Here is a 72,089-nt window from a genome sequence, read left to right as displayed (position 1 = left end):
CGTTACTGAGAGTCCAGTATTAGATTGCGACGCACCATTGGGTGTTTACTGTAACCCTTGGAGCTTCATATTGACGATGAAACACAGAAATTGCATCGGGATTGAATATAGTAGGCACAATGCCGACTTACGTCCAGGGGGAGTAATGCTTCAAACAGTCTGTATATGTGCCGTTACTGAGAGGCCAGTATTAGGTTGCGACGCACCACTGGGTGATTACTGTAACCCTTGCAGGTTCATATTAACGATGAAACACAGAAATTGCATCGGGATTGAATATAGTAGGCACAATTCCGACCTACGTCCAGGTGAAGTAATGCTTCAAACAATCTGCATATGTGCCGTTACTGAGAGACCAGTATTAGATTGCAACGCACCAGTGGATGTTTACTGTAACCCTTGAAGCTTCATATTGACGATGAAACACAGAAATTGGATCGGGATTGAATATAGTAGGCACAATGCCGACTTACGTCCAGGGGCAGTAATGCTACAACAGTCTGTATATGTGCCGTTCCTGAGAGGATAGTATTAGATTGCGACGCACCACTGGGTTTCTACTGTAACCCTTGGAGCTTCATATTGACGATGAAACACAGAAATTACATCGGAATTGAATATAGTAGGCACAATGCCGACTTACGTCCAGGGGGAGCTATGCTTGAAAGAGTCTGTATACGTGCCGTTCCTGAGAGGCCAGTATTAGATTGCGACGACCCACTGGGTGTTTACTGTAACCCTTGGATCTTCATATTGAGGATGAAACACAGAAATTGCATCGGGATTGAATATAGTAGGCACAATGCCGACTTACGTCCAGGGGGAGTAATGCTTCAAACAGTCTGTATATGTGCCGTTACTGAGAGGCCAGTATTAGGTTGCGACGCACCACTGGGTGATTACTGTAACCCTTGCAGGTTCATATTAACGATGAAACACAGAAATTGCATCGGGATTGAATATAGTAGGAACAATTCCGACCTACGTCCAGGTGAAGTAATGCTTCAAACAATCTGCATATGTGCCGTTACAGAGAGACCAGTATTAGATTGCAACGCACCAGTGGATGTTTACTGTAACCCTTGAAGCTTCATATTGACGATGAAACACAGAAATTGGATCGGGATTGAATATAGTAGGCACAATGCCGACTTACGTCCAGGGGCAGTAAGGCTACAACAGTCTGTATATGTGCCGTTCCTGAGAGGCCAGTATTAGAATGCGTTGCACCACTGGGTGTTTACTGTAACCCTTGGAGCTTCATATTGACGATGAAACACAGAAATTACATCGGAATTGAATATAGTAGGCACAATGCCGACTTACGTCCAGGGGGAGCTATGCTTGAAAGAGTCTGTATACGTGCCGTTCCTGAGAGGCCAGTATTAGATTGCGACGACCCACTGGGTGTTTACTGTAACCCTTGGATCTTCATATTGAGGATGGAACACAGAAATTGCATCGGGATTGAATATAGTAGGCACAATGCCGACTTACGTCCAGGGGGAGTAATGCTTCAAACAGTCAGTATACGTGCCGTTACTGAGAGGCCAGTATTAGATTGCGACGCACCACTGGGTGTTTACTGTAACCTTTGGAGCTTCATAATGACGATGAAACACAGAAATTGCATCGGGATTGAATATAGTATGCACAATGCCGACTTACGTCCAGGGGGAGCAATGCTTCCAACAGTCTGTATACGTGCCGTTACTGAGAGTCCAGTATTAGATTGCGACGCACCATTGGGTGTTTACTGTAACCCTTGGAGCTTCATATTGACGATTAAACACAGCAATTGCATCGGGATTGAATGTAGTAGGCACAATGCCGACTTACGTCCAGGGGGAGTAATGCTTCAAACAGTCTGTATATGTGCCGTTACTGAGAGGCCAGTATTAGGTTGCGACGCACCACTGGGTGATTACTGTAACCCTTGCAGGTTCATATTAACGATGAAACACAGAAATTGCATCGGGATAGAATATAGTAGGCACAATTCCGACCTACGTCCAGGTGAAGTAATGCTTCAAACAATCTGCATATGTGCCGTTACTGAGAGACCAGTATTAGATTGCAACGCACCAGTGGATGTTTACTGTAACCCTTGAAGCTTCATATTGACGATGAAACACAGAAATTGGATCGGGATTGAATATAGTAGGCACAATGCCGACTTACGTCCAGGGGCAGTAATGCTACAACAGTCTGTATATGTGCCGTTCCTGAGAGGCCAGTATTAGATTGCGACGCACCACTGGGTTTTTACTGTAACCCTTGGAGCTTCATATTGACGATGAAACACAGAAATTACATCGGAATTGAATATAGTAGGCACAATGCCGACTTACGTCCAGGGGGAGCTATGCTTGAAAGAGTCTGTATACGTGCCGTTCCTGAGAGGCCAGTATTAGATTGCGACGACCCACTGGGTGTTTACTGTAACCCTTGGATCTTCATATTGAGGATGAAACACAGAAACTGCATCGGGATTGAATATAGTAGGCACAATGCCGAATTACGTCCAGGGGGAGTAATGCTTCAAACAGTCAGTATACGTGCCGTTACTGAGAGGCCAGTATTAGATTGCGACGCACCACTGGGTGTTTACTGTAACCCTTGGAGCTTCATAATGACGAAGAAACACAGAAATTGCATCGGGATTGAATATAGTATGCACAATGCCGACTTACGTCCAGGGGAAGCAATGCTTCCAACAGTCTGTATATGTGCCGTTACTGAGAGTCCAGTATTAGATTGCGACGCACCATTGGGTGTTTACTGTAACCCTTGGAGCTTCATATTGACGATGAAACACAGAAATTGCATCGGGATTGAATATAGTAGGCACAATGCCGACTTACGTCCTGGGGGAGTAATGCTTCAAACAGTCTGTATATGTGCCGTTACTGAGAGGCCAGTATTAGGTTGCGACGCACCACTGGGTGATTACTGTAACCCTTGGAGCTTCATATTGACGATGAAACACAGAAATTGCATCGGGATTGAATATAGTAGGCACAATGCCGACTGACGTCCAGGGGGAGTAATGCTTCAAACAGTCAGTATACGTGCCGTTACTGAGAGGCCAGTATTAGATTGCGACGCACCACTGGGTGTTTACTGTAACCCTTGGAGGTTCATATTGACGATGAAACACGGAAATTACATCGGAATTGAATATAGTAGGCACAATGCCGACTTACGTCCAGGGGGAGCTATGCTTGAAAGAGTCTGTATACGTGCCGTTCCTGAGGGGCCAGTATTAGATTGCGACGACCCACTGCGTGTTTGCTGTAACCCTTGGATCTTCATATTGACGATGAAACACAGAAATTGCATCGGGATTGAATATAGTAGGCACAATGCCGACTTACGTCCAGGGGGAGTAATGCTTCGAACACTCTGTATATGTGCCGTTCCTCAGAGGCCAGTATTAGATTGCGACGCACCAATAGGTGTTTACTGTAACCCTTGGAGCTTCATATTGACGATGAAACACAGAAATTGCATCGGGATTGAATATAGTAGGCACAATGCCGACTTACGTCCAGGGGGAGCAATGCTTCAAACAGTCAGTATACGTGCCGTTACTGAGAGGCCAGTATTAGATTTCGGCGCACAATTGGGTGTTTACTGTAACCCTTGGAGCTTCATAATGACGATGAAACACAGAAATTGCATCGGGATTGAATATAGTATGCACAAGGCCGACTTACGTCCAGAGGGAGCAATGCTTCCAACAGTCTGTATACGTGCCGTTACTGAGAGTCCAGTATTAGATTGCGACGCACCATTGGGTGTTTACTGTAACCCTTGGAGCTTCATATTGACGATGAAACACAGAAATTGCATCGGGATTGAATATAGTAGGCACAATGCCGACTTACGTCCAGGGGGAGTAATGCTTCAAACAGTCTGTATATGTGCCGTTACTGAGAGGCCAGTATTAGGTTGCGACGCACCACTGGGTGATTACTGTAACCCTTGCAGGTTCATATTAACGATGAAACACAGATATTGCATCGGGATTGAATATAGTGGGCACAATTCCGACCTACGTCCAGGTGAAGTAATGCTTCAAACAATCTGCATATGTGCCGTTACTGAGAGACCAGTATTAGATTGCAACGCACCAGTGGATGTTTACTGTAACCCTTGAAGCTTCATATTGACGATGAAACACAGAAATTGGATCGGGATTGAATATAGTAGGCACAATGCCGACTTACGTCCAGGGGCAGTAAGGCTACAACAGTCTGTATATGTGCCGTTCCTGAGAGGCCAGTATTAGATTGCGACGCACCACTGGGTGTTTACTGTAACCCTTGGAGCTTCATATTGACGATGAAACACAGAAATTACATCGGGATTGAATATAGTAGGCACAATGCCGACCTACGTCCAGGGGCAGTAAGGCTACAACAGTCTGTATACGTGCCGTTCCTGAGAGGCCAGTATTAGATTGCGACGACCCACTGGGTGTTTACTGTAACCCTTGGATCTTCATATTGAGGATGAAACACAGAAATTGCATCGGGATTGAATATAGTAGGCACAATGCCGACTTACGTCCAGGGGGAGTAATGCTTCAAACAGTCAGTATACGTGCCGTTACTGAGAGGCCAGTATTAGATTGCGACGCACCACTGGGTGTTTACTGTAACCCTTGGAGCTTCATAATGACGATGAAACACAGAAATTGCATCGGGATTGAATATAGTATGCACAATGCCGACTTACGTCCAGGGGGAGCAATGCTTCCAACAGTCTGTATACGTGCCGTTACTGAGAGTCCAGTATTAGATTGCGACGCACCATTGGGTGTTTACTGTAACCCTTGGAGCTTCATATTGACGATGAAACACAGAAATTGCATCGGGATTTAATATAGTAGGCACAATGCTGACTTACGTCCTGGGGGAGTAATGCTTCAAACTGTCTGTATATGTGCCGTTACTGAGAGGCCAGTATTAGGTTGCGACGCACCACTGGGTGATTACTGTAACCCTTGGAGCTTCATAATGACGATGAAACACAGAAATTGCATCGGGTTTGAATATAGTAGGCACAATGCCGACTGACGTCCAGGGGGAGTAATGCTTCAAACAGTCAGTATACGTGCCGTTACTGAGAGGCCAGTATTAGATTGCGACGCACCACTGGGTGTTTACTGTAACCCTTGGAGCTTCATATTGACGATGAAACACGGAAATTACATCGGAATTGAATATAGTAGGCACAATGCCGACTTACGTCCAGGGGGAGCTATGCTTGAATGAGTCTGTATACGTGCCGTTCCTGAGGGGCCAGTATTTGATTGCGACGACCCACTGCGTGTTTACTGTAACCCTTGGATCTTCATATTGAGGATGAAACACAGAAATTGCATCGGGATTGAATATAGTAGGCACAATGCCGACTTACGTCCAGGGGGAGTAATGCTTCGAACACTCTGTATATGTGCCGTTCCTCAGAGGCCAGTATTAGATTGCGACGCACCAATAGGTGTTTACTGTAACCCTTGGAGCTTCATATTGACGATGAAACACAGAAATTGCATCGGGATTGAATATAGTAGGCACAATGCCGACTTACGTCCAGGGGGAGCAATGCTTCAAACAGTCAGTATACGTGCCGTTACTGAGAGGCCAGTATTAGATTTCGACGCACCACTGGGTGTTTACTGTAACTCTTGGAGCTTCATAATGACGATGAAACACAGAAATTGCATCGGGATTGAATATAGTATGCACAAGGCCGACTTACGTCCAGAGGGAGCAATGCTTCCAACAGTCTGTATACGTGCCGTTACTGAGAGTCCAGTATTAGATTGCGACGCACCAATGGGTGTTTACTGTAATCCTTGGAGCTTCATATTGACGATGAAACACAGAAATTGCATCGGGATTGAATATAGTAGGCACAATGCCGACTTACGTCCAGGGGGAGTAATGCTTCAAACAGTCTGTATATGTGCCGTTACTGAGAGGCCAGTATTAGGTTGCGACGCACCACTGGGTGATTACTGTAACCCTTGCAGGTTCATATTAACGATGAAACAAAGATATTGCATCGGGATTGAATATAGTGGGCACAATTCCGACCTACGTCCAGGTGAAGTAATGCTTCAAACAATCTGCATATGTGCCGTTACTGAGAGACCAGTATTAGATTGCAACGCACCAGTGGATGTTTACTGTAACCCTTGAAGCTTCATATTGACGATGAAACACAGAAATTGGATCGGGATTGAATATAGTAGGCACAATGCCGACTTACGTCCAGGGGCAGTAAGGCTACAACATTCTGTATATGTGCCGTTCCTGAGAGGCCAGTATTAGATTGCGACGCACCACTGGGTGTTTACTGTAACCCTTGGAGCTTCATATTGACGATGAAACACAGAAATTACATCGGAATTGAATATAGTAGGCACAATGCCGACTTACGTCCAGGGGGAGCTATGCTTGAAAGAGTCTGTATACGTGCCGTTCCTGAGAGGCCAGTATTAGATTGCGACGACCCACTGGGTGTTTACTGTAACCCTTGGATCTTCATATTGAGGATGAAACACAGAAATTGCATCGGGATTGAATATAGTAGGCACAATGCCGACTTACGTCCAGGGGGAGTAATGCTTCAAACAGTCAGTACACGTGCCGTTACTGAGAGGCCAGTATTAGATTGCGACGCACCACTGGGTGTTTACTGTAACCCTTGGAGCTTCATAATGACGATGAAACACAGAAATTGCATCGGGATTGAATATAGTATGCACAATGCCGACTTACGTCCAGGGGGAGCAATGCTTCCAACAGTCTGTATACGTGCCGTTACTGAGAGTCCAGTATTAGATTGCGACGCACCATTGGGTGTTTACTGTAACCCTTGGAGCTTCATATTGACGATGAAACACAGAAATTGCATCGGGATTGAATATAGTAGGCACAATGCCGACTTATGTCCAGGGGGAAAAATGCTTCAAACAGTCTGTATATGTACCGTTACTGAGCGGCCAGTATTAGGTTGCGACGCACCACTGGGTGATTACTGTAACCCTTGGAGCCTCATATTGACGATGAAACTGAGATATTGCATCGGGATTCAATATACTAGGCACAATGCCGACTGACGTCCAGGGGGAGTATTGCTTCAAAGAGTCTCTATACGTGACGTTACTGAGAGGCCAGTATTAGATTGCGACGCACCACTGGGTGTTTACTGTAACCCTTGGAGCTTCATAATGACGATGAAACACAGAAATTGCATCGGGATTGAATATAGTAGGCACAATGCCGACTTACATCCAGGGGGAGTTATTCTTCAAACAGTCTGTATATGTGCCGTTACTGAGAGGCCAGTATTAGATTGCGACTCACCACTAGGTGTTTACTGTAACCCTTGGAGCTTCATATTGACGATAAAACACAGAAATTGCATCGGGATTGAATATAGTAGGCACAATGCTGACTTACGTCCAGGAGGAGTAATGCTTCAAACAGTCTGTATATGTGCCGTTACTGAGAGGCCAGTATTAGATTGCGACGCACCACTGGGTGTTTACAGTAACCCTTGCAGGTTCATATTAGCGATGAAACACAGAAATTGCATCGGGATTGAATATAGTAGGCACAATGCCGACTTACGTCCAGGTGAAGTAATGCTTCAAACAGTCTGCATATGTGCCGTTACTGAGAGACCAGTATTAGATTGCAACGCACCAGTGGATGTTTACTGTAACCCTTGAAGCTTCATATTGACGATGAAACACAGAAATTGGATCGGGATTGAATATAGTACTCACAATGCCGACTTACGTCCAGGGGCAGTAATGTTACAACAGTCTGTATATGTGCCGTTCCTGAGAGACCAGTATTAGATTGCAACGCACCAGTGGATGTTTACTGTAACCCTTGGAGCTTCATATTGACGATGAAACACAGATATTGCATCGGGATTGAATATAGTAGGCACAATGCCGACTTACGACCAGGGGGAGTAATGCTTCGAACACTCTGTATATGTGCCGTTCCTCAGAGGCCAGTATTAGATTGCGACGCACCAATAGGTGTTTACTGTAACCCTTGGAGCTTCATATTGACGATGAAACACAGAAATTGCATCGGGATTGAATATAGTAGGCACAATGCCGACTTACGACCAGGGGGAGTAATGCTTCAAACAGTCAGTATACGTGCCGTTACTGAGAGGCCAGTATTAGATTGCGACGCACCACTGGGTGTTTACTGTAACCCTTGGAGCTTCATTATGACGATGAAACACAGAAATTGCATCGGGATTGAATATAGTATGCACAAGGCCGACTTACGTCCAGAGGGAGCAATGCTTCCAACAGTCTGTATACGTGCCGTTACTGAGAGTCCAGTATTAGATTGCGACGCACCATTGGGTGTTTACTGTAACCTTTGGAGCTTCATATTGACGATGAAACACAGATATTGCATCGGGATTGAATATAGTAGGCACAATGCCGACTTACGTCCAGGGGGAGTAATGCTTCAAACAGTCTGTATATGTGCCGTTACTGAGAGGCCAGTATTAGGTTGCGACGCACCACTCTGTGATTACTGTAACCCTTGCAGGTTCATATTAACGATGAAACACAGAAATTGCATCGGGATTGTATATAGTAGGCACAATTCCGACCTACGTCCAGGTGAAGTAATGCTTCAAACAGTCTGCATAAGTGCCGTTACTGAGAGACCAGTATTAGATTGCAACGCACCAGTGGATATTTACTGTAACACTTGAAGCTTCATATTGACGATGAAACACAGAAATTGGATCGGGATTGAATATAGTAGGCACAATGCCGACTTACGTCCAGGGGCAGTAATGCTACAACAGTCTGTATATGTGCCGTTCCTGAGAGGCCAGTATTAGATTGCGACGCACCACTGGGTGTTTACTGTAACCCTTGGAGCTTCATATTGACGATGAAACACAGAAATTACATCGGAATTGAATATAGTAGGCACAATGCCGACTTACGTCCAGGGGGAGCTATGCTTGAAAGAGTCTGTATATGTGCCGTTCCTGAGAGGCCAGTATTAGATTGCGACGACCCACTGGGTGTTTACTGTAACCCTTGGATCTTCATATTGAGGATGAAACACAGAAATTGCATCGGGATTGAATATAGTAGGCACAATGCCGACTTACGTCCAGGGGGAGTAATGCTTCAAACAGTCAGTATACGTGCCGTTACTGAGAGGCCAGTATTAGATTGCGACGCACCACTGGGTGTTTACTGTAACCCTTGGAGCTTCATAATGACGATGAAACACAGAAATTGCATCGGGATTGAATATAGTATGCACAATGCCGACTTACGTCCAGGGGGAGTAATGCTTCAAACAATCTGTATATGTGCCGTTACTGAGAGGCCAGTATTAGGTTGCGACGCACCACTGGGTGATTACTGTAACCCTTGGAGCTTCATATTGACGATGAAACACAGAAATTGCATCGGGATTGAATATAGTAGGCACAATGCCGACTGACGTCCAGGGGGAGTAATGCTTCAAACAGTCAGTATACGTGCCGTTAGTGAGAGGCCAGTATTAGATTGCGACGCACCACTGGGTGTTTACTGTAACCCTTGGAGCTTCATATTGACGATGAAACACGGAAATTACATCGGAATTGAATATAGTAGGAACAATGCCGACTTACGTCCAGGGGGAGCTATGCTTGAAAGAGTCTGTATACGTGCCGTTCCTGAGGGGCCAGTATTAGTTTGCGACGACCCACTGGGTGTTTACTGTAACCCTTGGAGCTTCATATTGACGATGAAACACAGAAATTACATCGGAATTGAATATAGTAGGCACAATGCCGACTTACGTCCAGGGGGAGCTATGCTTGAAAGAGTCTGTATATGTGCCGTTCCTGAGAGGCCAGTATTAGATTGCGACGACCCACTGGGTGTTTACTGTAACCCTTGGATCTTCATATTGAGGATGAAACACAGAAATTGCATCGGGATTGAATATAGTAGGCACAATGCCGACTTACGTCCAGGGGGAGTAATGCTTCGAACACTCTGTATATGTGCCGTTCCTCAGAGGCCAGTATTAGATTGCGACGCACCAATAGGTGTTTACTGTAACCCTTGGAGCTTCATATTGACGATGAAACACAGAAATTGCATCGGGATTGAATATAGTAGGCACAATGCCGACTTACGTCCAGGGGGAGCAATGCTTCAAACAGTCAGTATACGTGCCGTTACTGAGAGGCCAGTATTAGATTGCGACGCACCACTGGGTGGTTACTGTAACCCTTGGAGCTTCATAATGACAATGAAACACAGAAATTGCATCGGGATTGAATATAGTATGCACAAGGCCGACTTACGTCCAGAGGGAGCAATGCTTCCAACAGTCTGTATACGTGCCGTTACTGAGAGTCCAGTATTAGATTGCGACGCACCATTGGGTGTTTACTGTAACCCTTGGAGCTTCATATTGACGATGAAACACAGAAATTGCATCGGGATTGAATATAGTAGGCACAATGCCGACTTACGTCCAGGGGGAGTAATGCTTCAAACAGTCTGTATATGTGCCGTTACTGAGAGGCCAGTATTAGGTTGCGACGCACCACTCTGTGATTACTGTAACCCTTGCAGGTTCATATTAACGATGAAACACAGAAATTGCATCGGGATTGAATATAGTAGGCACAATTCCGACCTACGTCCAGGTGAAATAATGCTTCAAACAATCTGCATATGTGCCGTTACTGAGAGACCAGTATTAGATTGCAACGCACCAGTGGATGTTTACTGTAACCCTTGAAGCTTCATATTGACGATGAAACACAGAAATTACATCGGAATTGAATATAGTAGGCACAATGCCGACTTACGTCCAGGGGGAGCTATGCTTGAAAGAGTCTGTATACGTGCCGTTCCTGAGAGGCCAGTATTAGATTGCGACGACCCACTGGGTGTTTACTGTAACCCTTGGATCTTCATATTGAGGATGAAACACAGAAATTGCATCGGGATTGAATATAGTAGGCACAATGCCGACTTACGTCCAGGGGGAGTAATGCTTCAAACAGTCAGTATACGTGCCGTTACTGAGAGGCCAGTATTAGATTGCGACGCACCACTGGGTGTTTACTGTAACCCTTGGAGCTTCATAATGACGATGAAACACAGAAATTGCATCGGGATTGAATACATTATGCACAATGCCGACTTACGTCCAGGGGGAGCAATGCTTCCAACAGTCTGTATACGTGCCGTTACTGAGAGTCCAGTATTAGATTGCGACGCACCATTGGGTGTTTACTGTAACCCTTGGAGCTTCATATTGACGATGAAACACAGAAATTGCATCGGGATTGAATATAGTAGGCACAATGCCGACTTATGTCCAGGGGGAGTAATGCTTCAAACAGTCTGTATATGTGCCGTTACTGAGCGGCCAGTATTAGGTTGCGACGCACCACTGGGTGATTACTGTAACCCTTGGAGCTTCATATTGACGATGAAATTGAGATATTGCATCGGGATTGAATATAGTAGGCACAATGCCGACTGACGTCCAGGGGGGTATTGCTTCAAAGAGTCTCTATACGTGACGTTACTGAGAGGCCAGTATTAGATTGCGACGCACCACTGGGTGTTTACTGTAACCCTTGGAGCTTCATAATGACGATGAAACACAGAATTTGCATCGGGATTTAATATAGTAGGCACAAAGCCAACTTACGCCCAGGGAGAGCAATGCTTCTAATAGTCTGTATACGTGCCGTTACTAAGAGGCCAGTATTAGATTTCGACGCACCAATGGGTGTTTACTCTAACCCTTGGAGCTTCATATTGACGATGAAACACAGAAATTGCATCGGGATTGAATATAGTAGGCACAATGCCGACTTACGTCCAGGGGGAGCAATGCTTGAAACAGTCTGTATACGTGCCGTTACTAAGAGCCAAGTATTAGATTGCGACGCACCAGTGGATGTTTACTGTAACCCTTGGAGCTTCATATTGACGATGAAACACAGAAATTGCATCGGGATTGAATATAGTAGGCACAATGCCGACATACGTCCAGGGGGAGTAATGCTTCAAACAGTCTGTATACGTGCCGTTACTGAGAGCCCAGTAATAGATTGCGACGCACCACTGGGTGTTCACTGTAACCCTTGGAGCTTCATATTGAGGATGAAACACAGATATTGCATTGGGATTGAATATAGTAGGCACAATGCATACTTACGTCCAGGGGGAGTATTGCTTCAAACACTCTGTATACGTGCCGTTACTGAGAGGCCAGTATTAGATTGCGACGCACCAATGGGTGTTTACTGTAACCCTTGGAGCCTCATATTGACGATGAAACACAGAAATTGCATCGGGATTGAATATAGTAGGCACAATGCCGACTTACGTCCAGGGAGAGTAATGCTTCAAAGAGTCTGTATACGTGCCGTTACTGAGAGGCCAGTATTAGATTGCGACGCACCACTGGGTGTTTACTGTAACCCTTGGAGCTTCATATTGACGATGAAACACAGAAATTGCATCGGGATTCATCATAGTAGGCACAATGCCGACTTACGTCCAGGGGGAGTAATGCTTCAAATATTCTGTATACGTGCCGTCACTGAGAGGCCAGTATTAGATTACGATGCACCAGTGAATGTTTATTGCACCCTTGGAGCTTCATATTGACGATGAAACACAGACATAGCATCGGGATTTAATATAGTAGGCACAATGCCGACTTACGTCCAGGGGGAGTAATGCTTCGAACAGTCTGTATACATGCCGTTACTGACAGGCCAGTATTAGATTACGACGCACCAGTGGATGTTTACTGTAACCCTTGGAGCTTCATACTGACGATGAAACACATAAATTGCATAGGGATTGAATATAGTAGGCACAATGCCGACTTACGTCCATGGGGAGCAATGCTTCCAACAGTCTGTATATGTGCCGTTACTGAGAGGCCAGTATTAGGTGGCGACGCACCACTGGGTGATTCCTGTACCCCTTGGAGCTTCATATTGACGATGAAACACAGAAATTGCATCGGGATTGAATATAGTAGGCACAATGCTGACTTACGTCCAGGGGGAGTAATGCTTCAAACAGTCTGTATACATGCCGTTAGTGACAGACCAGTATTAGATTACGACGAACCAGTGGATGTTTACTGTAACCCTTGGAGCTTCATATTGACGATGAAACACAGAAATTGCATCGGGATTGAATATAGTAGGCACAATGCCGACTTACGTCCAGGGGGAGTGTTGCTTCAAACAGTCTGTATATGTGCCGTTACTGAGAGGCCAGTATTAGATTTCGACGAACCAGTGGATGTTTACTGTAACCCTTGGAGCTTCATATTGACGATGAGACACAGTAATTGCATCGGGATTGAATATAGTAGGCACAATGCCGTCTTACGTCCAGGGGGTGTAATGCTTCAAACATTCTGCATACGTGCCGTCACTGAGAGGCCAGTATTAGATTACGACGCACCAGTGGATGTTTATTGTACCCTTGGAACTTCATATTGACGATGAAACACAGACATAGCATCGGGATTTAATATAGTAGGCACAATGCCGACTTACGTCCAGGGGGAGTAATGCTTCAAACAGTCTGTATATGTGCCGTTACTGAGAGGCCAGTATGAGATAGCGACGCACCACTGGGTGTTTACTGTAACCCTTGGAGCTTCATATCGACGATGAAACACAGAAATTGCATCGGGATTGAATATAGTAGGCACAATGCTGACTTACGTCCAGGGGGAGTAATTCTTCAAACAGTCTGTGTATGTGCCGTTACTGAGAGGCCAGTATTAGATTGCAACGCACCACTGGGTGTTTACTGTAACCCTTGGAGCTTCATATTGACTATGAAACACAGAAATTGCATCGGGATTGAATATAGTCGGCATAATGCTGACTTACGTCCAGGGGGAATAATGCTTCAATCAGTCTGTATATGTGATGTTATTGAGAGGCCAGTATTAGATTCCGACGCACCACTGGGTGTTTACTGTAACCCTTGCAGCTTCATATTGACTATGAAACACGGAAATTGCATCGGGATTGTATATAGTAGGCACAATGCCGACCTACGTCCAGGTGAAGTAATGCTTCAAACAGTCTGCATATGTGCCGTTACTGAGAGACCAGTATTAGATTGCGACGCACCAGTGGATGTTTACTGTAACCCTTGAAGCTTCATATTGACGATGAAACACAGAAATTGGATCGGGATTGAATATACACTCCTGGAAATGGAAAAAAGAACATATTGACACCGGTGTGTCAGACCCACCATACTTGCTCCGGACACTGCGAGAGGGCTGTACAAGCAATGATCACACGCACGGCACAGCGGACACACCAGGAACCGCGGTGTTGGCCGTCGAATGGCGCTAGCTGCGCAGCATTTGTGCACCGCCGCCGTCAGTGTCAGCCAGTTTGCCGTGGCATACGGAGCTCCATCGCAGTCTTTAACACTGGTAGCATGCCGCGACAGCGTGGACGTGAACCGTATGTGCAGTTGACGGACTTTGAGCGAGGGCGTATAGTGGGCATGCGGGAGGCCGGGTGAACGTGCCGCCGAATTGCTCAACACGTGGGGCGTGAAATCTCCACAGTACATCGATGTTGTCGCCAGTGGTCGACGGAAGGTGCACGTGCCCGTCGACCTGGGACCGGATCGCAGCGACGCACGTATGCACGCCGAGACCGTAGGATCCTACGCAGTGCCGTAGGGGACCGCACCGCCACTTCCCAGCAAATTAGGGACACTGTTGCTCCTGGGGTATCGGCGAGGACCATTCGCAACCGTCTCCATGAAGCTGGGCTACGGTCCCGCACACCGTTAGGCCGTCTTTCGCTCACGCCGCAACATCGTGCAGCCCGCCTCCTGTGGTGTCGCGACAGGCGTGAATGGAGGGACGAATGGAGACGTGTCGTCTTCAGCGATGAGAGTCGCTTCTGCCTTGGTGCCAATGATGGTCGTATGCGTGTTTGGCGCCGTGCAGGTGAGCGCCACAATCAGGACTGCATACGACCGAGGCACACAGGGCCAACACCCGGCATCATGGTGTGGGGAGCGATCTCCTACACTGGCCATACACCACTGGTGATCGTCGAGGGGACACTGAATAGTGCACGGTACATCCAAACCGTCATCGAACCCATCGTTCTACCATTCCTAGACCGGCAAGGGAACTTGCTGTTCTAACAGGACAATGCACGTCCGCATGTATCCCGTGCCACCCAACGTGCTCTAGAAGGTGTAAGTCAACTACCCTGGCCAGCAAGATCTCCGGATCTGTCCCCCATTGAGCATGTTTGGGACTGGATGAAGCGTCGTCTCACGCGGTCTGCACGTCCTGCACGAACGCTGGTCCAACTGAGGCGCCAGGTGGAAATGGCATGGCAAGCCGTTCCACAGGACTACATCCAGCATCTCTACGATCGTCTCCATGGGAGAATAGCAGCCTGCATTGCTGCGAAAAGTGGATATACACAGTACTAGTGCCGACATTGTGCATGCTCTGTTGCCTGTGTCTATGTGCCTGTGGTTCTGTCAGTGTGATCATGTGATGTATCTGACCCCAGGAATGTGTCGATAAAGTTTCCCCTTTCTGGGACAATGAATTCACGGTGTTCTTATTTCAATTTCCAGGAGTGTAGTAGGCACAATGCCGACATACGTCCAGTGGCAGTAATGCTACAACAGTCTGTATATGTGCCGTTCCTGAGAGGCCAGTATTAGATTGCGACGCACCACTGGGTGTTTACTAAAACCCTTGGAGCTTCATATTGACGATGAAACACAGAAATTACATCGGAATTGAATATAGTAGGCACAATGCCAACTTACGTCCAGGGGGAGCAATGCTTGAAAGAGTCTGCATAAGTGATGTTCCTGAGAGGTCAGTATTAGATTGCGACGACCCACTGGGTGTTTACTGTAACCCTTGGAGCTTCATATTGAGGATGAAACACAGAAATTGCATCGGGATTGAATATAGTAGGCACAATGCCGACTTACGTAAAGGGGGAGTAATGCTTCGAACACTCTGTATACGTGCCGTTACTCAGAGGCCAGTATTAGATTGCGACGCACCAATAGGTGTTTACTGTAACCCTTGGAGCTTCATATTGACGATGAAACACAGATATTGCATCGGGATTGAATATAGTAGGCACAATGCCGACTTACGTCCAGGGGGAGTAATGCTTCGAACACTCTGTATACGTGCCGTTACTCAGAGGCCAGTATTAGATTGCGACGCACTAATAGGTGTTTACTGTAACACTTGGAGCTTCATATTGACGATGAAACACAGGAATTGCATTGGGATTGAATATAGTATGCACAAAGCCGACTTACGTCCAGGGGCAGCAATGATTCCAACAGTCTGTATACGTGCCGTTACTGAGAGACCAGTATTAGATTGCGACGCACCATTGGGTGTTTACTGTAACCCTTGGAACTTCATATTGACGATGAAACACAGAAATTGCATCAGGATTGAATATAGTAGGCACAATGCCGACTTACGTCCAGGGGGAGTAATGCTTCAAACAGTCTGTATATGTGCCGTTACTGAGAGGCCAGTATTAGGTTGCGACGCACCACTGGGTGATTACTGTAACCCTTGGAGCTTCATAATGACGATGAAACACAGAAATTGCATCAGGATTGAATATAGTAGGCACAATGCTGACTTACGTCCAGGAGGAGTAATGCTTCAAACAGTCTGTATACGTGCCATTACTAAGAGACCAGTATTAGATTGTGACGCACCAATGGGTGTTTACTGTAACCCTTGGAGCTTCATATTGACGATGAAACACAGAAATTGCATCGGGGTTGAATATAGTAGGCACAATGCCGACTTACGTCCAGGGAGAGCAATGCTTGAAACAGTCTGTATACGTGCCATTACTAAGATCCCAGAATTAGATTGCGACGCACCAATGGGTGTTTACTGTAACCCTTGGAGCTTCATATTGACGATGAAACACAGAAATTGCATCGGGATTGAATATAGTAGGCACAAAGCCGACTTACGTCCAGGGGGAGTAATGCTTCAAACAGTCTGTATACGTGCCGTTACTGAGAGCCCAGTAGTAGATTGGGACGCACCACTGGGTGTTTACTGTAACCCTTGGAGCTTCATATTGAGGATGAAACACAGATATTGCATCGGGATTGAATATAGTAAGCACAATGCCGACTTACGTCCAGGGGGAGTAATGCTTCAAACACTCTGTATACGTGCCGTTACTGAGAGGCCAGTATTAGATTGCGACGCACCAATGGGTGTTTACTGTAACCCTTGGAGCCTCATATTGACGATGAAACACAGAGATTGCATCGGGATTTAATATAGTAGGCACAATGCCGACTTACGTCCAGGGAGAGTAATGCTTCAAAGAGTCTGTATACGTGCCGTTACTGAGAGGCCAGTATTAGATTGCGACGCACCACTGGGTGTTTACTGTAACCCTTGGAGCTTCATATTGACGATAAAACACGGAAATTACATCGGAATTGAATATAGTAGGAACAATGCCGACTTACGTCCAGGGGGAGCTATGCTTGAAAGAGTCTGTATACGTGCCGTTCCTGAGGGGCCAGTATTAGATTGCGACGACCCACTGCGTGTTTACTGTAACCCTTGGATCTTCATATTGAGGATGAAACACAGAAATTGCATCGGGATTGAATATAGTAGGCACAATGCCGACTTACGTCCAGGGGGAGTAATGCTTCGAACACTCTGTATATGTGCCGTTCCTCAGAGGCCAGTATTAGATTGCGACGCACCAATAGGTGTTTACTGTAACCCTTGGAGCTTCATATTGACGATGAAACACAGAAATTGCATCGGGATTGAATATAGTAGGCACAAAGCCGACTTACGTCCAGGGGGAGCAATGCTTCAAACAGTCAGTATACGTGCCGTTACTGAGAGGCCAGTATTAGATTGCGACGCACCACTGGGTGGTTACTGTAACCCTTGGAGCTTCATAATGACAATGAAACACAGAAATTGCATCGGGATTGAATATAGTATGCACAAGGCCGACTTACGTCCAGAGGGAGCAATGCTTCCAACAGTCTGTATATGTGCCGTTACTGAGAGTCCAGTATTAGGTTGCGACGCACCACTGGGTGATTACTGTAACCCTTGCAGGTTCATATTAACGATGAAACACAGAAATTGCATCGGGATTGAATATAGTAGGCACAATTCCGACCTACGTCCAGGTGAAATAATGCTTCAAACAATCTGCATATGTGCCGTTACTGAGAGACCAGTATTAGATTGCAACGCACCAGTGGATGTTTACTGTAACCCTTGAAGCTTCATATTGACGATGAAACACAGAAATTACATCGGAATTGAATATAGTAGGCACAATGCCGACTTACGTCCAGGGGGAGCTATGCTTGAAAGAGTCTGTATACGTGCCGTTCCTGAGAGGCCAGTATTAGATTGCGACGACCCACTGGGTGTTTACTGTAACCCTTGGATCTTCATATTGAGGATGAAACACAGAAATTGCATCGGGATTGAATATAGTAGGCACAATGCCGACTTACGTCCAGGGGGAGTAATGCTTCAAACAGTCAGTATACGTGCCGTTACTGAGAGGCCAGTATTAGATTGCGACGCACCACTGGGTGTTTACTGTAACCCTTGGAGCGTCATAATGACGATGAAACACAGAAATTGCATCGGGATTGAATACATTATGCACAATGCCGACTTACGTCCAGGGGGAGCAATGCTTCCAACAGTCTGTATACGTGCCGTTACTGAGAGTCCAGTATTAGATTGCGACGCACCATTGGGTGTTTACTGTAACCCTTGGAGCTTCATATTGACGATGAAACACAGAAATTGCATCGGGATTGAATATAGTAGGCACAATGCCGACTTATGTCCAGGGGGAGTAATGCTTCAAACAGTCTGTATATGTGCCGTTACTGAGCGGCCAGTATTAGGTTGCGACGCACCACTGGGTGATTACTGTAACCCTTGGAGCTTCATATTGACGATGAAATTGAGATATTGCATCGGGATTGAATATAGTAGGCACAATGCCGACTGACGTCCAGGGGGGTATTGCTTCAAAGAGTCTCTATACGTGACGTTACTGAGAGGCCAGTATTAGATTGCGACGCACCACTGGGTGTTTACTGTAACCCTTGGAGCTTCATAATGACGATGAAACACAGAAATTGCATCGGGATTGAATATAGTAGGCACAAAGCCAACTTACGCCCAGGGGGAGCAATGCTTCTAATAGTCTGTATACGTGCCGTTACTAAGAGGCCAGTATTAGATTTCGACGCACCAATGGGTGTTTACTGTAACCCTTGGAGCTTCATATTGACGATGAAACACAGAAATTGCATCGGGATTGAATATAGTAGGCACAATGCCGACTTACGTCCAGGGGGAGCAATGCTTGAAACAGTCTGTATACGTGCCGTTACTAAGAGCCAAGTATTAGATTGCGACGCACCAGTGGATGTTTACTGTAACCCTTGGAGCTTCATATTGACGATGAAACACAGAAATTGCATCGGGATTGAATATAGTAGGCACAATGCCGACATACGTCCAGGGGGAGTAATGCTTCAAACAGTCTGTATACGTGCCGTTACTGAGAGCCCAGTAATAGATTGCGACGCACCACTGGGTGTTTACTGTAACCCTTGGAGCTTCATATTGAGGATGAAACACAGATATTGCATTGGGATTGAATATAGTAGGCACAATGCATACTTACGTCCAGGGGGAGTATTGCTTCAAACACTCTGTATACGTGCCGTTACTGAGAGGCCAGTATTAGATTGCGACGCACCAATGGGTGTTTACTGTAACCCTTGGAGCCTCATATTGACGATGAAACACAGAAATTGCATCGGGATTGAATATAGTAGGCACAATGCCGACTTACGTCCAGGGAGAGTAATGCTTCAAAGAGTCTGTATACGTGCCGTTACTGAGAGGCCAGTATTAGATTGCGACGCACCACTGGGTGTTTACTGTAACCCTTGGAGCTTCATATTGACGATGAAACACAGAAATTGCATCGGGATTCATCATAGTAGGCACAATGCCGACTTACGTCCAGGGGGAGTAATGCTTCAAATATTCTGTATACGTGCCGTCACTGAGAGGCCAGTATTAGATTACGATGCACCAGTGAATGTTTATTGCACCCTTGGAGCTTCATATTGACGATGAAACACAGACATAGCATCGGGATTTAATATAGTAGGCACAATGCCGACTTACGTCCAGGGGGAGTAATGCTTCGAACAGTCTGTATACATGCCGTTACTGACAGGCCAGTATTAGATTACGACGCACCAGTGGATGTTTACTGTAACCCTTGGAGCTTCATACTGACGATGAAACACATAAATTGCATAGGGATTGAATATAGTAGGCACAATGCCGACTTACGTCCATGGGGAGCAATGCTTCCAACAGTCTGTATATGTGCCGTTACTGAGAGGCCAGTATTAGGTGGCGACGCACCACTGGGTGATTCCTGTACCCCTTGGAGCTTCATATTGACGATGAAACACAGAAATTGCATCGGGATTGAATATAGTAGGCACAATGCTGACTTACGTCCAGGGGGAGTAATGCTTCAAACAGTCTGTATATGTCCCGTTACTGAGAGGCCAGTATTAGATTGCAACACACCACTGGGTGTTTACTGTAACCCTTGGAGCTTCATATTGACGATGAAACACAGATATTTCATCGGGATTGAATATAGTAGGCACAATGCCAACTTACGTCCAGGGGGAGCAATGCTTGAAACAGTCTGTATACGTGCCGTTACTAAGAGGCCAGTATTACATTGCGACGCACCACTGGGTGTTTACTGTAACCCTTGGAGCTTCATATTGACGATGAAACACAGAAATTGCATCGGGATTGAATATAGTAGGCACAATGCCGACTTACGTCCAGGGGGAGTGTTGCTTCAAACAGTCTGTATATGTGCCGTTACTGAGAGGCCAGTATTAGATTTCGACGAACCAGTGGATGTTTACTGTAACCCTTGGAGCTTCATATTGACGATGAGACACAGTAATTGCATCGGGATTGAATATAGTAGGCACAATGCCGACTTACGTCCAGGGGGAGTAATGCTTCAAACATTCTGCATACGTGCCGTCACTGAGAGGCCAGTATTAGATTACGACGCACCAGTGGATGTTTATTGTACCCTTGGAACTTCATATTGACGATGAAACACAGACATAGCATCGGGATTTAATATAGTAGGCACAATGCCGACTTACGTCCAGGGGGAGTAATGCTTCAAACAGTCTGTATATGTGCCGTTACTGAGAGGCCAGTATGAGATAGCGACGCACCACTGGGTGTTTACTGTAACCCTTGGAGCTTCATATTGACGATGAAACACAGAAATTGCATCGGGATTGAATATAGTAGGCACAATGCTGACTTACGTCCAGGGGGAGTAATTCTTCAAACAGTCTGTATATGTGCCGTTACTGAGAGGCCAGTATTAGATTGCAACGCACCACTGGGTGTTTACTGTAACCCTTGGAGCTTCATATTGACTATGAAACACAGAAATTGCATCGGGATTGAATATAGTCGGCATAATGCTGACTTACGTCCAGGGGGAATAATGCTTCAATCAGTCTGTATATGTGCCGTTACTGAGAGACCAGTATTAGATTCCGACGCACCACTGGGTGTTTACTGTAACCCTTGAAGCTTCATATTGACGATGAAACACAGAAATTGGATCGGGATTGAATATACACTCCTGGAAATGGAAAAAAGAACATATTGACACCGGTGTGTCAGACCCACCATACTTGCTCCGGACACTGCGAGAGGGCTGTACAAGCAATGATCACACGCACGGCACAGCGGACACACCAGGAACCGCGGTGTTGGCCGTCGAATGGCGCTAGCTGCGCAGCATTTGTGCACCGCCGCCGTCAGTGTCAGCCAGTTTGCCGTGGCATACGGAGCTCCATCGCAGTCTTTAACACTGGTAGCATGCCGCGACAGCGTGGACGTGAACCGTATGTGCAGTTGACGGACTTTGAGCGAGGGCGTATAGTGGGCATGCGGGAGGCCGGGTGAACGTGCCGCCGAATTGCTCAACACGTGGGGCGTGAAATCTCCACAGTACATCGATGTTGTCGCCAGTGGTCGACGGAAGGTGCACGTGCCCGTCGACCTGGGACCGGATCGCAGCGACGCACGTATGCACGCCGAGACCGTAGGATCCTACGCAGTGCCGTAGGGGACCGCACCGCCACTTCCCAGCAAATTAGGGACACTGTTGCTCCTGGGGTATCGGCGAGGACCATTCGCAACCGTCTCCATGAAGCTGGGCTACGGTCCCGCACACCGTTAGGCCGTCTTTCGCTCACGCCGCAACATCGTGCAGCCCGCCTCCTGTGGTGTCGCGACAGGCGTGAATGGAGGGACGAATGGAGACGTGTCGTCTTCAGCGATGAGAGTCGCTTCTGCCTTGGTGCCAATGATGGTCGTATGCGTGTTTGGCGCCGTGCAGGTGAGCGCCACAATCAGGACTGCATACGACCGAGGCACACAGGGCCAACACCCGGCATCATGGTGTGGGGAGCGATCTCCTACACTGGCCATACACCACTGGTGATCGTCGAGGGGACACTGAATAGTGCACGGTACATCCAAACCGTCATCGAACCCATCGTTCTACCATTCCTAGACCGGCAAGGGAACTTGCTGTTCTAACAGGACAATGCACGTCCGCATGTATCCCGTGCCACCCAACGTGCTCTAGAAGGTGTAAGTCAACTACCCTGGCCAGCAAGATCTCCGGATCTGTCCCCCATTGAGCATGTTTGGGACTGGATGAAGCGTCGTCTCACGCGGTCTGCACGTCCTGCACGAACGCTGGTCCAACTGAGGCGCCAGGTGGAAATGGCATGGCAAGCCGTTCCACAGGACTACATCCAGCATCTCTACGATCGTCTCCATGGGAGAATAGCAGCCTGCATTGCTGCGAAAAGTGGATATACACAGTACTAGTGCCGACATTGTGCATGCTCTGTTGCCTGTGTCTATGTGCCTGTGGTTCTGTCAGTGTGATCATGTGATGTATCTGACCCCAGGAATGTGTCGATAAAGTTTCCCCTTTCTGGGACAATGAATTCACGGTGTTCTTATTTCAATTTCCAGGAGTGTAGTAGGCACAATGCCGACATACGTCCAGTGGCAGTAATGCTACAACAGTCTGTATATGTGCCGTTCCTGAGAGGCCAGTATTAGATTGCGACGCACCACTGGGTGTTTACTAAAACCCTTGGAGCTTCATATTGACGATGAAACACAGAAATTACATCGGAATTGAATATAGTAGGCACAATGCCAACTTACGTCCAGGGGGAGCAATGCTTGAAAGAGTCTGCATAAGTGATGTTCCTGAGAGGTCAGTATTAGATTGCGACGACCCACTGGGTGTTTACTGTAACCCTTGGAGCTTCATATTGAGGATGAAACACAGAAATTGCATCGGGATTGAATATAGTAGGCACAATGCCGACTTACGTAAAGGGGGAGTAATGCTTCGAACACTCTGTATACGTGCCGTTACTCAGAGGCCAGTATTAGATTGCGACGCACCAATAGGTGTTTACTGTAACCCTTGGAGCTTCATATTGACGATGAAACACAGATATTGCATCGGGATTGAATATAGTAGGCACAATGCCGACTTACGTCCAGGGGGAGTAATGCTTCGAACACTCTGTATACGTGCCGTTACTCAGAGGCCAGTATTAGATTGCGACGCACTAATAGGTGTTTACTGTAACCCTTGGAGCTTCATATTGACGATGAAACACAGGAATTGCATTGGGATTGAATATAGTATGCACAAAGCCGACTTACGTCCAGGGGCAGCAATGCTTCCAACAGTCTGTATACGTGCCGTTACTGAGAGACCAGTATTAGATTGCGACGCACCATTGGGTGTTTACTGTAACCCTTGGAACTTCATATTGACGATGAAACACAGAAATTGCATCAGGATTGAATATAGTAGGCACAATGCCGACTTACGTCCAGGGGGAGTAATGCTTCAAACAGTCTGTATATGTGCCGTTACTGAGAGGCCAGTATTAGGTTGCGACGCACCACTGGGTGATTACTGTAACCCTTGGAGCTTCATAATGACGATGAAACACAGAAATTGCATCAGGATTGAATATAGTAGGCACAATGCTGACTTACGTCCAGGGGGAGTAATGCTTCAAACAGTCTGTATACGTGCCATTACTAAGAGACCAGTATTAGATTGTGACGCACCAATGGGTGTTTACTGTAACCCTTGGAGCTTCATATTGACGATGAAACACAGAAATTGCATCGGGGTTGAATATAGTAGGCACAATGCCGACTTACGTCCAGGGAGAGCAATGCTTGAAACAGTCTGTATACGTGCCATTACTAAGATCCCAGAATTAGATTGCGACGCACCAATGGGTGTTTACTGTAACCCTTGGAGCTTCATATTGACGATGAAACACAGAAATTGCATCGGGATTGAATATAGTAGGCACAAAGCCGACTTACGTCCAGGGGGAGTAATGCTTCAAACAGTCTGTATACGTGCCGTTACTGAGAGCCCAGTAGTAGATTGGGACGCACCACTGGGTGTTTACTGTAACCCTTGGAGCTTCATATTGAGGATGAAACACAGATATTGCATCGGGATTGAATATAGTAAGCACAATGCCGACTTACGTCCAGGGGGAGTAATGCTTCAAACACTCTGTATACGTGCCGTTACTGAGAGGCCAGTATTAGATTGCGACGCACCAATGGGTGTTTACTGTAACCCTTGGAGCCTCATATTGACGATGAAACACAGAGATTGCATCGGGATTTAATATAGTAGGCACAATGCCGACTTACGTCCAGGGAGAGTAATGCTTCAAAGAGTCTGTATACGTGCCGTTACTGAGAGGCCAGTATTAGATTGCGACGCACCACTGGGTGTTTACTGTAACCCTTGGAGCTTCATATTGACGATGAAACACAGAAATTCCATCGGGATTGATCATAGTAGGCACAATGCCGACTTACGTCCAGGGGGAGTAATGCTTCAAATATTCTGTATCCGTGCCGTTACTGAGAGACCAGTATTAGACTACGACGCACCTGTGAATGTTTATTGCACCCTTGGAGCTTCATATTGACGATGAAACACAGACATTGCATCGGTATTTAATATAGTAGGCACAATGCTGTCTTACGTCCAGGGGGAGTAATCCTTCAAACAGTCTGTATACATGCCGTTACTGACAGGCCAGTATTAGATTACGACGCACCAGTGGATGTTTACTGTAACCCTAGGAGCTTCATATTGACGATGAAACACAGAAATTGCATCGCGATTGAATATAGTAGGCGCAATGCCGACTTACGTCCAGGGGGAGTAATGCTTCAAACAGTCTGTATACGTGCCGTTACTGTGAGGCCAGTATTAGATTGCGACGCACCACTGGGTGATTACTGCAACCCTTGGAGCTTCATATTGACAATGAAACACAGAAATTGCATCGGGATTGAATATAGTAGGCACAATGCCGACTTACGTCCAGGGGGAGTAATGCTTCAAACATTCTGTATACGTGCCGTCACTGAGAGGCCAGTATTAGATTTCGACGCACCAGTGGATGTTTATTGCACCCTTGGAGCTTAATATTGACGATGAAAAACAGACATAGCATCGGGATATAATATAGTAGGCACAATGCCGACTTACGTCCAGGGGGAGTAATGCTTCGAACAATCTGTATACATGCCGTTACTGACAGGCCAGTATTAGATTACGACGCACCAGTGGATGTTTAATGTAACCCTTGGAGCTTCATATTGACGATGAAACACAGAAATTGCATCGGGATTGAATATAGTAGGCACAATGCCGACTTACGTCCAGGGTGAGTAATGCTTCAAACAGTCTGTATACGTGCCGTTACTGAGAGCCCAGTGTTAGATTGCGACGCACCACTGGGTGTTTACTGTAACCCTTGGAGCTTCATATTGAGGATGAAACACAGATATTGCATCGGGATTGAATATAGTAAGCACAATGCCGACTTACGTCCAGGGGGAGCAATGCTTGAAACAGTCTGTATACGTGCCTTTACTAAGGGCCCAGTATTAGATTGCGACGCACCAATGGGTGTGTACTGTAACCCTTGGAGCTTCATATTGACGATGAAACACAGAAATTGCATCGGGATTGAATACAGTAGGCACAATGCCGACTTACGTCCAGGGGGAGTAATGCTTCAAACAGTCTGTATACGTGCCGTTACGGAGAGCCCAGTAGTAGATTGCGACGCACCACTGGGTGTTTACTGTAACCCTTGGAGCTTCATATTGAGGATGAAACACAGATATTGCATCGGGATTGAATATAGTAAGCACAATGCCGACTTACGTCCAGGGGGAGTAATGCTTCAAACACTCTGTATACGTGCCGTTACTGAGAGGCCAGTATTAGATTGCGACGCACCAATGGGTGTTTACTGTAACCCTTGGAGCTTCATATTTACGTTGAAACACAGAGATTGCATCGCGATTTAATGTAGTAGGCACAATGCCGACTTACGTCCAGGGAGAGTAATGCTTCAAAGAGTCTGTATACGTGCCGTTACTGAGAGGCCAGTATTAGATTGCGACGCACCACTGGGTGTTTACTGTAACCCTTGGAGCTTCATATTGACGATGAAACACAGAAATTGCATCGGGATTGATCATAGTAGGCACAATGCCGACTTACGTCCAGGGGGAGTAATGCATCAAATATTCTGTATACGTGCCGTTACTGAGCGACCAGTATTAGACTACGACGCACCAGTAAATGTTTATTGCACCGTTGGAGCTTCATATTGCAGATGAAACACAGACATTGCATCGGTATTTAATATAGTAGGCACAATGCTGTCTTACGTCCAGGGGGAGTAATGCTTCAAACAGTCTGTATACATGCCGTTACTGACAGGCCAGTATTAGATTACGACGCACCAGTGGATGTTTACTGTAACCCTTGGCGCTTCATATTGACGATGAAACACAGAAATTGCAACGGGATTGAATATAGTAGGCACAATGCCGACTTACGTCCAGGGGGAGTAATGCTTCAAACATTCTGTATACGTGCCGTCACTGAGAGGCCAGTATTAGATTTCGACGCACCAGTGGATGTTTATTGCACCCTTGGAGCTTTATATTGACGATGAAACACAGACATAGCATCGGGATGTAATATAGTAGGCACAATGCCGACTTACGTCCAGGGGAAGTTATGCTTCGAACAGTCTGTATACATGACGTTACTGACAGGCCAGTATTAGATTACGACGCACCAGTGGATGTTTACTGTAACCCTTGGAGCTTCATATTGACGATGAAACACAGAAATTGCATCGGGATTGAATATAGTAGGCACAATGCCGACTTACGTCCAGGGGGAGCAATGCTTCAAACAGTCTGTATATGTGCCGTTACTGAGAGGCCAGTATTAGGTGGCGACGCACCACTGGGTGATTACTGTACCCCTTGGAGCTTCATATTGACGATGAAACACAGAAATTGCATCGGGATTGAATATAGTAGGCACAATGCTGACTTACGTCCAGGGGGAGTAATGCTTCAAACAGACTGTATATGACCCGTTACTGAGAGGCCAGTATTAGATTGCGACACACCACTGGGTGTTTACTGTAACCCTTGGAGCTTCATAATGACGATGAAACACAGAAATTACATCGGGATTGAATATAGTAGGCACAATGCCAACTTACGTGCAGGGGGAGCAATGCTTGAAACAGTCCGTATACGTGCCGTTACTAAGAGGCCAGTATTAGATTGCGACGCACCAATGGGTGTTTACTGTAACTCTTGGAGCTTCATATTGACGATGAAACACAGATATTGCATCGGGATTGAATATAGTAGGCACAATGCCGACTGACGTCCAGGGGGAGTAATGCTTCAAAGAGTCTGTATACGTGCCGTTACTGAGAGGCCAGTATTAGATTGCGACGCACCACTGGGTGTTTACTGTAACCCTTGGAGCTTCATAATGACGATGAAACACAGAAATGGCATCGGGATTGAATATAGTAGGCACAATGCCGACTTATGGCCAGGAGGAGCAATGCTTGAAACTGTCTGTATACGTGCCGTTACTGAGACGCCAGTATTAGATTGCGACGAACCACTGGACGTTTACTGTAACCCTTAGAGCTTCATATTGAGGATGAAACACAGAAATTGCATCGGGATTGAATATAGTAGGCACAATGCCGACTTACGTCCAGGGGGAGTAATGCTTCAAACAGTCTGTATACGTGCCGTTACTGAGAGCCCAGTAGTAGATTGCGACGCACCACTGGGTGTTTACTGTAACCCTTGGAGCTCCATATTGAGGATGAAACACAGATATTGCATCGGGATTGAATATAGTAGGCACAATGCCGACTTACGTCCAGGGGGAGCAATGCTTGAAACAGTCTGTATACGTGCCGTTACTAAGAGCCCAGTATTAGATTGCGACGCACCAATGGGTGTTTACTGTAACCCTTGGAGCTTCATATTGACGATGAAACACAGAAATTGCATCGGGATTGAATATAGTAGGCACAATGCCGACTTACGTCCAGGGGGAGTAATGCTTCAAACAGTCTGTATACGTGCCGTTACTGAGAGCCCAGTACTAGATTGCGACGCACCACTGGGTGTTTACTGTAACCCTTTTAGCTTCATATTGAGGATGAAACACAGATATTGAATCGGGATTGAATATAGTAGGCACAATGCCGACTTACGTCCAGGGGGAGCAATGCTTGAAACAGTCTGTATACGTGCCGTTACTAAGAGCCCAGTATTAGATTGCGACGCACCAATGCGTGTTTACTGTAACCCTTGGAGCTTCATATTGACGATGAAACACAGAAATTGCATCGGGATTGAATATAGTAAGCACAATGCCGACTTACGTCCAGGGGGAGTAATGCTTCAAACACTCTGTATACGTGCCGTTACTGAGAGGCCAGTATTAGATTGCGACGCACCAATGGGTGTTTACTGTAACCCTTGGAGCCTCATATTGACGATGAAACACAGAGATTGCATCTGGATTTAATATAGTAGGCACAATGCCGACTTACGTCCAGGGGGAGTAATGCTTCAAATATTCTGTATACGTGCCGTTACTGAGAGACCAGTATTAGACTACGACGCACCAGTGAATGTTTATTGCACCCTTGGAGCTTCATATTGCCGATGAAACACAGACATTGCATCGGTATTTAATATAGCAGGCACAATGCAGTCTTACGTCCAGGGAGAGTTGTGCTTCAAACAGTCTGTATACATGCCGTTACTGACAGGCCAGTATTAGGTTACGACGCACCAGTGGATGTTTACTGTAACCCTTGGTGCTTCATATTGACGATGAAACACAGAAATTGCATCGGGATTGAATACAGTAGGCACAATGCCGACTTACGTCCAGGGGGAGTAATGCTTGAAACAGTCTGTATATGTGCCGTTACTGATAGGCCAGTATTAGATTGCGACGCACCACTGGGTGATTACTGTACCCCTTGGAGCTTCATATTGAGGATGAAACACAGAAATTGCATCGGTATTGAATATAGTAGGCACAATGCCGACTTACGTCCAGGGGGAGTGTTGCTTCAAACAGTCTGTATATGTGCCGTTACTGAGAGGCCAGTATTAGATTTCGACGAACCAGTGGATGTTTACTGTAACCCTTGGAGCTTCATATTGACGATGAAACACAGAAATTGCATCGGGATTGAATATAGTAGGCACAATGCCGACTTACGTCCAGGGGGAGTAATGCTTCAAACAGTCTGTATACGTGCCGTCACCGGGAGGCTAGTATTAGATTGCGACGCACCAGTGGATGTTTACTGTAACCCTTGGAGCTTCATATTGACGATAAAACACAGAAATTGCATCGGGATTGAATGTTGTCGGCATAATGCCGACTTACGTCCAGGGGGACTAATGCTTCAAACAGTCTGTATATGTGATGTTACTGAGAGGCCAGTATTAGATTGCAACGCACCACTTGGTGTTTACTGTAACCCTCGGATCTTCATATTGACGATGAAACACAGAAATTGCATCGGGATTGAATATAGTAGGCACAATGCCGACTTACGTCCAGGGGGAGTAATGCTTCAAACAGACTGGATAAGTGCCGTTACTGAGAGACCAGTATTAGATTGCGACGCACCAGTGGATGTTTACTGCAACCCTTGGGGCTTCATATTGACGATGAAACATAGAAATTGCATCGGGATTGAATATAGTACGCACAATGCCGACTTACGTCCAGGAGGAGCAATGCTTGAAACAGTCTGTATACGTGCCGTTACTGAGAGGCCAGTATTAGATTGCGACGAACCACTGGACGTTTACTGTAACCCTTAGAGCTTCATATTGAGGATGAAACACAGAAATTGCATCGGGATTGAATATAGTAGGTACAATGCCGACTTACGTCCAGGGGGATTAATGCTTCAAACAGTCTGTATGCGTGCCGTTACTGAGAGGCCAGTATTAGATTGCGACGCACCACTGGGTGTTTACTGTAACCCTTGCAGCTTCATATTGACGATGAAACACAGAAATTGCATCAGGATTGAATATAGTATTCACAATGCCAGACTTACGTCCAGACGGAGTAATGCTTCAAACAGTCTGTATATGTGCCATTACTGAGAGGCCAGTATTAGATTGCGACGCACCACTGGGTGTTTACTGTAACCCATGGTGCTTCATATTGACTATGAAACACAGAAATTGCATCGGGATTGAATATAGTAGGCACAATGCTGGCTTACGTCCAGGGGGAGCAATGCTTCAAAGAGTCTGTATATGTGCCGTCACTGCGAGGCCAGTGTCAGATTGCGACGCACCACTGGGTGTTTACTGTAACCCTTGGAGCTTCATATTGGCGATGAAACACAGAAATTGCATCGGGATTGAATATAGTACGCACAATGCCGACTTACGTCCAGGGAGAGTAATTCATCAGACAGTCGGTATATGTGCCGTTACTGAGAGGCCAGTATTAGATTGCAACGCACCACTGGATGTTTACTGTAACCCTTGGAGCTTCATATTGACGATGAAACACACAAATTGCATCGGCATTGAATATAGTAGGCACAATGCTGACTTACGTCCAGTGGGAGTAATGCTTCAAACAGTCTGTATATGTGCCGTTACTGAGAGGCCAGTATTAGATTGCGACGCACCACTGGGTGATTACTGTAACACTTCTAGCTTCATATTGACAATGAAACACAGAAATTGCATCGGGATTGAATATAGTAGGCACAATGCCGACTTACGTCCAGTGGGAGTGTTGCTTCAAACAGTCTGTATATGTGCCGTTACTGAGAGGCCAGTATTAGATTTAGACGAACCAGTGGATGTTTACTGTAACCCTTGGAGCTTCATATTGACGATGAAACACAGAAATTGCATCGGGATTGAATATAGTATTCACAATGCCGACTTACGTCCAGGGGGAGTAATTCTTCAAACATTCTGTATACGTGCCGTCACTGAGAGGCCAGTATTAGATTGCGACGCACCACTTGGTGTTTACTGTAACCCCTGGAGCTTCATATTGACGATGAAACACAGACATAGCATCGGGATTTAATATAGTAGGCACAATGCCGACTTACGTCCAGGGGGAGTAATGCTTCAAACAGTCTGTATACGTGCCGTTACTGAGAGCCCAGTAATAGATTGCGACGCACCACTGGGTGTTTACTGTAACCCTTGGAGCTTCATATTGAGGATGAAACACAGATATTGCATCGGGATTGAATATAGTAAGCACAATGCCGACTTACGTCCAGGGGGAGTAATGCCTCAAACACTCTGTATACGTGCCGTTACTGAGAGGCCAGTATTAGATTGCGACGCACCAATGGGTGTTTACTGTAACCCTTGGAGCCTCATATTGACGATGAAACACAGAGATTGCATCGGTATTTAATATAGTAGGCACAATGCTGTCTTACGTCCAGGGGGAGTAATGCTTCAAACAGTCTGTATACATGCCGTTACTGACAGGCCAGTATTAGATTACGACGCACCAGTGGATGTTTACTGTAACCCTTGGAGCTTCATATTGACGATGAAACACAGAAACTGCATCGGGATTGAATATAGTAGGCACAATGCCGACTTACGTCCAGGGGGAGTAATGCTTCAAACAGTCTGTATATGTGCCGTTACTGAGAGGCCAGTATTAGATTGCGACGCACCACTGGGTGATTACTGTAACCCTTGGAGCTTCATATTGACAATGAAACACAGAAATTGCATCGGGATTGAATATAGTAGGCACAATGCCAACTTACGTCCAGGGGGAGTGTTGCTTCTAACAGTCTGTATATGTGCCGTTACTGAGAGGCCAGTATTAGATTTCGACGAACCAGTGGATGTTTACTGTAACCCTTGGAGCTTCATATTGACGATGAAACACAGAAATTGCATCGGGATTGAATATAGTAGGCATAATGACGACTTACGTCCAGGGGGAGTAATGCTTCAAACATTCTGTATACGTGCCGTCACTGAGAGGCCAGTATTAGATTACGACGCACCAGTGGATGTTTATTGCACCCTTGGAGCTTCATATTGACGATGAAACACAGACGTAGCATCGGGATTTAATATAGTAGGCACAATGCCGACTTACGTCCAGGGGGAGTAATGCTTCGAACAGTCTGTATACATGCCGTTACTGACAGGCCAGTATTAGATTACGACGCACCAGTGGATGTTTACTGTAACCCTTGGAGCTTCATATTGACGATGAAACACAGAATATACATCGGGATTGAATATAGTAGGCACAATGCCGACTTACGTCCAGGGGGAGTAATGCTTCAAACAGTCTGTATATGTGCCATTACTGAGAGGCCAGTATTAGATTGCGACGCACCACTGGGTGTTTACTGTAACCCTTGGAGCTTCATATTGACGATGAAACACACAAATTGCATCGGCATTGAATATAGTAGGCACAATGCTGACTTACGTCCAGTGGGAGTAATGCTTCAAACAGTCTGTATATGTGCCGTTACTGAGAGGCCAGTATTAGATTGCGACGCACCACTGGGTGATTACTGTAACACTTCTAGCTTCATATTGACAATGAAACACAGAAATTGCATCGGGATTGAATATAGTAGGCACAATGCCGACTTACGTCCAGGGGGAGTGTTGCTTCAAACAGTCTGTATATGTGCCGTTACTGAGAGGCCAGTATTAGATTTCGACGAACCAGTGGATGTTTACTGTAACCCTTGGAGCTTCATATTGACGATGAAACACAGAAATTGCATCGGGATTGAATATAGTAGGCACAATGCCGACTTACGTCCAGGGGGAGTAATTCTTCAAACATTCTGTATACGTGCCGTCACTGAGAGGCCAGTATTAGATTACGACGCACCAGTTGATGTTTATTGCACCCTTGGAGGTTCATATTGACGATGAAACACAGACATAGCATCGGGATTTAATATAGTAGGCACAATGCCGACTTACGTCCAGGGGGAGTAATGCTTCAAACAGTCTGTATACGTGCCGTTACTGAGAGCCCAGTAATAGATTGCGACTCACCACTGGGTGTTTACTGTAACCCTTGGAGCTTCATATTGAGGATGAAACACAGACATTGCATCGGTATTTAATATAGTAGGCACAATGCTGTCTTACGTCCAGTGGGAGCAATGCTTGAAACAGTCTGTATACGTGCCGTTACTAAGAGGCCAGTATTAGATTGCGACGCACCAATGGGTGTTTACTGTAACTCTTGGAGCTTCATATTGACGATGAAACACAGAAATTGCATCGGGATTGAATATAGTAGGCACAATGCCGACTTACGTCCAGGGGGAGTTATGCTTCAAACAGTCTGTATATGTGCCGTCACTGAGAGGCCAGTATTACTTTGCGACGCACCACTGGGTGTTTACTGTAAACCTTGGAGCTTCATATTGACGATGAAACACAGAAATTGCATCCGGATTCAATATAGTACGCACAATGCCGACTTACGTCCAGGGAGAGTAATTCTTCAGACAGTCGGTATATGTGCCGTTACTGAGGGGCCAGTATTAGATTGCAACGCACCACTGGATGTTTACTGTAACCCTTGGAGCTTCATATTGACGATGAAACACACAAATTGCATCGGGATTGAATATAGTAGGCACAATGCTGACTTACATCCAGGGAGGGTAATGCTTCAAACAGTCTGTATATGTGCCGTTACTGAGAGGCCAGTATTAGATTGCGACGCACCACTGGGTGTTTACTGTAACCCTTGCAGCTTCATATTGACGATGAAACACAGAAATTGCATCAGGATTGAATATAGTATTCACAATGCCGACTTACGTCCAGACGGAGTAATGCTTCAAACAGTCTGTATATGTGCCATTACTGAGAGGCCAGTATTAGATTGCGACGCACCACTGGGTGTTTACTGTAACCCATGGTGCTTCATATTGACGATGAAACACAGAAATTGCATCGGGATTGAATATAGTAGGCACAATGCTGGCTTACGTCCAGGGGGAGCAATGCTTCAAAGAGTCTGTATATGTGCCGTCACTGCGAGGCCAGTGTCAGATTGCGACGCACCACTGGGTGTTTACTGTAACCCTTGGAGCTTCATATTGGCGATGAAACACAGAAATTGCATCGGGATTGAATATAGTACGCACAATGCCGACTTACGTCCAGGGAGAGTAATTCATCAGACAGTCGGTATATGTGCCGTTACTGAGAGGCCAGTATTAGATTGCAACGCACCACTGGATGTTTACTGTAACCCTTGGAGCTTCATATTGACGATGAAACACACAAATTGCATCGGCATTGAATATAGTAGGCACAATGCTGACTTACGTCCAGTGGGAGTAATGCTTCAAACAGTCTGTATATGTGCCGTTACTGAGAGGCCAGTATTAGATTGCGACGCACCACTGGGTGATTACTGTAACACTTCTAGCTTCATATTGACAATGAAACACAGAAATTGCATCGGGATTGAATATAGTAGGCACAATGCCGACTTACGTCCAGGGGGAGTGTTGCTTCAAACAGTCTGTATATGTGCCGTTACTGAGAGGCCAGTATTAGATTTCGACGAACCAGTGGATGTTTACTGTAACCCTTGGAGCTTCATATTGACGATGAAACACAGAAATTGCTTCGGGATTGAATATAGTAGGCACAATGCCGACTTACGTCCAGGGGGAGTAATTCTTCAAACATTCTGTATACGTGCCGTCACTGAGAGGCCAGTATTAGATTACGACGCACCAGTGGATGTTTATTGCACCCTTGGAGCTTCATATTGACGATGAAACACAGACATAGCATCGGGATTTAATATAGTAGGCACAATGCCGACTTACGTCCAGGGGGAGTAATGCTTCAAACAGTCTGTATACGTGCCGTTACTGAGACGCCAGTATTAGATTGCGACGAACCACTGGACGTTTACTGTAACCCTTAGAGCTTCATATTGAGGATGAAACACAGAAATTGCATCGGGATTGAATATAGTAGGCACAATGCCGACTTACGTCCAGGGGGAGTAATGCTTCAAACAGTCTGTATACGTGCCGTTACTGAGAGCCCAGTAGTAGATTGCGACGCACCACTGGGTGTTAACTGTAACCCTTGGAGCTCCATATTGAGGATGAAACACAGATATTGCATCGGGATTGAATATAGTAGGCACAATGCCGACTTACGTCCAGGGGGAGCAATGCTTGAAACAGTCTGTATACGTGCCGTTACTAAGAGCCCAGTATTAGATTGCGACGCACCAATGGGTGTTTACTGTAACCCTTGGAGCTTCATATTGACGATGAAACACAGAAATTGCATCGGGATTGAATATAGTAGGCACAATGCCGACTTACGTCCAGGGGGAGTAATGCTTCAAACAGTCTGTATACGTGCCGTTACTGAGAGCCCAGTACTAGATTGCGACGCACCACTGGGTGTTTACTGTAACCCTTTTAGCTTCATATTGAGGATGAAACACAGATATTGAATCGGGATTGAATATAGTAGGCACAATGCCGACTTACGTCCAGGGGGAGCAATGCTTGAAACAGTCTGTATACGTGCCGTTACTAAGAGCCCAGTATTAGATTGCGACGCACCAATGCGTGTTTACTGTAACCCTTGGAGCTTCATATTGACGATGAAACACAGAAATTGCATCGGGATTGAATATAGTAAGCACAATGCCGACTTACGTCCAGGGGGAGTAATGCTTCAAACACTCTGTATACGTGCCGTTACTGAGAGGCCAGTATTAGATTGCGACGCACCAATGGGTGTTTACTGTAACCCTTGGAGCCTCATATTGACGATGAAACACAGAGATTGCATCTGGATTTAATATAGTAGGCACAATGCCGACTTACGTCCAGGGGGAGTAATGCTTCAAATATTCTGTATACGTGCCGTTACTGAGAGACCAGTATTAGACTACGACGCACCAGTGAATGTTTATTGCACCCTTGGAGCTTCATATTGCCGATGAAACACAGACATTGCATCGGTATTTAATATAGCAGGCACAATGCAGTCTTACGTCCAGGGAGAGTTGTGCTTCAAACAGTCTGTATACATGCCGTTACTGACAGGCCAGTATTAGGTTACGACGCACCAGTGGATGTTTACTGTAACCCTTGGTGCTTCATATTGACGATGAAACACAGAAATTGCATCGGGATTGAATACAGTAGGCACAATGCCGACTTACGTCCAGGGGGAGTAATGCTTGAAACAGTCTGTATATGTGCCGTTACTGATAGGCCAGTATTAGATTGCGACGCACCACTGGGTGATTACTGTACCCCTTGGAGCTTCATATTGAGGATGAAACACAGAAATTGCATCGGTATTGAATATAGTAGGCACAATGCCGACTTACGTCCAGGGGGAGTGTTGCTTCAAACAGTCTGTATATGTGCCGTTACTGAGAGGCCAGTATTAGATTTCGACGAACCAGTGGATGTTTACTGTAACCCTTGGAGCTTCATATTGACGATGAAACACAGAAATTGCATCGGGATTGAATATAGTAGGCACAATGCCGACTTACGTCCAGGGGGAGTAATGCTTCAAACAGTCTGTATACGTGCCGTCACCGGGAGGCTAGTATTAGATTGCGACGCACCAGTGGATGTTTACTGTAACCCTTGGAGCTTCATATTGACGATAAAACACAGAAATTGCATCGGGATTGAATGTTGTCGGCATAATGCCGACTTACGTCCAGGGGGACTAATGCTTCAAACAGTCTGTATATGTGATGTTACTGAGAGGCCAGTATTAGATTGCAACGCACCACTTGGTGTTTACTGTAACCCTCGGAGCTTCATATTGACGATGAAACACAGAAATTGCATCGGGATTGAATATAGTAGGCACAATGCCGACTTACGTCCAGGGGGAGTAATGCTTCAAACAGACTGGATAAGTGCCGTTACTGAGAGACCAGTATTAGATTGCGACGCACCAGTGGATGTTTACTGCAACCCTTGGGGCTTCATATTGACGATGAAACATAGAAATTGCATCGGGATTGAATATAGTACGCACAATGCCGACTTACGTCCAGGAGGAGCAATGCTTGAAACAGTCTGTATACGTGCCGTTACTGAGAGGCCAGTATTAGATTGCGACGAACCACTGGACGTTTACTGTAACCCTTAGAGCTTCATATTGAGGATGAAACACAGAAATTGCATCGGGATTGAATATAGTAGGTACAATGCCGACTTACGTCCAGGGGGATTAATGCTTCAAACAGTCTGTATGCGTGCCGTTACTGAGAGGCCAGTATTAGATTGCGACGCACCACTGGGTGTTTACTGTAACCCTTGCAGCTTCATATTGACGATGAAACACAGAAATTGCATCAGGATTGAATATAGTATTCACAATGCCAGACTTACGTCCAGACGGAGTAATGCTTCAAACAGTCTGTATATGTGCCATTACTGAGAGGCCAGTATTAGATTGCGACGCACCACTGGGTGTTTACTGTAACCCATGGTGCTTCATATTGACGATGAAACACAGAAATTGCATCGGGATTGAATATAGTAGGCACAATGCTGGCTTACGTCCAGGGGGAGCAATGCTTCAAAGAGTCTGTATATGTGCCGTCACTGCGAGGCCAGTGTCAGATTGCGACGCACCACTGGGTGTTTACTGTAACCCTTGGAGCTTCATATTGGCGATGAAACACAGAAATTGCATCGGGATTGAATATAGTACGCACAATGCCGACTTACGTCCAGGGAGAGTAATTCATCAGACAGTCGGTATATGTGCCGTTACTGAGAGGCCAGTATTAGATTGCAACGCACCACTGGATGTTTACTGTAACCCTTGGAGCTTCATATTGACGATGAAACACACAAATTGCATCGGCATTGAATATAGTAGGCACAATGCTGACTTACGTCCAGTGGGAGTAATGCTTCAAACAGTCTGTATATGTGCCGTTACTGAGAGGCCAGTATTAGATTGCGACGCACCACTGGGTGATTACTGTAACACTTCTAGCTTCATATTGACAATGAAACACAGAAATTGCATCGGGATTGAATATAGTAGGCACAATGCCGACTTACGTCCAGTGGGAGTGTTGCTTCAAACAGTCTGTATATGTGCCGTTACTGAGAGGCCAGTATTAGATTTAGACGAACCAGTGGATGTTTACTGTAACCCTTGGAGCTTCATATTGACGATGAAACACAGAAATTGCATCGGGATTGAATATAGTATTCACAATGCCGACTTACGTCCAGGGGGAGTAATTCTTCAAACATTCTGTATACGTGCCGTCACTGAGAGGCCAGTATTAGATTGCGACGCACCACTTGGTGTTTACTGTAACCCCTGGAGCTTCATATTGACGATGAAACACAGACATAGCATCGGGATTTAATATAGTAGGCACAATGCCGACTTACGTCCAGGGGGAGTAATGCTTCAAACAGTCTGTATACGTGCCGTTACTGAGAGCCCAGTAATAGATTGCGACGCACCACTGGGTGTTTACTGTAACCCTTGGAGCTTCATATTGAGGATGAAACACAGATATTGCATCGGGATTGAATATAGTAAGCACAATGCCGACTTACGTCCAGGGGGAGTAATGCCTCAAACACTCTGTATACGTGCCGTTACTGAGAGGCCAGTATTAGATTGCGACGCACCAATGGGTGTTTACTGTAACCCTTGGAGCCTCATATTGACGATGAAACACAGAGATTGCATCGGTATTTAATATAGTAGGCACAATGCTGTCTTACGTCCAGGGGGAGTAATGCTTCAAACAGTCTGTATACATGCCGTTACTGACAGGCCAGTATTAGATTACGACGCACCAGTGGATGTTTACTGTAACCCTTGGAGCTTCATATTGACGATGAAACACAGAAACTGCATCGGGATTGAATATAGTAGGCACAATGCCGACTTACGTCCAGGGGGAGTAATGCTTCAAACAGTCTGTATATGTGCCGTTACTGAGAGGCCAGTATTAGATTGCGACGCACCACTGGGTGATTACTGTAACCCTTGGAGCTTCATATTGACAATGAAACACAGAAATTGCATCGGGATTGAATATAGTAGGCACAATGCCAACTTACGTCCAGGGGGAGTGTTGCTTCTAACAGTCTGTATATGTGCCGTTACTGAGAGGCCAGTATTAGATTTCGACGAACCAGTGGATGTTTACTGTAACCCTTGGAGCTTCATATTGACGATGAAACACAGAAATTGCATCGGGATTGAATATAGTAGGCATAATGACGACTTACGTCCAGGGGGAGTAATGCTTCAAACATTCTGTATACGTGCCGTCACTGAGAGGCCAGTATTAGATTACGACGCACCAGTGGATGTTTATTGCACCCTTGGAGCTTCATATTGACGATGAAACACAGACGTAGCATCGGGATTTAATATAGTAGGCACAATGCCGACTTACGTCCAGGGGGAGTAATGCTTCGAACAGTCTGTATACATGCCGTTACTGACAGGCCAGTATTAGATTACGACGCACCAGTGGATGTTTACTGTAACCCTTGGAGCTTCATATTGACGATGAAACACAGAATATACATCGGGATTGAATATAGTAGGCACAATGCCGACTTACGTCCAGGGGGAGTAATGCTTCAAACAGTCTGTATATGTGCCATTACTGAGAGGCCAGTATTAGATTGCGACGCACCACTGGGTGTTTACTGTAACCCTTGGAGCTTCATATTGACGATGAAACACACAAATTGCATCGGCATTGAATATAGTAGGCACAATGCTGACTTACGTCCAGTGGGAGTAATGCTTCAAACAGTCTGTATATGTGCCGTTACTGAGAGGCCAGTATTAGATTGCGACGCACCACTGGGTGATTACTGTAACACTTCTAGCTTCATATTGACAATGAAACACAGAAATTGCATCGGGATTGAATATAGTAGGCACAATGCCGACTTACGTCCAGGGGGAGTGTTGCTTCAAACAGTCTGTATATGTGCCGTTACTGAGAGGCCAGTATTAGATTTCGACGAACCAGTGGATGTTTACTGTAACCCTTGGAGCTTCATATTGACGATGAAACACAGAAATTGCATCGGGATTGAATATAGTAGGCACAATGCCGACTTACGTCCAGGGGGAGTAATTCTTCAAACATTCTGTATACGTGCCGTCACTGAGAGGCCAGTATTAGATTACGACGCACCAGTTGATGTTTATTGCACCCTTGGAGCTTCATATTGACGATGAAACACAGACATAGCATCGGGATTTAATATAGTAGGCACAATGCCGACTTACGTCCAGGGGGAGTAATGCTTCAAACAGTCTGTATACGTGCCGTTACTGAGAGCCCAGTAATAGATTGCGACGCACCACTGGGTGTTTACTGTAACCCTTGGAGCTTCATATTGAGGATGAAACACAGACATTGCATCGGTATTTAATATAGTAGGCACAATGCTGTCTTACGTCCAGTGGGAGCAATGCTTGAAACAGTCTGTATACGTGCCGTTACTAAGAGGCCAGTATTAGATTGCGACGCACCAATGGGTGTTTACTGTAACTCTTGGAGCTTCATATTGACGATGAAACACAGAAATTGCATCGGGATTGAATATAGTAGGCACAATGCCGACTTACGTCCAGGGGGAGTTATGCTTCAAACAGTCTGTATATGTGCCGTCACTGAGAGGCCAGTATTACTTTGCGACGCACCACTGGGTGTTTACTGTAAACCTTGGAGCTTCATATTGACGATGAAACACAGAAATTGCATCCGGATTCAATATAGTACGCACAATGCCGACTTACGTCCAGGGAGAGTAATTCTTCAGACAGTCGGTATATGTGCCGTTACTGAGGGGCCAGTATTAGATTGCAACGCACCACTGGATGTTTACTGTAACCCTTGGAGCTTCATATTGACGATGAAACACACAAATTGCATCGGGATTGAATATAGTAGGCACAATGCTGACTTACATCCAGGGAGGGTAATGCTTCAAACAGTCTGTATATGTGCCGTTACTGAGAGGCCAGTATTAGATTGCGACGCACCACTGGGTGTTTACTGTAACCCTTGCAGCTTCATATTGACGATGAAACACAGAAATTGCATCAGGATTGAATATAGTATTCACAATGCCGACTTACGTCCAGACGGAGTAATGCTTCAAACAGTCTGTATATGTGCCATTACTGAGAGGCCAGTATTAGATTGCGACGCACCACTGGGTGTTTACTGTAACCCATGGTGCTTCATATTGACGATGAAACACAGAAATTGCATCGGGATTGAATATAGTAGGCACAATGCTGGCTTACGTCCAGGGGGAGCAATGCTTCAAAGAGTCTGTATATGTGTCGTCACTGCGAGGCCAGTGTCAGATTGCGACGCACCACTGGGTGTTTACTGTAACCCTTGGAGCTTCATATTGGCGATGAAACACAGAAATTGCATCGGGATTGAATATAGTACGCACAATGCCGACTTACGTCCAGGGAGAGTAATTCATCAGACAGTCGGTATATGTGCCGTTACTGAGAGGCCAGTATTAGATTGCAACGCACCACTGGATGTTTACTGTAACCCTTGGAGCTTCATATTGACGATGAAACACACAAATTGCATCGGCATTGAATATAGTAGGCACAATGCTGACTTACGTCCAGTGGGAGTAATGCTTCAAACAGTCTGTATATGTGCCGTTACTGAGAGGCCAGTATTAGATTGCGACGCACCACTGGGTGATTACTGTAACACTTCTAGCTTCATATTGACAATGAAACACAGAAATTGCATCGGGATTGAATATAGTAGGCACAATGCCGACTTACGTCCAGGGGGAGTGTTGCTTCAAACAGTCTGTATATGTGCCGTTACTGAGAGGCCAGTATTAGATTTCGACGAACCAGTGGATGTTTACTGTAACCCTTGGAGCTTCATATTGACGATGAAACACAGAAATTGCTTCGGGATTGAATATAGTAGGCACAATGCCGACTTACGTCCAGGGGGAGTAATTCTTCAAACATTCTGTATACGTGCCGTCACTGAGAGGCCAGTATTAGATTACGACGCACCAGTGGATGTTTATTGCACCCTTGGAGCTTCATATTGACGATGAAACACAGACATAGCATCGGGATTTAATATAGTAGGCACAATGCCGACTTACGTCCAGGGGGAGTAATGCTTCAAACAGTCTGTATACGTGCCGTTACTGAGAGCCCAGTAATAGATTGCGACGCACCACTGGGTGTTTACTGTAACCCTTGGAGCTTCATATTGAGGATGAAACACAGATATTGCATCGGGATTGAATATGGTAAGCACAATGCCGACTTACGTCCAGGGGGAGTAATGCTTCAAACAGTCTGTATACATGCCATTACTGACAGGCCAGTATTAGATTACGACGCACCAGTGGATGTTTACTGTAACCCTTGGAGCTTCATATTGACGATGAAACACAGAAACTGCATCGGGATTGAATACAGTAGGCACAATGCCGACTTACGTCCAGGCTGAGTAATGCTTCAAACAGTCTGTATTTGTGCCGTTACTGAGAGGCCAGTATTAGATTGCGACGCACCACTGGGTGATTACTGTAACCCTTGGAGCTTCATATTGACAATGAAACACAGAAATTGCATCGGGATTGAATATAGTAGGCACAATGCCGACTTACGTCCAGGGGGAGTGTTGCTTCTAACAGTCTGTATATGTGCCGTTACTGAGAGGCCAGTATTAGATTTCGACGAACCAGTGGATGTTTACTGTAACCCTTGGAGCTTCCTATTGACGATGAAACACAGAAATTGCATCGGGATTGAATATAGTAGGCATAATGACGACTTACGTCCAGGGGGAGTAATGCTTCAAACATTCTGTATACGTGCCGTCACTGAGAGGCCAGTATTAGATTACGACGCACCAGTGGATGTTTATTGCACCCTTGGAGCTTCATATTGACGATGAAACACAGACATAGCATCGGGATTTAATATAGTAGGCACAATGCCGACTTACGTCCAGGGGGAGTAATGCTTCGAACAGTCTGTATACATGCCGTTACTGACAGGCCAGTATTAGATTACGACGCACCAGTGGATGTTTACTGTAACCCTTGGAGCTTCATATTGACGATGAAACACAGAATATACATCGGGATTGAATATAGTAGGCACAATGCCGACTTACGTCCAGGGGGAGTAATGCTTCAAACAGTCTGTATATGTGCCATTACTGAGAGGCCAGTATTAGATTGCGACGCACCACTGGATGTTTACTGTAACCCTTGGAGCTTCATATTGACGATGAAACACACAAATTGCATCGGCATTGAATATAGTAGGCACAATGCTGACTTACGTCCAGTGGGAGTAATGCTTCAAACAGTCTGTATATGTGCCGTTACTGAGAGGCCAGTATTAGATTGCGACGCACCACTGGGTGATTACTGTAACACTTCTAGCTTCATATTGACAATGAAACACAGAAATTGCATCGGGATTGAATATAGTAGGCACAATGCCGACTTACGTCCAGGGGGAGTGTTGCTTCAAACAGTCTGTATATGTGCCGTTACTGAGAGGCCAGTATTAGATTTCGACGAACCAGTGGATGTTTACTGTAACCCTTGGAGCTTCATATTGACGATGAAACACAGACATAGCATCGGGATTGAATATAGTAGGCTCAATGCCGACTTCCGTTCAGGGGGAGCAATGCTTCAAACAGTCTGTATATGTGCCGTTACTGAGAGACCGGTATTACATTGCGACGCACCACTGGGTGATTACTGTAACCCTTGGAGCTTGATATTGATGATGAAACACAGAAATTACATCGGGACTGAATATAGTAGGCACAATGCCGACTTACGTCCAGGGGGAGTAATGCTTCAAACATTCTGTATACGTGCCGTCACTGGGAGGCTAGTATTAGATTGCGACGCACCAGTGGATGTTTACTGTAACCCTTGGAGCTTCATATTGACGATGAAACACAGAAATTGCATCGGGATTGAGTGTTGTCGGCATAATGCCGACTTACATCCAGGGGGACTAATGCTTCTAACAGTCTGTATATGTGATGTTACTGAGAGGCCAGTATTAGATTGCGACGCACCACTGGGTGTTTACTGTAACTCTTGGAGCTTCATATTGACGATGAAACACAGAAATTGCATCGGGATTGAATATAGTAGGCACAATGCCGACTTACGTCCAGGAGTAGCAATGCTTTAAACAGTCTGTATACGTGCCGTTACTGAGAGGAGAGTATTAGATTGCGACGAACCACTGGACGTTTACTGTAACCCTTAGAGCTTCATATTGAGGATGAAATACAGAAATTGCATCGGGATTGAATATAGTAGGCACAATGCCGATTTACGTCCAGGGGGATTAATGCTTCAAACAGTCTGTATGTGTGCCGTTACTGAGAGACCAGTATTAGATTGCGAGGCACCAATGGGTGTTTACTGTAACCCTTGGAGCTTCATATTAACGATGAAACACAGAAATTGCATCGGGATTGAATATAGTAGGCACAATGCCGATTTACGTCCAGGGGGATTAATGCTTCAAACAGTCTGTATGCGTGCCGTTACTGAGAGGCCAGTATTAGATTGCGACGCACCAATGGGTGTTTACTGTAACCCTTGGAGCTTCATATTAACGGTGAAACACAGAAATTGCATCGGGATTGAATATAGTAGGCACAATGCCGACTTACGTCCAGGGGGAGTAATGCTTCAAACAGTCTGTATACGTGCCGTTACTGAGAGGCCAGTATTAGATTGCGACGCACCACTGGGTGTTTACTGTAACCCTTGGGGCCTCATATTGACGATGAAACACAGAAATTGCATCGGGATTGAATATAGTAGACACAATCCTGACTTACGTCCAGGGGGAGTGTTACTTCAAACTGTCTGTATATGTGATGTTACTGAGAGGCCAGGATTAGATTGCGACGCAGCACTTGGTGTTTACTGTAACCCCAGGAGCTTCATATTGACGATGAAAATCAAAAATTGCATCGGGATTGAATATAGTAAACACAATGCCGACTTACGTCCAGGGGGAGTAATGCTTCAAACAGTCTGTATACGTGCCGTTACTGAGAGGCCAGTATTAGACTGCGACGCACCACTGGGTGTTTACTGTAACCCTTGGAGCTTCATATTGACGATGAAACACAGAAATTGCATCGGGATTGAATATATTCGGCATAATGCTGACTTACGTCCAGGGGGAGTAATGCTTCAAACACTCTGTATATGTGATTTTACTGAGAGGCCAGTATTAGATTGCGACGCACCACTTGGTGTTTTCTGTAACCCCTGGAGCTTCATATTGACGATGAAACCCAAAAATTGCATCGGGATTGAATATAGTAGGCACAATGTTGACTTACGTCCAGGGGGAATAATGCTTCAAACAGTCTGTATATGTGCCGTTACTGGGAGGCCAGTATTAGATTGCGACGCTCAACTAGGTGTTTACTGTAACCCTTGGAGCTTCATATTGACGATGAAACACAGAAATTGCATCGGGATTGAATATAGTAGGCACAATGCCGACTTACGTCCAGGGGGAGTAATGCTTCAAACAGTCTGTATACATGCCGTTACTGACAGGCCAGTATTAGATTACGACGCACCAGTGGATGTTTACTGTAACCCTTGGAACTTCATATTGACGATGAAACACAGAAATTGCATCGGGATTGAATATAGTAGGCACAATGCTGACATACATCCAGGGATAGTAATGCTTCAAACAGTCTGTACATGTGCCGTTACTGAGAGGCCAGTATTAGATTGCGACTCACCATTGGGTGTTTACTGTAACCCTTGGAGCTTCATATTGACGATGAAAAACAGAAATTGCATCAGGATTGAATATAGTCGGCATAATGCTGACTTACGTCCAGGGGGAGTAATGCTTCAAACAGTCTGTATACGTGCCGTTACTGAGAGGCCAGTATTAGATAGCGACGCACCACTGGGTGTTTACTGTAACCCTTGGAGCTTCATATTGACGATGAAACACAGAAATTGCATTGGGATTGAATATAGTAGGCACAATGCCGACTTACGTCCAGGGAGAGTAATTCTTCAGACAGTCGGTATATGTGCCGTTACTGAGAGGCCAGTATTAGATTGCAACGCACCACTGCATGTTTACTGTAACCCTCGGAGCTTCATATTGACGATGAAACACACAAATTGCATCGGGATTGAATATAGTAGGCACAATGCTGACTTACATCCAGGGAGAGTAATGCTTCAAACAGTCTGAATATGTGCCGTTACTGAGAGGCCAGTATTAGATTGCGACGCACCACTGGGTGTTTACTGTAATCCTTTCAGTTTCATATTGACGATGAAACACAGAAATTGCTTCAGGATTGAATATAGTAGTCACAATGCCGACTTACGTCCAGACGGAGTAATGCCTCAAACAGTCTGTATATGTGCCATTACTGAGAGGCCAGTATTAGATTGCGACGCACCACTGGGTGTTTACTGTAACCCATGGAGCTTCATATTGACGATGAAACACAGAAATTGCATCGGGATTGAATGTAGTAGGCACAATGCCGACTTACGTCCAGGGGGAGTAATGCTTCAAACAGTCTGTATATGTGCCGTCACTGAGAGGCCAGTGTCAGATTCCGACGCACCACTGATTGTTTACTGTAACCCTTGGAGCTTCATATTGGCGATGAAACACAGAAATTGCATCGGGATTGAATAAAGTAGGCACAAAGCCGACTTACGTCCAGGGGGAGTGTTACTTCAAACTGTCTGTATATGTGATATTACTGAGAGGCCAGTATTAGATTGCGACGCACCACTTGGTGTTTACTGTAACCCCTGGAGCTTCATATTGACGATGAAACCCAAAAATTGCATCGGGATTGAATATAGTAGGCACAATGCCGACTTACGTCCAGGGTTAGTAATGCTTCAAACAGTCTGTATACGTGCCGTTACTGAGAGGCCAGTATTAGATTGCGACGCACCACTGGGTGTTTACTGTAACCCTTTGAGCTTCATATTGACGAGGAAACACAGAAATTGCATCGGGATTGAATTTATTCGGCATAATGCTGACTTACGTCCAGGGGGAGTAATGCTTCAAAAACTCTGTATATGTGATGTTACTGAGAGGCCAGTATTAGATTGCGACGCACCACTTGGTGTTTTCTGTAACCCCTGGAGCTTCATATTGACGATGAAACCCAAAAATTGCATCGGGATTGAATATAGTAGGCACAATGCCGACTTACGTCCAGGAGGAGCAATGCTTGAAACAGTCTGTATACGAGCCGTTACTGAGAGGCCAGTATTAGATTGCGACGAACCACTGGACGTTTACTGTAACCCTTAGAGCTTCATATTGAGGATGAAACACAGAAATTGCATCGGGATTGAATATAGTAGGCACAATGCCGACTTACGTCCAGGGGGATTAATGCTTGAAACAGTCTGTATGCGTGCCGTTACTGCGAGGCCAGTATTAGATTGCGACGCACCAATGGGTGTTTACTGTTACCCTTGGAGCTTCATATTAACGATGAAACACAGAAATTGCATCGGGATTGAATATAGTAGGCACAATGCCGACTTACGTCCAGGGGGAGTAATGCTTCAAACAGTCTGTATATGTGCCGTTACTGAGAGGCCAGTATTAGTTTGCGACGCACCACTGGGTGTTTACGGTAACCCTTGCAGCTTCATATTGACGATGAAACACAGAAATAGCATCGGGATTGAATACAGTACGCACAATGCCGACTTACGTCCAGGGAGAGTAATTCTTCAGACAGTCGGTATATGTGCCGTTACTGAGAGGCCAGTATTAGATTGCAACGCATCACTGCATGTTTACTGTAACCCTCGGAGCTTCATATTGACGATGAAACACACAAATTGCATCGGGATTGAATATAGTAGGCACAATGCTGACTTACATCCAGGGAGAGTAATGCTTCAAACACTCTGTATATGTGCCGTTACTGAGAGGCCAGTATTAGATTGCGACGCACCACTGGGTGTTTACTGTAATCCTTTCAGCTTCATATTGACGATGAAACACTGAAATTGCTTCGGGATTGAATATAGTAGTCACAATGCCGACTTACGTCCAGACGGAGTAGTGCTTCAAACAGTCTGTATATGTGCCATTACTGAGAGGCCAGTATTAGATTGCGACGCACCACTGGGTGTTTACTGTAACCCATGGAGCTTCATATTGACGATGAAACACAGAAATTGCATCGGGATTGAATATAGTAGACACAATGCCGACTTACGTCCAGGGGGAGTAATGCTTCAAACAGTCTGTATACGTGCCGTTACTGAGAGCCCAGTGTTAGATTGCGACGCACCACAGGGTGTTTACTGTAACCCTTGGAGCCTCATATTGACGATGAAACACAGAAATTGCATCGGGATTGAATATAGTAGACACAATCCTGACTTACGTCCAGGGGGAGTGTTACTTCAAACTGTCTGTATACGTGATGTTACTGAGAGGCCAGTATTAGATTGCGACGCACCACTTGGTGTTTACTGTAACCCCTGGAGCTTCATATTGACGATGAAACCCAAAAATTGCATCGGGATTGAATATAGTAGGCACAATGCCGACTTACGTCCAGGGGGAGTAATGCTTCAAACAGTCTGTATACGTGCCGTTACTGAGAGGCCAGTATTAGATTGCGACGCACCACTGTATGTTTACTGTAACCCTTGGAGCTTCATATTGACGATGAAACACAGAAATTGCATCGGGATTGAATATATTCGTCATAATGCTGACTTACGTCCAGGGGGAGTAATGCTTCAAACACTCTGTATATGTGATGTTACTGAGAGGACAGTATTAGATTGCGACGCACCACTTGGTGTTTTCTGTAACCCCTGGAGCTTCATATTGACGATGAAACCCAAAAATTGCATCGGGATTGAATATAGTAGGCACAATGCCGACTTACGTCCAGGGGAAGTAATGTTTCAAACAGTCTGTATATGTGACGTTACTGAGAGGACAGTATTAGATTGCGACGCTCAACTGGGTGTTTACTGTTACCCTTGGAGCTTCATATTGACGATGAAACACAGAAATTGCATCGGGATTGAATATAGTAGGCACAATGCCGACTTACGTCCAGGGGGAGTAATGCTTCAAACAGTCTGTATTTGTGCCGTCACTGAGAGGCCAGTGTCAGATTGCGACGCACCACTGATTGTTTACTGTAACCCTTGGAGCTTCATATTGGCGATGAAACACAGAAATTGCATCGGGATTGAATATAGTAGGCACAATGCCGACTTACGTCCAGGGGGAGTAATGCTTCAAACAGTCTGTATATGTGCCGTTACTGAGAGGCCAGTATTAGATTGCGACGCACCACTGGGTGTTTACTGTAACCCTCGGAGCCTCATATTGACGACGAAACACAGAAATTGCATCGGGATTGAATATAGTAGACACATTCCTGACTTACGTCCAGGGGGAGTGTTACTTCAAACTGTCTGTATACGTGATGTTACTGAGAGGCCAGTATTAGATTGCGACGCACCACTTGGTGTTTACTGTAACCCCTGGAGCTTCATATTGACGATGAAACCCAAAAATTGCATCGGGATTGAATATAGTAGGCACAATGCCGACTTACGTCCAGGGGGAGTAATGCTTCAAACAGTCTGTATACGTGCCGTTACTGAGAGGCCAGTATTAGATTGCGACCCACCACTGGATGTTTACTGTAACCCTTGGAGCTTCATATTGACGATGAAACACAGAAATTGCATCGGGATTGAATATATTCGTCATAATGCTGACTTACGTCCAGGGGGAGTAATGCTTCAAACACTCTGTATATGTGATGTTACTGATAGGCCAGTATTAGATTGTGACGCACCACTGGGTGTTTACTGTAACCCTTGGAGCTTCATATTGACGATGAAACACAGAAATTGCATTGGGATTGAATATAGTAGGCACAATGCCGACTTACATCCAGGGATGGTAATGCTTCAAACAGTCTGTATATGTGCCGTTACTGAGAGGCCAGTATTAGATTGCGACTCACCATTGGGTGTTTACTGTAACCCTTGGAGCTTCATATTGACGATGAAAAACAGAAATTGCATCAGGATTGAATATAGTCGGCATAATGCTGACTTACGTCCAGGGGGAGTAATGCTTCAAACAGTCTGTATATGTGCCGTTACTGAGAGGCCAGTATTAGATAGCGACGCACCACTGGGTGTTTACTGTAACCCTTGGAGCTTCATATTGACGATGAAACACGGAAATTGCATTGGGATTGAATATAGTAGGCACAATGCCGACTTACGTCCAGGGGGAGGAATGCTTCAAACAGTCTGTATATGTGCCGTTACTGAGAGGCCAGTATTAGATTGCGACGCACCACTGGGTGTTTACTGTAACCCTTGGAGCTTCATATTGACGATGAAACACAGAAATTGCATCGGGATTGAATATAGTAGGCTCAATGCCGACTTCCGTTCAGGGGGAGCAATGCTTCAAACAGTCTGTATATGTGCCGTTACTGAGAAACCGGTATTAGATTGCGACGCACCACTGGGTGATTACTGTAACCCTTGGAGCTTGATATTGACGATGAAACACAGAATATACATCGGGATTGAATATAGTAGGCACAATGCCGACTTACGTCCAGGGGGAGTAATGCTTCAAACAGCCTGTATACGTGCCGTCACTGGGAGGCTAGTATTAGATTGCGACGCACCAGTGGATGTTTGCTGTAACCCTTGGAGCTTCATATTGACGTTGAAACACAGAAATTGCATCGGAATTGAATATTGTCGGCATAATGCTGACTTACGTCCAGGGGGAGTAATGCTTTAAACAGTCTGTATACGTGCCGTTACTGAGAGGCCAGTATTAGATTGCGACGCACCAATGGGTGATTACTGTAACCCTAGCAGCTTCATATTGACGATGAAACACAGACATTGCATCGGGATTGAATATAGTAGGCACAATGCCAACTTACGTCCAGGGGGAGTAATGCTTCAAACAGTCTGTATGCGTGCCGTTACCGAGAGGCCAGTATTAGATTGCGATGCACCACTGAGTGTTTATTGTAACCCTTGGAGCTTCATATTGACGATGAAACACAGCAATTGCATCGGGATTGAATATAGTAGGCACAATGCCGACTTACGTCCAGGGGGAGTAATGCTTCAAACAGTCTGTATATGTGCCGTTACTGAGAGGCCAGTAATAGTTTGCGACGCACCACTGGGTGTTTACTGTAACCCTTGGAGCTTCATATTGACGATGAAACACAGAAATAGCATCGGGATTGAATATAGTAGGCACAATGCCGACTTACGTCCAGGGAGAGTAATTCTTCAGACAGTCCGTATATGTGCCGTTACTGAGAGGCCAGTATTAGATTGCGACGCACCACTGGGTGTTTACTGTAACCCTTGGAGCTTCATATTGACGATGAAACACAGAAATTGCATCGGGATTGAATATAGTAGGCACAATGCCGACTTACGTCCAGGGGGAGTAATGCTTCAAACAGTCTGTATATGTGCCGTCACTGAGAGGCCAGTGTCAGATTGCGACGCACCACTCATTGTTTACTGTAACCCTTGAAGCTTCATATTGGCGATGAAACACAGAAATTGCATCGGGATTGAATATAGTAGGCACAATGCCGACTTACGTCCAGGGGGAGTGTTACTTCAAACTGTCTGTATATGTGATGTTACTGAGAGGCCAGTATTAGATTGCGACGCACCACTTGGTGTTTACTGTAACCCCTGGAGCTTCATATTGACGATGAAACCCAATAATTGCATCGGGATTGAATATAGTAGGCACAATGCCGACTTACGTCCAGGGGGAGTAATGCTTCAAACAGTCTGTATACGTGCCGTAACTGAGAGGCCAGTATTAGATTGCGACGCACCACTGGGTGTTTACTGTAACCCTTGGAGCTTCATATTGACGATGAAACACAGAAATTGCATCGGGATTGAATATATTCGGCATAATGCTGACTTACGTCCAGGGGGAGTAATGCTTCAAACACTCTGTATATGTGATGTTCCTGAGAGGCCAGTATTAGATTGCGACGCACCACTTGGTGTTTACTGTAACCCCTGGAGCATCATATTGACGATGAAACCCAAAAATTGCATCGGGATTGAATATAGTAGGCACAATGCCGACTTACGTCCAGGAGGAGCAATGCTTGAAACAGTCTGTATACGTGCCGTTACAGAGAGGCCAGTATTAGATTGCGACGAACCACTGGACGTTTACTGTAACCCTTAGAGCTTCATACTGAGGATGAAACACAGAAATTGCATCGGGATTGAATATAGTAGGCACAATGCCGACTTACGTCCAGGGGGATTAATGCTTCAAACAGTCTGTATGCGTGCCGTTACTGAGAGGCCAGTATTAGATTGCGACGCACCAATGGGTGTTTACTGTAACCCTTGGAGCTTCATATTAACGATGAAACACAGAAATTGCATCGGGATTGAATATAGTAGGCACAATGCCGACTTACGTCCAGGGGGAGTAATGCTTCAAACAGTCTGTATATGTGCCGCTACTGAGAGGCCAGTATTAGTTTGCGACGCACCACTGGGTGTTTACGGTAACCCTTGGAGCTTCATATTCACCATGAAACACTTAAATAGCATCGGGATTGAATACAGTCCGCACAATGCCGACTTACGTCCAGGGAGAGTAATTCTTCAGACAGACGGTATATGTGCCGTTACTGAGAGGCCAGTATTAGATTGCAACGCACCACTGCATGTTTACTGTAACCCTCGGAGCTTCATATTGTCGATGAAACACAGAAATTGCATCGGGAATGAATATAGTAGGCACAATGCTGACTTACATCCAGGGAGAGTAATGCTTCAAACAGTCTGTATATGTGCCGTAACTGAGAGGCCAGTATTAGATTGCGACGCACCACTGGGTGTTTACTGTAATCCTTTCAGCTTCATATTGACGATGAAACACAGAAATTGCATCAGGATTGAATATAGTAGTCACAATGCCGACTTACGTCCAGATGGAGTAATGCTTCAAACAGTCTGTATATGTGCCATTACTGAGAGGCCAGTATTAGATTGCGACGCACCACTGGGTGTTTACTGTAACCCATGGAGCTTCATATTGACGATGAAACACAGATATTGCATCGGGATTGAATATAGTAGGCACAATGCCGACTTACGTCCAGCGGGAGTAATGCTTCAAACAGTATGTATATGTGCCGTCACTGAGAGGCCAGTGTCAGATTGCGACGCACCACTGATTGTTTACTGTAACCCTTGGAGCTTCATATTGTCGATGAAACACAGAAATTGCATCGGGATTGAATATAGTAGGCACAATGCCGACTTACGTCCAGGGGGAGTAATGCTTCAAACAGTCTGTATACGTGCCGTTACTGAGAGGCCAGTATTAGATTGCGACGCACCACTGGGTGTTTACTGTAATCCTTGGAGCCTCATATTGACGATGAAACACAGAAATTGCATCGGGATTGAATATAGTAGACACAATCCTGACTTACGTCCAGGGGGAGTGTTACTTCAAACTGTCTGTATATGTGATGTTACTGAGAGGCCAGTATTAGATTGCGACGCACCACTTGGTGTTTACTGTAACCCCTGGAGCTTCATATTGACGATGAAACCCAAAAATTGCATCGGGATTTAATATAGTAGGCACAATGCCGACTTACGTCCAGGGGGAGTAATACTTCAAACAGTCTGTATACGTGCCGTTACTGAGAGGCCAGTATTAGATTGCGACGCACCACTGGGTGTTTACTGTAACCCTTGGAGCTTCATATTGACGATGAAACACAGGTATTGCATCGGGATTGAATATATTCGGCATAATGCTGACTTACGTCCAGGGGGAGTAATGCTTCAAACACTCTGTATATGTGATGTTACTGAGAGGCCAGTATTAGATTGCGACGCACCACTTGGTGTTTACTGTAACCCCTGGAGCTTCATATTGACGATGAAACCCAAAAATTGCATCGGGATTGAATATAGTAGGCACAATGCCGACTTACGTCCAGGGGGAGTAATGCTTCAAACAGTCTGTATATGTGATGTTACTGAGAGGCCAGTATTAGATTGCGACGCACCACTGGGTGTTTACTGTAACCCTTGGAGCTTCATATTGACGATGAAACACAGAAATTGCATCGGGATTGAATATAGTAGGCACAATGCCGACTTACGTCCAGAGGGAGTAATGCTTCAAACAGTCTGTATACATGCCGTTACTGACAGGCCAGTATTAGATTACGACGCACCAGTGGATGTTTACTGTAACCCTTGGAACTTCATATTGACGATGAAACACAGAAATTGCATCGGGATTGAATATAGTAGGCACAATGCCGACTTACGTCCAGGGGGAGTAATCCTTCAAACAGTCTGTATATGTGCCATTACTGAGAGGCCAGTATTAGATTGCGACGCACCACTGTGTGTTTACTGTAACCCTTGGAGCCTCATAATGACGATGAAACACAGAAATTGCATCGGGATTGAATATAGTAGGCACAATGCTGACTTACATCCAGGGATAGTAATGCTTCAAACAGTCTGTATATGTGCCGTTACTGAGAGGCCAGTATTAGATTGCGACTCACCATTGGGTGTTTACTGTAACCCTTGGAGCTTCATATTGACGATGAAAAACAGAAATTGCATCAGGATTGAATATAGTCGGAATAATGCTGACTTACGTCCAGGGGGAGTAATGCTTCAAACAGTTTGTATACGTGCCGTTACTGAGAGGCCAGTATTAGATAGCGACGCACCACTGGGTGTTTACTGTAACCCTTGGAGCTTCATATTGACGATGAAACACAGAAATTGCATTGGGATTGAATATAGTAGGCACAATGCCGACTTACGTCCAGGGGGAGTAATGCTTCAAACAGTCTGTATATGTGCCGTTACTGAGAAACCGGTATTAGATTGCGACGCACCACTGGGTGATTACTGTAACCCTTGGAGCTTGATATTGACGATGAAACACAGAAATTGCATCGGGATTGAATATTGTCGGCATAATGCTGACTTACGTACAGGGGGAGTAATGCTTCAAACAGTCTGTATACGTGCCGTTACTGAGAGGCCAGTATTAGATTGCGACGCACCAATGGGTGATTACTGTAACCCTAGCAGCTTCATATTGACGATGAAACACAGAAATTGCATCGGGATTGAATATAGTAGGCACAATACCGACTTACGTCCAGGGGGAGAAATGCTTCAAACAGTCTGTATATGTGCCGTTACTGAGAGGCCACTATTAGATTGCGACGAACCACTGGAAGTTTACTGGAACCCTTAGAGCTTCATATTGAGGATGAAACACAGAAATTGCATCGGGATTGAATATAGTAGGCACAATGCCGACTTACGTCCAGGGGGAGTAATGCTTCAAACAGTCTGCATGCGTGCCGTTACTGAGAGGCCAGTATTAGATTGCGACGCACCAATGGGTGTTTACTGTAACCCTTGGAGCTTCATATTGACGATGAAACTCAGAAATTGCATCGGGATTGAATATAGTAGGCACAATGCCGAATTACGTCCAAGGGGAGTAATGCTTCAAACAGTCTGTATATGTGCCGTTACTGAGAGGCCAGTATTAGTTTGCGACGCACCACTGGGTGTTTACTGTAACCCTTGGAGCTTCATATTGACGATGAAACACAGAAATTGCATCGGGATTGAATATAGTAGGCACAATGCCGACTTACGTCCAGGGAGAGTAATTCTTCAGACAGTCGGTATATGTGCTGTTACTGAGAGGCCAGTATTAGATTTCAACGCACCACTGGATGTTTACTGTAACCCTTGGAGCTTCATATCGACGATGAAACACAGAAATTGCATCGGGATTGAATATAGTAGGCACAATGCTGACTTACATCCAGGGAGAGTAATGCTTCAAACAGTCTGTATATGTGCCGTAACTGAGAGGCCAGTATTAGATTGCGACGCACCACTGGGTGTTTACTGTAACCCTTGGAGTTTCATATTGACGATGAAACACAGAAATTGCATCGGGATTGAATATAGTAGACACAATCCTGACTTACGTCCAGGGGGAGTGTTACTTCAAACTGTCTGTATATGTGATGTTACTGAGAGGCCAGGATTAGATTGCGACGCACCACTTGGTGTTTACTGTAACCCCTGGAGCTTCATATTGACGATGAAACACAGAAATTGCATCGGGATTGAATATATTCGGCATAATGCTGACTTACGTCCAGGGGGAGTAATGCTTCAAACACTCTGTATATGTGATGTTACTGAGAGGCCAGTATTAGATTGCGACGCACCACTTGGTGTTTTCTGTAACCCCTGGAGCTTCATATTGACGATGAAACCCAAAAATTGCATCGGGATTGAATATAGTAGGCACAATGCCGACTTACGTCCAGGGGGAATAATGCTTCAAACAGTCTGTATATGTGCCGTTACTGAGAGGCCAGTATTAGATTGCGACGCTCAACTAGGTGTTTACTGTAACCCTTGGAGCTTCATATTGACGATGAAACACAGAAATTGCATCGGGATTGAATATAGTAGGCACAATGCCGACTTACGTCCAGGGGGAGTAATGCTTCAAACAGTCTGTATACATGCCGTTACTGACAGGCCAGTATTAGATTACGACGCACCAGTGGATGTTTACTGTAACCCTTGGAACTTCATATTGACGATGAAACACAGAAATTGCATCGGGATTGAATATAGTAGGCACAATGCTGACATACATCCAGGGATAGTAATGCTTCAAACAGTCTGTACATGTGCCGTTACTGAGAGGCCAGTATTAGATTGCGACTCACCATTGGGTGTTTACTGTAACCCTTTGAGCTTCATACTGACGATGAAAAACAGAAATTGCATCAGGATTGAATATAGTCGGCATAATGCTGACTTACGTCCAGGGGGAGTAATGCTTCAAACAGTCTGTATACGTGCCGTTACTGAGAGGCCAGTATTAGATAGCGACGCACCACTGGGTGTTTGCTGTAACCCTTGGAGCTTCATATTGACGATGAAACACACAAATTGCATCGGGATTGAATATAGTAGGCACAATGCTGACTTACATCCAGGGAGAGTAATGCTTCAAACAGTCTGAATATGTGCCGTTACTGAGAGGCCAGTATTAGATTGCGATGCACCACTGGGTGTTTACTGTAATCCTTTCAGTTTCATATTGACGATGAAACACAGAAATTGCTTCAGGATTGAATATAGTAGTCACAATGCCGACTTACGTCCAGACGGAGTAATGCCTCAAACAGTCTGTATACGTGCCGTTACTGAGAGGCCAGTATTAGATTGCGACGCACCACTGGGTGTTTACTGTAACCCTTGGAGCTTCATATTGGCGATGAAACACAGAAATTGCATCGGGATTGAATATAGTAGGCACATTGCCGACTTACGTCCAGGGGGAGTGTTACTTCAAACTGTCTGTATATGTGATGTTACTGAGAGGCCAGTATTAGATTGCGACGCACCACTTGGTGTTTACTGTAACCCCTGGAGCTTCATATTGACGATGAAACCCAAAAATTGCATCGGGATTGAATATAGTAGGCACAATGCCGACTTACGTCCAGGGTTAGTAATGCTTCAAACAGTCTGTATACGTGCCGTTACTGAGAGGCCAGTATTAGATTGCGACGCACCACTGGGTGTTTACTGTAACCCTTTGAGCTTCATATTGACGAGGAAACACAGAAATTGCATCGGGATTGAATATATTCGGCATAATGCTGACTTACGTCCAGGGGGAGTAATGCTTCAAAAACTCTGTATATGTGATGTTACTAAGGGGCCAGTATTAGATTGCGACGCACCACTTGGTGTTTTCTGTAACCCCTGGAGCTTCATATTGACGATGAAACCCAAAAATTGCATCGGGATTGAATATAGTAGGCACAATGCCGACTTACGTCCAGGAGGAGCAATGCTTGAAACAGTCTGTATACGAGCCGTTACTGAGAGGCCAGTATTAGATTGCGACGAACCACTGGGTGTTTACTGTAATCCTAGGAGCCTCATATTGACGATGAAACACAGAAATTGCATCGGGATTGAATATAGTAGACACAATCCTGACTTACGTCCAGGGGGAGTGTTACTTCAAACTGTCTGTATATGTGATGTTACTGAGAGGCCAGTATTAGATTGCGACGCACCACTTGGTGTTTACTGTAACCCCTGGAGCTTCATATTGACGATGAAACCCAAAAATTGCATCGGGATTTAATATAGTAGGCACAATGCCGACTTACGTCCAGGGGGAGTAATACTTCAAACAGTCTGTATACGTGCCGTTACTGAGAGGCCAGTATTAGATTGCGACGCACCACTGGGTGTTTACTGTAACCCTTGGAGCTTCATATTGACGATGAAACACAGGTATTGCATCGGGATTGAATATATTCGGCATAATGCTGACTTACGTCCAGGGGGAGTAATGCTTCAAACACTCTGTATATGTGATGTTACTGAGAGGCCAGTATTAGATTGCGACGCACCACTTGGTGTTTACTGTAACCCCTGGAGCTTCATATTGACGATGAAACCCAAAAATTGCATCGGGATTGAATATAGTAGGCACAATGCCGACTTACGTCCAGGGGGAGTAATGCTTCAAACAGTCTGTATATGTGATGTTACTGAGAGGCCAGTATTAGATTGCGACGCACCACTGGGTGTTTACTGTAACCCTTGGAGCTTCATATTGACGATGAAACACAGAAATTGCATCGGGATTGAATATAGTAGGCACAATGCCGACTTACGTCCAGAGGGAGTAATGCTTCAAACAGTCTGTATACATGCCGTTACTGACAGGCCAGTATTAGATTACGACGCACCAGTGGATGTTTACTGTAACCCTTGGAACTTCATATTGACGATGAAACACAGAAATTGCATCGGGATTGAATATAGTAGGCACAATGCCGACTTACGTCCAGGGGGAGTAATCCTTCAAACAGTCTGTATATGTGCCATTACTGAGAGGCCAGTATTAGATTGCGACGCACCACTGGGTGTTTACTGTAACCCTTGGAGCCTCATAATGACGATGAAACACAGAAATTGCATCGGGATTGAATATAGTAGGCACAATGCTGACTTACATCCAGGGATAGTAATGCTTCAAACAGTCTGTATATGTGCCGTTACTGAGAGGCCAGTATTAGATTGCGACTCACCATTGGGTGTTTACTGTAACCCTTGGAGCTTCATATTGACGATGAAAAACAGAAATTGCATCAGGATTGAATATAGTCGGAATAATGCTGACTTACGTCCAGGGGGAGTAATTCTTCAAACAGTTTGTATACGTGCCGTTACTGAGAGGCCAGTATTAGATAGCGACGCACCACTGGGTGTTTACTGTAACCCTTGGAGCTTCATATTGACGATGAAACACAGAAATTGCATTGGGATTGAATATAGTAGGCACAATGCCGACTTACGTCCAGGGGGAGTAATGCTTCAAACAGTCTGTATATGTGCCGTTACTGAGAAACCGGTATTAGATTGCGACGCACCACTGGGTGATTACTGTAACCCTTGGAGCTTGATATTGACGATGAAACACAGAAATTGCATCGGGATTGAATATTGTCGGCATAATGCTGACTTACGTACAGGGGGAGTAATGCTTCAAACAGTCTGTATACGTGCCGTTACTGAGAGGCCAGTATTAGATTGCGACGCACCAATGGGTGATTACTGTAACCCTAGCAGCTTCATATTGACGATGAAACACAGAAATTGCATCGGGATTGAATATAGTAGGCACAATACCGACTTACGTCCAGGGGGAGAAATGCTTCAAACAGTCTGTATATGTGCCGTTACTGAGAGGCCACTATTAGATTGCGACGAACCACTGGAAGTTTACTGGAACCCTTAGAGCTTCATATTGAGGATGAAACACAGAAATTGCATCGGGATTGAATATAGTAGGCACAATGCCGACTTACGTCCAGGGGGAGTAATGCTTCAAACAGTCTGCATGCGTGCCGTTACTGAGAGGCCAGTATTAGATTGCGACGCACCAATGGGTGTTTACTGTAACCCTTGGAGCTTCATATTGACGATGAAACTCAGAAATTGCATCGGGATTGAATATAGTAGGCACAATGCCGAATTACGTCCAAGGGGAGTAATGCTTCAAACAGTCTGTATATGTGCCGTTACTGAGAGGCCAGTATTAGTTTGCGACGCACCACTGGGTGTTTACTGTAACCCTTGGAGCTTCATATTGACGATGAAACACAGAAATTGCATCGGGATTGAATATAGTAGGCACAATGCCGACTTACGTCCAGGGAGAGTAATTCTTCAGACAGTCGGTATATGTGCTGTTACTGAGAGGCCAGTATTAGATTTCAACGCACCACTGGATGTTTACTGTAACCCTTGGAGCTTCATATCGACGATGAAACACAGAAATTGCATCGGGATTGAATATAGTAGGCACAATGCTGACTTACATCCAGGGAGAGTAATGCTTCAAACAGTCTGTATATGTGCCGTAACTGAGAGGCCAGTATTAGATTGCGACGCACCACTGGGTGTTTACTGTAACCCTTGGAGTTTCATATTGACGATGAAACACAGAAATTGCATCGGGATTGAATATAGTAGACACAATCCTGACTTACGTCCAGGGGGAGTGTTACTTCAAACTGTCTGTATATGTGATGTTACTGAGAGGCCAGGATTAGATTGCGACGCACCACTTGGTGTTTACTGTAACCCCTGGAGCTTCATATTGACGATGAAACCAAAAAATTGCATCGGGATTGAATATAGTAGGCACAATGCCGACTTACGTCCAGGGGGAGTAATGCTTCAAACAGTCTGTATACGTCCCGTTACTGAGAGGCCTGTATTAGATTGCGACGCACCACTGGGTGTTTACTGTAACCCTTGGAGCTTCATATTGACGATGAAACACAGAAATTGCATCGGGATTGAATATATTCGGCATAATGCTGACTTACGTCCAGGGGGAGTAATGCTTCAAACACTCTGTATATGTGATGTTACTGAGAGGCCAGTATTAGATTGCGACGCACCACTTGGTGTTTTCTGTAACCCCTGGAGCTTCATATTGACGATGAAACCCAAAAATTGCATCGGGATTGAATATAGTAGGCACAATGCCGACTTACGTCCAGGGGGAATAATGCTTCAAACAGTCTGTATATGTGCCGTTACTGAGAGGCCAGTATTAGATTGCGACGCTCAACTAGGTGTTTACTGTAACCCTTGGAGCTTCATATTGACGATGAAACACAGAAATTGCATCGGGATTGAATATAGTAGGCACAATGCCGACTTACGTCCAGGGGGAGTAATGCTTCAAACAGTCTGTATACATGCCGTTACTGACAGGCCAGTATTAGATTACGACGCACCAGTGGATGTTTACTGTAACCCTTGGAACTTCATATTGACGATGAAACACAGAAATTGCATCGGGATTGAATATAGTAGGCACAATGCTGACATACATCCAGGGATAGTAATGCTTCAAACAGTCTGTACATGTGCCGTTACTGAGAGGCCAGTATTAGATTGCGACTCACCATTGGGTGTTTACTGTAACCCTTGGAGCTTCATATTGACGATGAAAAACAGAAATTGCATCAGGATTGAATATAGTCGGCATAATGCTGACTTACGTCCAGGGGGAGTAATGCTTCAAACAGTCTGTATACGTGCCGTTACTGAGAGGCCAGTATTAGATAGCGACGCACCACTGGGTGTTTACTGTAACCCTTGGAGCTTCATATTGACGATGAAACACACAAATTGCATCGGGATTGAATATAGTAGGCACAATGCTGACTTACATCCAGGGAGAGTAATGCTTCAAACAGTCTGAATATGTGCCGTTACTGAGAGGCCAGTATTAGATTGCGATGCACCACTGGGTGTTTACTGTAATCCTTTCAGTTTCATATTGACGATGAAACACAGAAATTGCTTCAGGATTGAATATAGTAGTCACAATGCCGACTTACGTCCAGACGGAGTAATGCCTCAAACAGTCTGTATATGTGCCATTACTGAGAGGCCAGTATTAGATTGCGACGCACCACTGGGTGTTTACTGTAACCCATGGAGCTTCATTTTGACGATGAAACACAGAAATTGCATCGGGATTGAATGTAGTAGGCACAATGCCGACTTACGTCCAGGGGGAGTAATGCTTCAAACAGTCTGTATATGTGCCGTCACTGAGAGGCCAGTGTCAGATTCCGACGCACCACTGATTGTTTACTGTAACCCTTGGAGCTTCATATTGGCGATGAAACACAGAAATTGCATCGGGATTGAATATAGTAGGCACATTGCCGACTTACGTCCAGGGGGAGTGTTACTTCAAACTGTCTGTATATGTGATGTTACTGAGAGGCCAGTATTAGATTGCGACGCACCACTTGGTGTTTACTGTAACCCCTGGAGCTTCATATTGACGATGAAACCCAAAAATTGCATCGGGATTGAATATAGTAGGCACAATGCCGACTTACGTCCAGGGTTAGTAATGCTTCAAACAGTCTGTATACGTGCCGTTACTGAGAGGCCAGTATTAGATTGCGACGCACCACTGGGTGTTTACTGTAACCCTTTGAGCTTCATATTGTCGAGGAAACACAGAAATTGCATCGGGATTGAATATATTCGGCATAATGCTGACTTACGTCCAGGGGGAGTAATGCTTCAAAAACTCTGTATATGTGATGTTACTAAGAGGCCAGTATTAGATTGCGACGCACCACTTGGTGTTTTCTGTAACCCCTGGAGCTTCATATTGACGATGAAACCCAAAAATTGCATCGGGATTGAATATAGTAGGCACAATGCCGACTTACGTCCAGGAGGAGCAATGCTTGAAACAGTCTGTATACGAGCCGTTACTGAGAGGCCAGTATTGGATTGCGACGAACCACTGGACGTTTACTGTAACCCTTAGAGCTTCATATTGAGGATGAAACACAGAAATTGCATCGGGATTGAATATAGTAGGCACAATGCCGACTTACGTCCAGGGGGATTAATGCTTGAAACAGTCTGTATGCGTGCCGTTACTGAGAGGCCAGTATTAGATTGCGACGCACCAATGGGTGTTTACTGTAACCCTTGGAGCTTCATATTAACGATGAAACACAGAAATTGCATCGGGATTGAATATAGTAGGCACAATGCCGACTTACGTCCAGGGGGAGTAATGCTTCAAACAGTCTGTATATGTGCCGTTACTGAGAGGCCAGTATTAGTTTGCGACGCACCACTGGGTGTTTACGGTAACCCTTGGAGCTTCATATTGACGATGAAACACAGAAATAGCATCGGGATTGAATACAGTACGCACAATGCCGACTTACGTCCAGGGAGAGTAATTCTTCAGACAGTCGGTTATGTGCCGTTACTGAGAGGCCAGTATTAGATTGCAACGCATCACTGCATGTTTACTGTAACCCTCGGAGCTTCATATTGACGATGAAACACACAAATTGCATCGGGATTGAATATAGTAGGCACAATGCTGACTTACATCCAGGGAGAGTAATGCTTCAAACAGTCTGTATATGTGCCATTACTGAGAGGCCAGTATTAGATTGCGACGCACCACTGGGTGTTTACTGTAACCCATGGAGCTTCATATTGACGATGAAACACAGAAATTGCATCGGGATTGAATATAGTAGACACAATGCCGACTTACGTCCAGGGGGAGTAATGCTTCAAACAGTCTGTATACGTGCCGTTACTGAGAGCCCAGTGTTAGATTGCGACGCACCACTCGGTGTTTACTGTAACCCTTGGAGCCTCATATTGACGATGAAACACAGAAATTGCATCGGGATTGAATATAGTAGACACAATCCTGACTTACGTCCAGGGGGAGTGTTACTTCAAACTGTCTGTATACGTGATGTTACTGAGAGGCCAGTATTAGATTGCGACGCACCACTTGGTGTTTACTGTAACCCCTGGAGCTTCATATTGACGATGAAACCCAAAAATTGCATCGGGATTGAATTTAGTAGGCACAATGCCGACTTACGTCCAGGGGGAGTAATGCTTCAAACAGTCTGTATACGTGCCGTTACTGAGAGGCCAGTATTAGATTGCGACGCACCACTGGGTGTTTACTGTAACCCTTGGAGCTTCATATTGACGATGAAACACACAAATTGCATCGGGATTGAATATATTCGTCATAATGCTGACTTACGTCCAGGGGGAGTAATGCTTCAAACACTCTGTATATGTGATGTTACTGAGAGGACAGTATTAGATTGCGACGCACCACTTGGTGTTTTCTGTACCCCTGGAGCTTCATATTGACGATGAAACCCAAAAATTGCATCGGGATTGAATATAGTAGGCACAATGCCGACTTACGTCCAGGGGAAGTAATGTTTCAAACAGTCTGTATATGTGCCGTTACTGAGAGGCCAGTATTAGATTGCGACGCTCAACTGGGTGTTTACTGTTACCCTTGGAGCTTCATATTGACGATGAAACACAGAAATTGCATCGGGATTGAATATAGTAGGCACAATGCCGACTTACGTCCAGGGGGAGTAATGCTTCAAACAGTCTGTATATGTGCCGTCACTGAGAGGCCAGTGTCAGATTGCGACGCACCACTGATTGTTTACTGTAACCCTTGGAGCTTCATATTGGCGATGAAACACAGAAATTGCATCGGGATTGAATATAGTAGGCACAATGCCGACTTACGTCCACGGGGAGTAATGCTTCAAACAGTCTGTATACGTGCCGTTACTGAGAGGCCAGTATTAGATTGCGACGCACCACTGGGTGTTTACTGTAACCCTTGGAGCCTCATATTGACGACGAAACACAGAAATTGCATCGGGATTGAATATAGTAGACACAATCCTGACTTACGTCCAGGGGGAGTGTTACTTCAAACTGTCTGTATACGTGATGTTACTGAGAGGCCAGTATTAGATTGCGACGCACCACTTGGTGTTAACTGTAACCCCTGGAGCTTCATATTGACGATGAAACCCAAATATTGCATCGGGATTGAATATAGTAGGATCAATGCCGACTTACGTCCAGGGGGAGTAATGCTTCAAACAGTCTGTATACGTGCCGTTACTGAGAGGCCAGTATTAGATTGCGACCCACCACTGGATGTTTACTGTAACCCTTGGAGCTTCATATTGACGATGAAACACAGAAATTGCATCGGGATTGAATATATTCGTCATAATGCTGACTTACGTCCAGGGGGAGTAATGCTTCAAACACTCTGTATATGTGATCTTACTGAGAGGACAGTATTAGATTGCGACGCACCACTGGGTGTTTACTGTAACCCTTGGAGCTTCATAATGACGATGAAACACAGAAATTGCATCGGGATTGAATATAGTAGGCACAATGCCGACTTACATCCAGGGATAGTAATGCTTCAAACAGTCTGTATATGTGCCGTTACTGAGAGGCCAGTATTAGATTGCGACTCACCATTGGGTGTTTACTGTAACCCTTGGAGCTTCATATTGACGATGAAAAACAGAAATTGCATCAGGATTGAATATAGTCGGCATAATGCTGACTTACGTCCAGGGGGAGTAATGCTTCAAACAGTCTGTATATGTGCCGTTACTGAGAGGCCAGTATTAGATAGCGACGCACCACTGGGTGTTTACTGTAACCCTTGGAGCTTCATATTGACGATGAAACGCGGAAATTGCATTGGGATTGAATATAGTAGGCACAATGCCGACTTACGTCCAGGGGGAGTAATGCTTCAAACAGTCTGTATATGTGCCGTTACTGAGAGGCCAGTATTAGATTGCGACGCACCACTGGGTGTTTACTGTAACCCTTGGAGCTTCATATTGACGATGAAACACAGAAATTGCATCGGGATTGAATATAGTAGGCTCAATGCCGACTTCCGTTCAGGGGGAGCAATGCTTCAAACAGTCTGTATATGTGCCGTTACTGAGAAACCGGTATTAGATTGCGACGCACCACTGGGTGATTACTGTAACCCTTGGAGCTTGATATTGACGATGAAACACAGAATATACATCGGGATTGAATATAGTAGGCACAATGCCGACTTACGTCCAGGGGGAGTAATGCTTCAAACAGTCTGTATACGTGCCGGCACTGGGAGGCTAGTATTAGATTGCGACGCACCAGTGGATGTTTGCTGTAACCCTTGGAGCTTCATATTGACGTTGAAACACAGAAATTGCATCGGAATTGAATATTGTCGGCATAATGCTGACTTACGTCCAGGGGGAGTAATGCTTCATACAGTCTGTATACGTGCCGTTACTGAGAGGCCAGTATTAGATTGCGACGCACCAATGGGTGATTACTGTAACCCTAGCAGCTTCATATTGACGATGAAACACAGACATTGCATCGGGATTGAATATAGTAGGCACAATGCCGACTTACGTCCAGGGGGAGTGTTACTTCAAACTGTCTGTATATGTGATGTTACTGAGAGGCCAGTATTAGATTGCGACGCACCACTTGGTGTTTACTGTAACCCCTGGAGCTTCATATTGACGATGAAACCCAAAAATTGCATCGGGATTGAATATAGTAGGCACAATGCCGACTTACGTCCAGGAGGAGCAATGCTTGAAACAGTCTGTATACGTGCCGTTACTGAGAGGCCAGTATTAGATTGCGACGAACCACTGGACGTTTACTGTAACCCTTAGAGCTTCATACTGAGGATGAAACACAGAAATTGCATCGGGATTGAATATAGTAGGCACAATGCCGACTTACGTCCAGGGGGATTAGTGCTTCAAACAGTCTGTATGCGTGCCGTTACTGAGAGGCCAGTATTAGATTGCGACGCACCAATGGGTGTTTACTGTAACCCTTGGAGCTTCATATTAACGATGAAACACAGAAATTGCATCGGGATTGAATATAGTAGGCACAATGCCGACTTACGTCCAGGGGGAGTAATGCTTCAAACAGTCTGTATATGAGCCGCTACTGAGAGGCCAGTATTAGTTTGCGACGCACCACTGGGTGTTTACGGTAACCCTTGGAGCTTCATATTGACCATGAAACACTTAAATAGCATCGGGATTGAATACAGTCCGCACAATGCCGACTTACGTCCAGGGAGAGTAATTCTTCAGACAGTCGGTATATGTGCCGTTACTGAGAGGCCAGTATTAGATTGCAACGCACCACTGCATGTTTACTGTAACCCTCGGAGCTTCATATTGTCGATGAAACACAGAAATTGCATCGGGAATGAATATAGTAGGCACAATGCTGACTTACATCCAGGGAGAGTAATGCTTCAAACAGTCTGTATATGTGCCGTAACTGAGAGGCCAGTATTAGATTGCGACGCACCACTGGGTGTTTACTGTAATCCTTTCAGCTTCATATTGACGATGAAACACAGAAATTGCATCAGGATTGAATATAGTAGGCACAATGCCGACTTACGTCCAGGGGGATTAATGCTTGAAACAGTCTGTATGCGTGCCGTTACTGAGAGGCCAGTATTAGATTGCGACGCACCAATGGGTGTTTACTGTAACCCTTGGAGCTTCATATTAACGATGAAACACAGAAATTGCATCGGGATTGAATATAGTAGGCACAATGCCGACTTACGTCCAGGGGGAGTAATGCTTCAAACAGTCTGTATATGTGCCGTTACTGAGATGCCAGTATTAGTTTGCGACGCACCACTGGGTGTTTACGGTAACCCTTGGAGCTTCATATTGACGATGAAACACAGAAATAGCATCGGGATTGAATACAGTACGCACAATGCCGACTTACGTCCAGGGAGAGTAATTCTTCAGACAGTCGGTATATGTGCCGTTACTGAGAGGCCAGTATTAGATTGCAACGCATCACTGCATGTTTACTGTAACCCTCGGAGCTTCATATTGACGATGAAACACACAAATTGCATCGGGATTGAATATAGTAGGCACAATGCTGACTTACATCCAGGGAGAGTAATGCTTCAAACAGTCTGTATATGTGCCGTTACTGAGAGGCCAGTATTAGATTGCGACGCACCACTGGGTGTTGACTGTAATCCTTTCAGCTTCATATTGACGATGAAACACAGAAATTGCTTCAGGATAGAATATAGTAGTCACAATGCCGACTTACGTCCAGATGGAGTAATGCTTCAAACAGTCTGTATATGTGCCATTACTGAGAGGCCAGTATTAGATTGCGACGCACCACTGGGTGTTTACTGTAACCCATGGAGCTTCATATTGACGATGAAACACAGAAATTGCATCGGGATTGAATATAGTAGACACAATGCCGACTTACGTCCAGGGGGAGTAATGCTTCAAACAGTCTGTATACGTGCCGTTACTGAGAGCCCAGTGTTAGATTGCGACGCACCACTGGGTGTTTACTGTAACCCTTGGAGCCTCATATTGACGATGAAACACAGAAATTGCATCGGGATTGAATATAGTAGACACAATCCTGACTTACGTCCAGGGGGAGTGTTACTTCAAACTGTCTGTATACGTGATGTTACTGAGAGGCCAGTATTAGATTGCGACGCACCACTTGGTGTTTACTGTAACCCCTGGAGCTTCATATTGACGATGAAATCCAAAAATTGCATCGGGATTGAATTTAGTAGGCACAATGCCGACTTACGTCCAGGGGGAGTAATGCTTCAAACAGTCTGTATACGTGCCGTTACTGAGAGGCCAGTATTAGATTGCGACGCACCACTGGATGTTTACTGTAACCCTTGGAGCTTCATATTGACGATGAAACACACAAATTGCATCGGGATTGAATATATTCGTCATAATGCTGACTTACGTCCAGGGGGAGTAATGCTTCAAACACTCTGTATATGTGATGTTACTGAGAGGACAGTATTAGATTGCGACGCACCACTTGGTGTTTTCTGTAACCCCTGGAGCTTCATATTGACGATGAAACCCAAAAATTGCATCGGGATTGAATATAGTAGGCACAATGCCGACTTACGTCCAGGGGAAGTAATGTTTCAAACAGTCTGTATATGTGCCGTTACTGAGAGGCCAGTATTAGATTGCGACGCTCAACTGGGTGTTTACTGTTACCCTTGGAGCTTCATATTGACGATGAAACACAGAAATTGCATCGGGATTGAATATAGTAGGCACAATGCCGACTTACGTCCAGGGGGAGTAATGCTTCAAACAGTCTGTATATGTGCCGTCACTGAGAGGCCAGTGTCAGATTGCGACGCACCACTGATTGTTTACTGTAACCCTTGGAGCTTCATATTGACGATGAAACACAGAAATTGCATCGGGATTGAATATAGTAGGCACAATGCCGACTTACGTCCACGGGGAGTAATGCTTCAAACAGTCTGTATACGTGCCGTTACTGAGAGGCCAGTATTAGATTGCGACGCACCACTGGGTGTTTACTGTAACCCTTGGAGCCTCATATTGACGATGAAACACAGAAATTGCATCGGGATTGAATATAGTAGGCTCAATGCCGACTTCCGTTCAGGGGGAGCAATGCTTCAAACAGTCTGTATATGTGCCGTTACTGAGAAACCGGTATTAAATTGCGACGCACCACTGGGTGTTTACTGTAACCCTTGGAGCTTCATATTGACGATGAAAAACAGAAATTGCATCAGGATTGAATATAGTCGGCATAATGCTGACTTACGTCCAGGGGGAGTAATGCTTCAAACAGTCTGTATATGTGCCGTTACTGAGAGGCCAGTATTAGATAGCGACGCACCACTGGGTGTTTACTGTAACCCTTGGAGCTTCATATTGACGATGAAACACGGAAATTGCATTGGGATTGAATATAGTAGGCACAATGCCGACTTACGTCCAGGGGGAGTAATGCTTCAAACAGTCTGTATATGTGCCGTTACTGAGAGGCCAGTATTAGATTGCGACGCACCACTGGGTGTTTACTGTAACCCTTGGAGCCTCATATTGACGATGAAACACATAAATTGCATCGGGATTGAATATAGTAGGCTCAATGCCGACTTCCGTTCAGGGGGAGCAATGCTTCAAACAGTCTGTATATGTGCCGTTACTGAGAAACCGGTATTAAATTGCGACGCACCACTGGGTGATTACTGTAACCCTTGGAGCTTGATATTGACGATGAAACACAGAATATACATCGGGATTGAATATAGTAGGCACAATGCCGACTTACGTCCAGGGGGAGTAATGCTTCAAACAGTCTGTATACGTGCCGGCACTGGGAGGCTAGTATTAGATTGCGACGCACCAGTGGATGTTTGCTGTAACCCTTGGAGCTTCATATTGACGTTGAAACACAGAAATTGCATCGGAATTGAATATTGTCGGCATAATGCTGACTTACGTCCAGGGGGAGTAATGCTTCAAACAGTCTGTATACGTGCCGTTACTGAGAGGCCAGTATTAGATTGCGACGCACCAATGGGTGATTACTGTAACCCTAGCAGCTTCATATTGACGATGAAACACAGACATTGCATCGGGATTGAATATAGTAGGCACAATGCCGACTTACGTCCAGGGGGAGTAATGCTTCAAACAGTCTGTATGCGTGCCGTTACCGAGAGGCCAGTATTAGATTGCGATGCACCACTGAGTGTTTATTGTAACCCTTGGAGCTTCATATTGACGATGAAACACAGCAATTGCATCGGGATTGAATATAGTAGGCACAATGCCGACTTACGTCCAGGGGGAGTAATGCTTCAAACAGTCTGTATATGTGCCGTTACTGAGAGGCCAGTAATAGTTTGCGACGCACCACTGGGTGTTTACTGTAACCCTTGGAGCTTCATATTGACGATGAAACACAGAAATAGCATCGGGATTGAATATAGTAGGCACAATGCCGACTTACGTCATGGGAGAGTAATTCTTCAGACAGTCCGTATATGTGCCGTTACTGAGAGGCCAGTATTAGATTGCAACGCACCACTGCATGTTTACTGTAACCCTCGGAGCTTCATATTGACGATGAAACACACAAATTGCATCGGGATTGAATATAGTAGGCACAATGCTGACTTACATCCAGGGAGAGTAATGCTTCAAACAGTCTGTATATGTGCCGTTACTGAGAGGCC

The sequence above is a fragment of the Schistocerca cancellata genome, chromosome 9, assembly GCF_023864275.1.
Source record: "Schistocerca cancellata isolate TAMUIC-IGC-003103 chromosome 9, iqSchCanc2.1, whole genome shotgun sequence".
In the NCBI taxonomy this organism is placed as follows: domain Eukaryota; kingdom Metazoa; phylum Arthropoda; class Insecta; order Orthoptera; family Acrididae; genus Schistocerca; species Schistocerca cancellata.
The sequence above is the reverse complement of the archived record's forward strand: the minus strand, read 5'-3'. Positions refer to the sequence as shown.